Source organism: Hetaerina americana, unplaced genomic scaffold (assembly GCF_022747635.1).
Source record: "Hetaerina americana unplaced genomic scaffold, ioHetAmer1.1.p SCAF_5, whole genome shotgun sequence".
Lineage (NCBI taxonomy): Eukaryota > Metazoa > Arthropoda > Insecta > Odonata > Calopterygidae > Hetaerina > Hetaerina americana.
In genome coordinates, this window is record NW_027287095.1 from 71,399,626 (window position 1) to 71,471,714 (window position 72,089).

Consider the following 72,089-nt stretch of genomic DNA (forward strand, 5'->3'; position numbering starts at 1 on the left):
GGGATTAATAAAATATATGGCAGCACCAGTCAATAAGTATACAATTTGGACAAAAAAATGCAATGCCAATAGTAACACTAAGAGAGTGCGTCATGCTGTATGGAAACTTTGGTTTTGCGAGATTACTGGTCGCTAAAAAAATTAGCGAAACAAGTCAACCCATATGTACGCCATACAAAGGACAACTTCACTCGCGAAAATTTGCAAATTCACATCAAGGCAATGGTATTGAAAAAAACACGGTGTCATTACTAGCATTATATTTCATCCAGTACCTAATGACATTCATTGGGCACAAAACATCAGAATTAGACGAAGGAGGCCTAGCGCCGTGCTATGCCGGCAGTGCCTCTCTTTCCTTTCCAACACTCACAGTCCAACCAAAACCCATCACGTCCCCCTCAAACCAGTTCCGCCCCACCAACCCCTACTCCTCCCTCTTGACACTTAATTGACTTCGGACAGTGCTTCTACACTGTTATCTTTCCGAATTCAGCCTTATCGCATTAGTAATAGTTGAGCAAACTTCTTCCCGTTCATGTTCATCCATGACGACCACGATATCAATGCAGTATCTCAGACCTTCTTGTTGGTTTTTATGTCAACAACTTTACGATAATTCAAAGTAAGCTTAAACCATTGCTCTGTCCATTGTTCCTCCTATAAATTATGAAACGACAGTGAAATTCCCTTTTTTCATAACTCTTTTGCCTGAGATGAATATACCAAAAAAATTGTTTTTTTTTATTCAGGCATAAAATATAATCAAATGTCGTCCAACATGAAAATATAAAAATGATGTTGCAAACCCTGGATAATTGATAAAATGTAAATTTTTATCGATGTAAATAATAAAAAGAACATCAGAGGGGTTTCATTACGGAACTTTTAATTTCTCACATTAAGTTGGCTTTAACTGATGGTCAAGTCAATGGATTAACTAACAAACCATTATATCTATCCCCATATATACATTATTCCGGTTTCAAAACACTGATAATTTGTCTGCCTTCTAGGATAAATGCAGGAGAAGAAATTGTTTTAAATGAGTCCAAAACACAGCAGTAGTAGTAGTTTTTAGGGGAGGCGACCGACAGCTGAGGTCATTTGCGCCATAGGGGATGGACAGGAAAGGATGAAGGGTGGAGAGAAACCCGGCGTCGGCATTAGCCTACTTTTTACGAAAGGCGCCAAGGGGTCCGCAGTTTAACGTCCCATCCGACGGACGACGTACTCACTCAAAGTGCCCTCCACAAAGCACCTGAAGTAGGGATCGAGATACCTCTGAAAAATATTTAACACCGCCGGGACTTGAACCCGCGCTCTCAGGGTGGGAAGCCAGTACGTTAGCCGCCGCACCATCTCGATCCCCCAAACATGCAAGGGAAGGACTACAGAGGATGTTTTAAGATGAATTACGAGACGCAGGTAATGGCAAATGTTTGGTGCAAGGAGCTTTGAGGATATGAAGAGATTGGTAGGGAAAGGGATAGTTTGGTGAGTTGCTAAACACCAATCTCAGATTGATAATTCGAAACGATGACGAAAAAAAATGAAGTGTTATATTTTTAATTTTGATTTGTAAGACCCGAACAGAATCAGGTCGTCATGACAACCGACGAGAAACTTGAGATAAGTTTTGTTTTAGGCTAAAACATATGCGTCGTAACGGAGCCGTGGAGCAAGCGATTAATTTCAAAATATCAATTGGAAACACTCCGCCAGCGTTCGCGTAAATTTTGGACGAATAACTAATTTGTACTGCCTCAAATGGCATTCAGAACATTATGGATTCCAAATGCTTTCATCAACGATGATACCGACTAAAAACTGAACCACGCAAAAAAGGTTACGGTACGGATTTTGCGGTTCTGATGTTTTTTTTAAATTAAACATGGGACCATTGATTTTTACTCTCCGTTCAAAGTCTTTCCTACCCATCATTATGCCCCGGATAAATGCTTTAATGACCCCGTCGGCGATATGGGAACTACGGCCAGAAATTATGGCGCGCCTGTGGAGTTTGTTGGAAGAAGAACTGAAAAAAAAGATATGGTTTCTGCATTGACGAAGATGACTTCTGAATGCCTAAAGGGGATTTCATTATGAGTTCATGTTCGCAGCTAAAAATGTATTCCCACGTGTAATGCCATATATTTTTCTTTTAGATAATGTCAGCTCCGATTCCAATATACTACCTTGATCAAAAATTTCCCGGAATTTATTCAGAAAATTAAAAATACAAGTTTATTCATCTAAATCTATATTGTCCCCTTCAAAGTAATCCCCATCGACTGCAACACACTTATGCCAGCGCTTGATCCAATCCTCGAAACATTTTTTATATTCGGTTTTCGGTATGTCCATCAGTGCTTCCTGCGATTTTTCCATTACTTCCTCTCGGCTGCTAAAACGCGTTCCCCGTAATGGTTTTTTAACTCGATTGAACAGAAAGAAGTTACAGGGAGCCAAATCAGGTGAATTCGGTGGCTGTTGGATGGTATTTGTTGCATTTTTCGTCAAAAAATTACGAATAATGATAGCACTGTGCGACGGTGCGTTATCATGGTGCAAAATCCACGAGTTTTCTGCCCACATTTCTGGTCTCTTTCGGCGAATTGCTTCACGCAAACGTCTCATAACGCCCAAATAATACTCTTTGTTTACTGTCTGGCCTTCTGGCAAAAATTCATGATGCACTACACCGTTGTAATCCATGAAAACCGCCAGCATTGCCTTCTTTTTTGACTGAAAACGACGTGGTTTTTTTGGTCTCGGCTCATTTGGTGAACGCCATTCACTTGCCTGATGTCTGGATTGCGTGTCGTACTCATAAACCCACGTCTCGTCTCCAGTAATGATCCTTTTGATGAATGTGGGATCGGGTTCAGCCTCGCAAATCATGTCTTTTGCGACGTCAACACGGTCTCTTTTTTGCATGAAATTGAGGTCTTTTGGCACCAACTTTGCTGCTACACGACGGAAACCCAAATCATTAACCACAATGTCTTGGGCGGATCCATAGGCAATGTTCAAGTCCTCCGCTATTTCTCTGATGGTTAATTTGCGGTTATTGACCAACATTTCTTTTACTTTATCAATTTTTTCACCGACTTTCGATGTCGATGGTCTGCCACTGCGTTCATCATCTTCGATTGACTCACGACCACTTCTGAACCGCTCGTGCCACTGGCAAACGACCGTTTTTTTTAGAGAATCGTTGCCGAAACACTTTTCCAACATTTCCAACGTCCGTGCGCCACTAAATCCGTTTTTTACGCAAAATTTAATACAAGTTCGTTGTTGCAAATTTAAATCCATTTCTGAAATTGTAAAAAATCGCCAACACACACAGAGATAGATGTACTCTTGGCTACGTAACTTTTGCAAATGTCAAGTTATGACACTAAGATTTAAAGGGAATATCAACAACAGATGTACCAATTTAACAAAAAAAACAGAACTCAAATCGGAACGATGGGAGCGCCACACGGTGGTTATTCCGGGAACTTTTTGATCACGGTAGTATTCATATTTATTTTTTAACTTTCCCTACTCCTAACGATCTAATTGCACGAACTCCAATTCCCGATAGAAATGATTACTGGATTTGTGTGACGTTTATCGACAAAATCGTTTGCGTTTCAACACGCGCAATACGGTTCAGCGTCGACAATGGTCACCGATTAAGGATTGGTGGGTATGGAAACGATGTTACCGACCATTATGAATTAACAGGATGAGTAACATGAATACCGTTAACAGGATAATGTTGTTTGGTATAAAAACATTGACTGGTACTTTTGACACAAACGCATGGCAACCACTAAAAAAATGACATACAATTAACGCCTCTTTTAAACGATTCCTGTAATGATTTAATCGAGGCCAAACATTATTATGTCTCGAAGGATCTCAGGTTTTCCCAGCGTATGGTATTCAAGAAGTTCTCTCGGGTTTCCCACCGGGTCAGGTTGCAGTACACCGACGTTTCGAAGGCTGACTCTGCCATCGTCTTCAGGGTGAAGACGATGGCAGAGTCAGCCTTCGAAAGGTCGGTGCACTGCAACCTGACCCGGTGGGAAACCCGAGAGAACTTCTTGAAATTATTATGTCTCGTTAAATGGAAAGTTTAACTTTAACCTCCGGTTAAGGCTAACACTCAGTTTTAGAACACTAGTTAAGTTCAACAACGACCGCTTAACAGCTCAATAACTGAGAGACGACGTTGCTACGGTTGCCATTTTCACATTCACATGCAATCATAGCAATTATATTTATTCATAAAATCGGATTTATTGGTGATTTACATTTCGAGATAACGTTCACATTAACAATATATATCAACGTATTAATGGTAGCGTACCTTTTGAGGTAGGTTTTTGGATGGACACGCTGTCTAACCACAGCGACATTTTTCGGCCCAACCGGACACCATGCACTGCATTAGACTCTCCTATTCGTGCATTTTACCCTTCACTCAGCTCAATATTCATATTCTTTTCCTCCCCTTGCGTCGCTTGCATAACGTCCTCTCCTCTATCACAGAGTTCAACTGTCCACATTAAAATTGTTCCGAATCCATCATTCTTTTCTACTTCGGATTTTTCCCGACGACCATCTCTAATACCAATCCTAGTGCTCCTTGCCTTTCCTTTCTGCCCGCTGTACATTCTCCAAGCGCACATACATATCCAATCTATGCCCATCATCTTGTCTCAACCGCCATGTTTCCAAAACGTTTCCCTTATTTTTTCTTAACATCAGTATTTCATGAAAAATTAAATTTCAATGACTTGAGTACAATCGTCGCATTTTACCTCTCAGTACATTTTATTCAATTCAGAAAATCTTGTCGGTCGCCGCAGGGTCGTTTTTTTCCCCGAGGAAGTGGAGAAAATGTTGCCACGAAATTTGACGTAGTAAAAAACGTGCATCAGACTCTCAGCTCTCATTGATTCCATATATTTTTTTATTGCTTTTGCCCGCACCCCACCCCACCCGAAAGATTTGGGGGACATATCGGTGCTCGTTTGATTTCGTTTTGTGTGTGCGTGACGAAGACGTCGACGGACAACACTCCCTCCTAGACCACAAGTCCGACACGCGAACCGTTCGGCAATGCCTGTCGGAATCCGCACCACGTGATGCATGGAGCGACAGAGGTGGCCCCGCAGTAATGCACGTAGTCAGCCGCAGTTGAGAAGCGAAACAAGTAGCACGGAATGCGCAATCAACGCGGCAATTCATACTCACACATACATATACATATATAAATGGTATATATATATTTATATATATATATATACACATATATATATATATATACATATATATATATATATATATATATATACATATATATATATATATATTTTATACCGGAAGATGGTTCGATGAACTGAAACGCGTTGTACGTTACAAATGAATCTGTGGAAAAGTGTAAATTTTGTTTTTCTAAAAATGACGAACTTCCACTACATCTTGACTAAATCCGTTGGAAATATAATATATATATATATATATATATATATATATATATATATATATATATACATATTCATTCTCATGGAAATGATATGAGGAAAAGGGATAGGAACAAATGCTTTTGATTTGCTCGATTCCGCCTTCCCCACCACTCCTGTATTCGTCTGACCAGCGCTTAGGTCTTTCATCGAGTCTACACATTCCATTTCAGTGTTCCCAATGCAGTAAGCGTTCGGGTGGGAATTGCTCTTTTTCTAAAAATGTATGACTACACACTTTTTTAAGTTTAATTCTCATTGCCAAGTGTCACACCAGAGTTGCATAGTACTTCGATCATCTGACAAAGCTGTTCTGTCCTCAGGATCACGGATATCACAGTAAACCGCTACATCATCGGCAAATAAACGCATCTTACTTGTGACTACGGAATCAATGTCGTTAACGTAAATTAGGAATAGAAGAGGTCCGATGACATTTTCCTGGAGAACACCTGAAGTAACTTATGCTGCATTTGAGCTTACTCTACTTATCACTACTCTTCGAACCTGACCATTCAAAAAGTCTTCAATCCAACCCCCGGACTGGGTGGAATAGAATGAGAGGAGCGTAATTCTTAGCCTTACCGGTTCCTTAAAAGGATACTTGCATTCTGTGTAAATGTGACCTTCGCTCCTATGCCTCTCCCCTCGCGCTTCCATTTAACGACTCACTCGGATTTCCTTGCCTACTCGCGATTTTTTTTCAGAATTAAATGGTGAATCATGCTCAAAATCCACATGCTGATGTACGTTTTATTAATGCTTCGATTAAAGCTTCATTCTTCTTCACGGAGCTTCCGTTTTATGCCATATGAATTTTCGTCTACATGGGTCCAAAACATGCGAACTTCAGAGGCAACTGAAGTTTAATAAGTGATTATTATTGTTATATAAATCTCATTGCAATTATCCTGGTGGCAACGGTCAAGTCTGGCCCACGTTCACTCTTATAATGCACATACATATATGCACATGAAGAACAGATATGAAACAAAATGCTCAAATATACGAGGGTCATCCTGAAAGTAGTACCCGTTCGTGAAATAAAGACACAAAAGTAAATATTAACAAACATAAAAAATTTTATTTGAAAGAGGATACTTTAAACTACTTCTCAACATAATCTCCAAGCAAATTAAGGCATTTGTCATAACGTGTGACAAGTTTCTGTATTCCTGCTGCATAGTCCTTCGCCGCCAGCTCATTGAGATACGCGAGGGACCCATCTTGCACAAATTTTTGCATAATGCAGATGGTGTTTAACAATTTCATGAACAATTGTTCGAGAAACATTGGGAAAATGCTCACAGATGTCATCAATTGTGACGCGCCGATCGTTCCTCACGAATTCGTCAACTGAGCTCACCAGTTGGTCTGTAATGACAGACGGTCTCTCCGAACGCTCATCGTCGTGTGTGTTCCCCCTCCCCATGTTGAAGTTGCGACACCACCGCCGAACAGACCACTCGTCCATTACATTGTCTCCATACACCTCCTTTAATTGGCGATGAATATCACATGGGCGAACGTTTCTTGCATTGAGGAATTTAATCACTGCCCTCACTTCACAACTGGCGGCGTTCTCAATTTTTTTAAACATTGTAAACAATCACAGAAACAACACAGGCAATGCTAGCGTCACGCAACTTGGCTCAGAGAAGGCAGACAAGCCACTGAAGCTATCTGACCTCGTCCAGCGGCTACTCGCGTCGTCAGCACTTCATGCGGCACGAACGGGTACTACTTTCCGGATAACCCTCGTACAATGACACTGACACGAGGGCGTGATTGAAATTGACATGGAGTGAAGTTATTTACAAACTACTTCCATTAAAGCGAAGAAAATGCTGTGATAATATTTGCCTCTATACTATAAATAAAACTGTTTCTAGCGTGACTTGGTGGAAAATCTTCATGTTGAAATTGAAAAATAACTAACTTGACTTTTCCACAGAGAATAAATTTTCTATGTGGAAAGGCCAAGTTAGTTATTTTTCATTTTCAATGTCTCTATACTATAAATAAAAATTGTGCATCGGAATGATTGTAATTCTAACAATCTTTTCTATGTGTTTTTGCCCTAAAATCCATATGAGGACATTACAATTTGACAGTTTTGGCGAGCTAAAAGCAAATGTAGTTCAGTATAATACGAAAGTAGTTGAACTCCGAGACAAATTAGTATTACGGTCACTACAGGTGGTGAAACGCAATGGAAACTATTAAGACATGATCGTCAAACATGTCTCTCACACCGGCTGCCTGATCTCAACAAACAAGCAAGATTTTCCATCAGCGTTGAGATCCCTTGATCGTAAACAAAGAAATGTAATAATCGCCTCAAAAATTTTACAGCAAAAGAGAAAAATTCAATTTGGCGTAGGTATCATATTATACCGCTCGTAATTCATAGCGGAAAATAATTCCACGCTGGGTTTCAGTAGCACGATTCGTTCAGGAGGAAGTTTTTTCTCCAAAGCATGTGTTCGTGGCACTAAATTTAAACAATTTGCGCTTCCGAGTGTGATAGTGTTGTGGTTACCACCCCCTCTTTTTCCTCTGACCCATTCTCTCGTGTTCGATCCTTGGACACCTTGGGAGTGTGGGCATTGTTGCTCTACGTCCTTGCTCCCCTCTCTCCATTCTCTTCCTGTCTCTCGTTCATTGCTCTCATTTGGTTCTTGTTTATTTAGTTTCCCTCCCCTAAATTATCCAGCTAAACAATCCCACACAATTACCGAGACCGTTTAGAGACGGACGTGCATTTGGATCCCTGAGCTTGCCCACCCTGAGGGCCCGGGTTCAAATCCCGGCGGTGTTGAATATTTTTCAGAAGTATCTCGATCCCTACTTGAGGTGCTTTGTGGAGGGCACTTTGAGTGAGTACGCCGTCTGTCGGATGGGACGTTAAGCCGCGGACCCCTTGGCGCCTTTCGTAAAGAGTAGGCTAATGCCGACGCCGGGTTTCTCTCCACCCTTCCTTTTCCATTCATCCCTAATGGCGCAAATGACCTCAGCTGTCGGGGTCGCCTCCCATAAAAATTTACTACTACTAGGAGCGAAGCCTATTACTACAATAAAAAAACTATTACTACTATATTACTATAATGCCGACGCCGGGTTTCTCTCTACCCTTCATCCTTTCCTGTCCATCCCTAATGGTCAAATGACCTCAGCTGTCGGTCGCCTCCCCTAAATACTACTACTAAGTAGACGACAAGACTGGCAAATATATTCTTCCATCCAAACCAAAAGTATATGACCGTTACACCGCTGATACCGACATAGAATTGCAACCAATGGTACAGAAAATATCCTTAATTTTCCCCAAGTATGTAATACGAGTAATTCACCCATTAAAAGATATGATTGAACGAGTAGCTCGAAAAGAAGATGATGGAACTAAAAAAAAGTGAAATGATAAAAAACTTACGAAATTCCTCCTTCCCCGGAATCATGCAGTTATGTCCTGCACAAGGATCACTCGGCCAGGTCTCTCTCTCCTTCTCCGTTCGCTACGTCCTCACTTCCCTCTCCTGTCTGAATTTAACTCGCACGCTGTGTGCGCCGCGGTTGCCGCCTTTGCAAGCGAACGGACGGTGAAACACGAACACACACGGAATTCGGCGAGGGAAAGGGGATCGGATGGGTTGAGAGATTCCATCGCTAGCGGGACTACGAATGCCTCCGGGCGGATCCGATATTCTGAAGCATGGATTTGAAAGGGTCCAGGAGAGCAATTGAGGTGCATTATTGGAATGTAATGCTAGAGCCATATTCCACTTAATGTTATTGGAAACAAACTCAGTTGAACGAAACTGCGGCTGTTGAAATCGACAGCAATTAAATAGGACCAATATCGGTAACCGGTAACCAGGAGTTGAATGGGGCCGAAAATATTATATAGGCCCTTATATCGATTGCATGTCGTTTAAAAATATGTTATATTTACTTTCATTAATTGCTTTTCTCTCCGTCTCTTTTACGCACGCATATATGCTTACAATTATAAACTTATGCAGGGAATAAAAAATTGCAATGAATAGCGATGAATATAAATGGTGAATTTTGTCCAAAATTTACTGGGAATGTTGACTAAAAATTTCTTTAAAATGGATGGAAGTTACTAAAGTCAGAAATGTCGAAAGCGACGCGTAAGAGAGAAGGTGGAGGAGGCATGGAATAATATATTTTAGCCCTTATCACGGTTCAGCCATTGATCATTCATTTGACATTAAAATTTTCTCGTTAAATCACTACGGCTCTTCACCGGTGCGAGCGTTTTAACCGTGGTTAGTCACTCATTAAATGCAAAATTTGCAATCAAATACTCTCCGTGTGATCCAAAGAGCCCAAATAATCGTGCTGGCTAAGAATGAGTTTGACCATACTCTAACGTCGTGCATACAAATTAAGGGGAGAGTTAGGAGGGGTTTATTTGCCGAATTGGCAAATTTCGGCAAAACCCCGAACAAAAATATTGAGCCGGGGGTGAAGAAGGATTGCAGTTAGTAAGAAATTATATGAGACTTTTTTCCTCAAGTCAAATTTACACTTGATCATTTAAACCATTTTTTAGGACCGAACAAAAGAAATATCATATCACGTAAGGTGTATCGAGGTGAGGTCATGGCTCCCTTGTCGTCTCCCTCTTCTGGACTCCCCACTGCTTGCCATAAGCAGTTTTCGGAGGAAAATAATTCAAATACTTCCAAACTCATCGATGCGTTGAAATTAGATATCCTTCACGTGTGATGATGGTTTATAATTTACTTCATACTTGTTCTCATCGTTTCTCGGGCCGTTGTTTGCGAGTCCTGAGGTGATTGGAAGAGAGTTAAGCGCAGCCGCATAATAATAATCCAGCGGGGGTCGAAGGGATACCAGAAGAGGTCGATCGTTCCCCCCTCCTCAAATCTCTGGAGGTTGCCTGGAATTTGCCAAGTATTCAAGCGCCGGGGAAAGTTCAAAAACATAAATTCCTCCAAAAACTTAGCGATTTAATTAAACCTTTTCACCAGAAATCTGCGGAATTTTGGAGGTATTTCGAACCTTTAGACTCTTGAAGGCAGGCAGCTCGCCAAATTCACCCCTTCCTTTGACTGAAACCCTATCTAAGCCCATGCCCGAGGGTGTGGTTGTAAACTTGATGCACTTGAACGTGCAATTAGTAGAACATTGGATCACATTAAAAGGAACCTGAATTAAAAAATTACGCAGTTAGCAACCAACCTTAACTCTCATATTAAAAACTATACAATAGCATCCCATATTTTATGACAGTCACGATTTCTGAAAAAAACCAATGATCATCAGAAATGATCGAAGCAACTGAACAATACGAGTTCATCAGTTACGCCCCTGAAAAAAAGGTTGGTAGCCGCCAAGATTAATCTAGGATTCCATGAGGGCGTGCTGATTTGATAACACTTATCATGAACTTTCGGCCTGATGAGGTTGTTCTTTCACTGTTGGGATATTCAATATAATCTCTCATACCTATCAAATTATGTGACTTGAATTTCCCTGGCATTGGAATCGCTGGCCTCGGTACTTTATGTCATGTAAGCCTTTATGGAAACGTTTTCGATCCTAGGCTGGGACGTCAAACTGATGACTCCTTTCATGTCTTTCTACAACAATTGACACTTGGTTTCTCGCCATACATCTGATTATTTACAAGCCCATGTCACTCACAGACCTTGCCTCACTGGTGCAAATGACTTACGCAGCCGCCCAATGTGATTTTATGGAGACCCACAGTTCGTTTGCGCAAAATGTACGATTTGCACCTACGTTTAATTAAATGACAACATCCCACGTGGTCGTCCTTTTTTTATTCGTAATTTTGTATTACTTCAATGCACACCGGGAAGGAAAAAAAGGCATGGAAATGACTGGAGATAGGAATTAAAAGTTGGTGGGGAGATAACAAAAATAAGTGCAATGATTCCCTCCCGGTTCTTCCATCGAATGAGAGCCTCGATTCTGACCGAAGTTTCTATTCCCAAGTCGAGCATCTGAGCGTCAGCCACAATGAAGACTCTCATCCGGTTAAAGACCCGAGAAGAATTCCTACACTGAATTAGCCGGGAAATACATCAAAACTCATTTTTAAAAATCAGGATTTGGGAGGATAAAGCTTTTCTAAGACAGTATATCATCAAGGTGTTTAAAAAATTGCTGATTGCATTAGAAAAATAAGTGTGATACGTATGGGATGAGAATAAATGTAAACAAAATAAAGGTTGTGAGATTTTCAAGAAAGAGGGACGCTAAGTTAAACGTTTAAATAAGAAAGAAAACGCTTAAGAGAGGACGACATAATTTAACATCTAAGAACTGTTTTTGATCGAGATGGTCAATGTAGTAATGAGATAAGATGAAGAATTTCTTTCAGGAAGAGGAGTTAATTGATGACAGGGACGTTGAGTAAGATTATTAAGAAAAGGTTTGTTAGAACTATGATATGGGGCGTAGTTTTGCACGGCGCGGAAATATGGCCGTTGAAGATAGATAATAAGCGTCTATTGGAGGCTTATTAAACGTGAGTGTGAAGAAGGATGGAAAAGAAACAGTAGACAGAAAGAAAAACAAACGAGGGAGTGCTGATAACGGTGGGGGAGGAGAGAGGAAGTTTGTTAGACATTCAAAGAGTCTAGGGAAGTGAATACGGAGCATTTTGATTAAATTCACTGATCAGGCTAGTCCAGTATCATGTCTCAATACCTCCTCCTCTAGAAAAATACTTCAGAAAGAGCGGTGAACCTGGAGTAATCAATCCGAGTGTTGGTTTGATAGGTGAAGGTAAAGCTCACTCGACGCTAAACCTTTCGGTGTGTGAAATTGACGAGTGTGATGGAGGGAGGAAGTTTCTTTGCATTTTCCGCCAGCGGTTGCCTGGAAAGAAAAGATATTTAAAAAAATCGCACAGTTGGGGCGAAACTATGAAGGATATACAAAAGGCGTCATCTGGAATCGAAGCCGTTGCATCTGGTGATTATCCCAACTCTCTTAACCATTGGACCAACAAGACCCTAAAGAGCAGTATATACAAGATACTCGCATATGATATTTCTTCAAATGCACGATGTGACCGCAGTTTCCTGGTCAATGCTCACGAATAATTTTTTCCTGCAACCATCCATTTCGCTTGAATTTACCCGTGATCACATATTATAAGGATGATGTTAGTAAATTGGCTTTGAATTTTCAAAACCTTTAATTTATATCAAGGGTTTTATTTACAAAACTTTTTATTTATTCCATACTCTTTCATCGTCTCTGGCAGTGGCCCTCACGGGCTGACCCACACAATATGCAGGACAGTTGTCTATCAACCATTTGCCTCCCGCTTTAATACGATGGAATTAAATACATTTTTAATTGGCATAATTACAGAGGAAACAAACAGAATTTTTTTAAATTAGGTCTGTTTAAAAATCCAAGTTATTTAGGCAATTATTTAATCAACGAGGATTTAATCGTTGCGCCATGACTAGAATGATGGCGTAACAAAGTTTGGCAAAAGCTGACAACTTAATGCATAAACATCTTTATTTTTTTAAACAAATTTTTCGTTTTATAAAATATAAACTTAACGACGTTTAATCACAGTATTTAATGTCTTTTTAAATACGTGAGCATCACACTGGGGAGTTTTTAAACAATCGTTTCAATAACTGAGAAAAAAAACAGAAAAACTGAGAATAATAATAATAATATCATAAATTAAAAAAAGTATTAACAAACATTTTATTCCGACCGCATGGAAAAATTCACACACACACACATACACACATATGCACGTACGCACGCACACCATTCGTCAGAATATGCGCAAGTGTTTTCGAAAAGGCGAGGGGAGTGGCGCGCACTTTCGCGTCACCCGGGAGAACCGGTAGACGCGCGGGCGAGGGTCCTCTGTATCCCCTCGGGGACCAACAACACTCAGGAGCCACAGTAGCAGTACAGCTTCATGTGGAACTCGTCCACGCACACGCTCTGGTTGCCGTATCGGTTGATGCGGCTTATCGTCCCGACGACGTTCATCCTGTAGGTGGTGTTCGCGACGCCGGTGCCCACGCCACCAGCGGAAGTGAGGCGGACCGTGGCCTCGAAGAGTGCCGAACCCGGGTTTGACTCCACGACCAGCGACACGTCTTGCAAAACCTTGGAAAAGAGAGAAAGAGAGAGAGAGTGAGTGAGAAAAATGCCAGTGACATTGGCGGTCGGGCGATAAATGCACGTCGACAAATTTGAGGGCCAAAGGGTGGAGAGCATTTGTTTTCTCCCCACTTGAGTTTAAAATTTAAAAAATAATTATTCCAAAAGGCAATTCACTCCAATTTCATGTAAATGGCGAGCGAGTGCACGTTAAATCACGACGGGAAATAAAAAATCTTGCGTGGAAGCTGGAAATGCATGGAAAATGGTTCATTTCTGACTCTCATGGGGGAAGGAAATGAGGAAGTGAAGTGGTATGCACCCTGCAATTAAGTCATGCCCTAAAAAAATTCCTGCCCCTTCCAGGCAGACACTAAAATGACACCCCTGGTGGAATAGACATGAAATGGAACTCCTTGGTCATAAAATGAAACACGGAAACCATCACTTAATTTTGATTTAATAGATGAGACGGTAGAGGTCAGAGCGTACGGAGACCTTTATGGCGTGCCCAAGTCAAACATCAGGGTACCTTTCCCTGTACCTTATGGAGTTTCACATCGAGGTCCGTCTCATGGAGAGCCACATAGCTCTCAGTAGACGAGATCACTAGCCACTAAGCTACCATTATTACACTGTTACTCGTATTATGAAAGGTTGAAAGTTCAAGTGATAAATTACAGAAAACAAGGATGGGACGCGACAAAATAAAACACCGAACAAATAATCATCATGCGTATTTAAAAAAAAGATGAAAGGCACCGCACAACGTAGCCAAATGCTCTCCCCACTTAGGATAAAACCACCCCTTAACGTTATTAAGAGATGTCAAAAGTTCATATGGAAATACAAAAGAAAAATAGGAAGGCATTGCAACAAGGTTTGACGACAGTATGAAGCACACAAGAAATATTCACCACATGTATGTTTTTCAAAAATGATGAATCGCCCAGATACTACGCAACTTCGACACGCGCCTTTAAAATCAATCGATCGAATTAATAGATCTGTAAATAGTTTCAGCGCGCGTGGCACAGGCGCGTGTGTTGACGGAAGAGATCAGGGGTGTCAGCGGTATTCCCCTCATATGGAAACGCTGAAGTGTGCATAGTGCGAGCGGAACGCTGTCTCGAGTTGGCGCAGAGCCAGGAATCGGTTCTGTCAAGCTTTCGTCTTTTCATTACTGTCTCTTACGTACGTACGTTGGATGGCTCGCTGGAATGTCTTTGGAAGGGAATTTTCTGCAATCCACATTCCATTCTTTCTCGCGTTCATACCGCTTTGTTATTCCCAGTCCATATTCGCGCCGGAGGCACGTTCCGTCTATATCACGAATGAAACTATACGACAAAGAGTATGAAGAATATTTTTACATAGTGTACCCTTTAAAATTTTCGAAAATTAACACATTCAATATAATATTAATTTTAATTCCCCGGTGCGTAAACAGACATTGTGTTCCTTATTTGTTAGGATTTAACGAACAAATAAAGTCGCACTAAACAATAAAATTGGGATAATTACAATATTAGGTTACACAAAATGAGTAAATGTGTTTAAATAAAGGGAAATTGGGGGCAGGGATTAGTAGTTTTTGGTGCAGAAGGGGGCTAGGAGCTGAATTCCATTGGTTAATTATGGTGCAGGTACCCTCGGGAAATAAGGAAGAATGAAGGAAAATTCAACGATGTAGGTATCCCGCTGAAAATTATACACTCAGTGCGGCTAAATTTTGAAACAGGTAGGATATTGCAATAAATACACGGTATCGAGATGATTTCATAAGCTATTAACATACCCAAGAACTAATTTTTAATATCAAACATTTAATTTGAGGGAACTAATTTCGAAATTAAACTAGTACCAGAGAAAACCTACCGGATACAATTCAACACTTTCAAAGAGTAATAATCATTCGTCTTGGCCGGGATTCGAGCCCAGATCCCTCGATGCTCGACCAAGTTCTTTAACCAATAAGCTACCGAGGCATCATCCTCTTTCACTCCGAAATTATCCTCCCGGCCACGCGAATAACTTTTACACTTTTTGATGTATTTACAAGTGTTTGATTGTAATGCACATTTGTGGATGAATCCGCTGAAAGTTACTGTCACGGCATCTATCGCAGTTTCTTTGAATTAATCAGCTCGTTTACAGAATAATTATAATGAAGGAACAGAGAGGAACATTATTATTGGATAGTCTGGGATTGGAGTCATTGATAGCACGGAGATTACATTCGTGACTTCAAATGTTATATAAAAATAAATCATTTTGAATTTAGTAATGATATAGAGCGAGTAATCTTATCCCCGCATTACAGATACTTGTATTTTGACGCGAGAATACAACGAGAAGTTAAGAGAAATCGAAGGCTGAAAGGCATACAAAACATCTTTTCCCTCTATTACAATCCATTACAACAACAGCATGAAACATCACGGTTCCAGAGAATAAATTGATAGCAAATGCAAACACAGTTCCTCTAATGGCTGGCGATCTGGCGTACCCCGCCAAGTGCCCTCGTAGCGGCTTTCCGGGTGTGATACTGCTATATTCGTACATGATAACTCCACTCATTCTAGACACCACAATTCACTCAGACCTTGCGATAACATGGGATACGTGAAAATTGATGAGGGACGATCAACGAAGTATTTCAGTAAAACAGTTATTTATCCGATGTACTATGATGATGGTAACAAATCGCCACCGTCGGGAATCGAACCCGACCAATCGGCGTCGAAAACTAGATTAGCATGTCTATCCGATTCCGACCATATTGTACCAAATGTTGCATGCCTCATTCCTAGAACCAGATAATGTTGAAATATCCCACGGTCATTTATTCTATAGTTATTTCATGAAATGAGTGCCGAGGTATCCAAAGATCCAAATGCGACGATTGTATTGGACTGCAAGAACTTGGAAACGCCAAAAAAATCCGCATGGAACTGAGCCAAGCGTAAGGACTTCACGGAAAAGTCTTCCTCGAATCAAGGTAAGGAGTCCTTTGATCCATTCTGAATTTCCATCAATAAATCAATAGAAATTTGCATTTGAAACCGGTGAGATGAATACATGTGGAGCAGTGGAGCTGACACAAGACGGAATAAGTTAAAAAAAATACATTAAAGTCTTTTATTCGAATCCCTTTCCCCTTATCTAACCATAATGCAGCATAAAATATTCCGAAAAATTTCGATAATGACAGAAATGAAAATAATTTCAGTTCATGACAGAGGCACGATAAAACGAGTTAAGTGGAATTCTCTTGATCGATTGACTCCCCAAAAGGAGATTTTGCGATTAAAGACGGAGTCGACACGTCCCCTTTAACTTTTCTATAGGGTCACTCAGACATCTACTATGAATCAAATGGCAGGATGTTTGAAAATGGCGCTCTGTATTTCTAATTCAGGCGATTGATCAATCTTGGCACATGTTTTAACAATCAGTACCCTTTGTTGGTCCAGGCATAAGTCATGTGTTTCGAGAGTAACCGTTAGAATTAAAAGAATAGTGATCCTATGGGTTTCTCTCGTTCTGATTCCTTACGTGCAACACGCCTAATGTTAGCTGAAAAACCCGCACCGTTGGAAACCCAGATCATGTTGGGGAGTGATGAGGGAAATGAAAGGAAAACTCGGAGAGATCAACGCGAGAGTGTAAACTTGTTGCTTCAGCGTTTGGTTTCCTAAGAAACGTCCGGTCATATCATCGATTTAATTCATTGATTTTATATCTATCCCAATGTTGGGTACCAATGAATGTAACTCTTTCTTTTGATTTTATTATCTCGTAGACAGTTTTTTTTACTAAGTCTACAATATTTTTACGGCAGTCAAGGTTATGAATAATGCGAAGGAAATGCTTTAATTTTGCTCATTCCCCGCTTGTAAAACACAGAGTTCAAATTATCCAATTTCCCTTCTTAGTTATCTTGGTTTATTGGTTTATTCTCCCGTAACATACGGTTGACACATAGACACGAATCGCTGCATAACGCATAGAAACAAGCACTTGCAATTAAAGTAGTTCCAAGCGCATTTTCATATCATTCACCATATTCAAATAATCAATAATTCGTTGTGTAATGATTGTACGTACTCGCAAATGAATGACATGATATCATAAGACTTCAGTTCATAGGGTATACGAATCTCAGGTGCCCAAGTGATGGTCTAGAAATCGAACGGAAAGGCGGACCTTGACAATGTTGAATTGGTGGTATTTCATATGAGTTTTCAAGAGCTCCTAAGAAGTCACGTGACATTTTTTTAAAATCTCATGTTTGTGTTCACCAAGTTATTCGATTGTCGTTTGACGCGTTCCTGTTAAGTTCTACACAAGCTAAAACAGTTGAAGGAGTGGCTGTTCTGGTCGATATCAGGTGAAGTGTTTAACACGGAAAAAATAAACTTAGTATTTGTTCACGCCACTAAGTTTATCATTACGACGTTTAACAAATCCAGCTCCTCTACGCTGCACGCGTTCCAATTCGGCAATTAATCCAACTTCGGGAGGATCCCATATACTTGCAGCATATTCTAAATGAGGCATATCCAACAACAGATAACATTTCTCTTTGCCCTTTTCATCACATTTACCAAGTATTCTTCTAGTAAACCCTAATTTTTGGTTAGCTTGTCCGATTATCCCCCGTATGTTTCACCCAGGAGTGATCGTGAGTGAGGGTAACGCCTAGGTATTTCACTGAGTCTACACATTCCATTTCGGCGTTCCCAATGCAGTAAGCGTTCTGGAAGGAATTGTTTTTACCGAGAGGGCCCGGGTTTGAATCCCGGAGGTGGTAGATATTTTTCAGTGGTATCCCGATCCCTACTTGAGGTGCTTTGTGGAGAGCACTTTGAATGAGTACGACGTCCGTCGGATGGGACGTTAGACTGCGGACCCCTTGGCGCCTTTCGTTGAGAGCCGACGCCGGGTTTCTCTTCACCCTTCATCCTTCCTCATCCATTCCTTATGGCGCAAATGACATCAGCTGTCGGTCGCCTGCCCTTAGACTACTCAACTACAACTTCTTTTTTTAAGTTTAGTTCTTATTGCCAAGTGTCGCACCCGTAGGTATAGCATTAAGGTCATCTGCTGCTGTGTCCTCAGGATCAAGGATATCACGGTAAACCAGTACATCATCAGCAAAAAAACGTATCTTCCTAGGGACTACGGATTCAATGTCTTTAACGTAAAGTAGGAATAAAAGAGGTCCGATAACACTTCCCTGGGGAACAGCTGACTTATATTATACTGCATTTGAGCTTCCTCCATCTATCACTACTCTTTGAACCTGACCATTCAAAAAGTCCTCAATCCAACCCCGGAAATGTTCTTCTATGCCATATGCTTCTAGCTTTGCAAGTAGCTGTTGTGGTCAAATGAGTCTCTGTGTAAGTAATTGTTAGTGTGGGCAGGTTTACGATGCCTAAGAATTTTCGTGTTAATTCTTGTCAGGGAAATTAAGACTATTGTTGATCAATTTTCTTTGAAATTAAGATTGCAGTTGTTTAAAATTTCATAGGTGAATTTAATTGAATTGAAAAGGCTATTAAGATTTTCAACAAATTTTTCAATATAAATTTCTTAATCTCTATAAAATCCCTCCCCGGACTACAACCTTGACGTGGTGGAAGGGCTTGTGCGTTCCGATGACCCCTAGAGCTGTGCTGGCGGGAGTAATAAAATTTGCTCCTGGTAGGGTCACCCATGCCAGATAGGTCGAAGGTTAGGAGCCAGACGAAAGGTAGTCCACGCAGCGTCTGTTCCTCAGTGAGGCGGCTGCAATGGCGTCTGACCCCAGTGGGGCGGCCAGTAAGTGATGGTGTCACGTTAAAAACACTATTGAGGAAGGCAACGGGAAACCACCTCAATTATCATTCCCAAGAAAAATATGATGGACAATAGAGATATTTTGAGCCCTGGCAACCACGGGGTTCGGCCCAATCGGCCGTGTGTCGTGCCCGGCAGCGGGGGAGGCAAGGCTTCCGCGGTCGTCATCCCACGAAACCCTTGCAGGGGAAAACCAGCAGCAGCAGGACAGAAGACGCAGGAGAAGAAGACCAAATTAGTTATAATAGGAACTTTAAATGCTAGGACAATGATGAGGACAGGAAAATTGGAGAATGTTAAGCGAGAGATGGAAAGGGGAAATATAGATATTTTAGGTCTACGCGAGGTGAGATGGAAAGATAGCGGGGATTACTGGAGTGATAAGTATAGAATAATATACAGCGGTGGGGACGAGAGCCAACGAGGGGTGGCCATAGTATTAAATGAAGAGGTAGGAAGAAGCGTAGTCAACATAGAGCAGGTAACGGATAGAATACTACTAGTGGAGATAAAAGCAGAACCGACGAACTTAGTTATTATTCAGGTATACATGCCACCGAGCAACCATAAGGAAGAAGAGGTCGATAGGATATACCATCAGTTAGAGGACATGATTGCGTGTGTTCCTGCAGGGAAAAATTTGATAGTGATGGGGGATTGGAATGCGACGGTAGGCAAAGGAAGAGATGGTGATGAGGTGGGGGACTACGGTTTAGGCACGAGGAATGACCGCGGGAAGAAAGCAGTTGAGTTCTGCAGGAGACAGGGGTTAGTCATCACCAACACTTGGTTTAGACACCACAAAAGACGCAGGTATACATGGAAAATGCCAGGTGACTCAGGAAGATATCAACTAGATTATATCCTGGTTAGACACAGGTATAGGAACAGTGTGATAAATTCGCACAGCTTCCCGGGAGCGGATGCGGACTCAGACCACAATTTAGTTGTTATGAAATGTAGCGTACGTTTCAAAAAGATAAGGCAGGGGCGGCGAGTTAGAAAATGGAATGTAGAAGCATTAAATGTGTTGAAAAGGAAGGAATACAAACAGGTGGTAGGCGAAAATGGAAGAATATAAATACAGAATTAAACAAAATGAAGTACAAAGAATTGAACAATAAATTGAGGCGGGCAACAAATAAAGCAAAGGAAGCATGGTGGAAGACGCAGTGCGAGGATATGGAAAGTCTGCAGAGGAAGGGTGAAATCGGTGCGCTGTACAGCAAAGTTAAATTGTTATCGGGAAGTAAGAAAGGAAGAGCTATGCTAACAGTTAGAGATAAGACGGGTAAGGTAATAGTTGACGCAGGAAAGATCCAAGAGAGATGGAAGGAGTATATAGAAGAACTGTATAGTAAAAAACTCAGACCAACCAAGTTAGACATTGAAAAAGAAAATGACGTAGAGGAAGACAGCTTAGGTCCAGGCATACTAGACAATGAGATAGAAAGGGCATTAAGGGAGATTATACTAAATAAGGCCGTGGGGGTAGATAACACTCCCGTGGAACTTTTAAAATGCTTAGGAAAGTCTGGGAGGAAGAGGCTATATAGGCTGATCCGTAGTATTTATGAGGAAGGAATCTGGCCGGAAGACTTTCTGAGATCAGTTTTAGTACCTATTCCGAAAAAGGTTAAGGCCACGTCATGTGAGGACTATGGGACAATTAGTTTGATATCCCACGCAGCTAAAGTTGTTCTCAGGATCATAAACAAAAGGATAGAGAGTAGGGCAAATGATTACTTAGGGGATGATCAGTTTGGGATTAGGAAGGGGAGAGGTACGCGTGATGCCATTGCAGTAATGAGATTATTAATCGAGAGGAATATAGAACACAACCAGGAGGTATTTGCCTGTTTCGTAGATTTCGAAAAAGCATTTGATAGAGTGAATTGGGAAAAACTAATGAGTATTCTGCAGAAAATAGGAATAGATTGGAGGGAAAGGAGGCTAATTCGCAACCTGTACATGTCTCAGACTGCTCAGGTGCGAGTGGGGAACGGGGAGTCCGGTTGGGCAGTGTTAGGAAGAGGTGTAAGGCAGGGTTGCCCATTATCACCGTTGCTGTTCAACCTGTATGCATAGGAAATGATCAAAGAGGCATGGGAAGAACTCGAGGTAGGAATGAAAGTGGGCGGGGAATTCGTAAAATCAGTTAGGTTTGCTGATGACCAAGCTTTAGTTTGTCAGTCAGCCAAGGGGCTGCAAGCATTGCTGAGTGAATTGGAAATTCAGTGCGACAGGTATGGGATGACAATCAATATCAATAAAACAAAGGTTATGCGATTTTCTAGAAAGAAAAGGGCTAAGCTAATTATTAAAATAGGAGGGCAAAAACTAGAGCAGGTAGAACGGTTTACGTATCTCGGTAGTGTTTTGGACCAACACGGTCAAAGTAGTAGGGACGTAAGGAGAAGAATTGCGCTAGGCAAAGAGGCTTTCACAAGGAGGAGGGAGTTGATGAGAGGGACGTTAATTAAGGATGTTAATAAAAGACACGTGAAAACTTTGATATGGAGCGTAGTAGCCATGTGCGGCGCGGAAACGTGGTCATTGATGCAGGAGGATAGACGCAGATTGGAGGCTTTTGAAATGTGGGTGTGGAGGAGAATGGAGAAGGTGAAATGGACAGAGAAGAAAACAAATGAGGAAGTACTTGGTATGGTGGGCGAAGAGAGGGGTTTGTTGGGAGCAATCCTATGGAGGCAGGAAAAGTGGATGAAGGGGGTATTGACCGGCAGCGGGATGTTGAAGGCTGTAATTGAGGGGAGAATGTTAGGCAAACGAGGAAAGGGAAGGAACAGGATAGGGATGATGGACGGGATGAAGGGAGGAAGAAAGTACTCAGAGATGAAGAGGGACCTGATATAGAGTAGAGTGATGGATTTTGTGTTTTGTTAGGAGTAATAAAATATTTGTTTGGTAGTTGTGTCCATCCAAAAACCTACCTTAACCGGTAGATTACCTTAAAAAAAATTTCTTAATGCCAAATAAGGCAAAGATGTCGTAAATGTATCATAAATATACTTAGGGGAAGTAATCAAATTTATTATTAAAATTGTTCTCAAAATGAGTCATGAGTACGTTAGCAAAAAAGGGTGAAAAGGGGTACCTTATACTAACTATGATCTCTCTATGGTTAACAAAAAGTTGGGATTATCTGACAAAATGAAAACCAAAGCAAGAGGGAGGAGGATGGAGAGGGTTAGAGTAGACAACTCAATTTTGATATAATTATATTGTCATCATAGTCGTAATTACGCGAATTTCTAAGCCCATTGACCATTAGGTGGCGGGTTAATATCCATCGCAAGATCTGAATGCAACAGAATGCCAGGAAAAATGAAATTCCACAAAAAAGGGCCCGTGTTTCTCGGTTCACCATGTCACGTAAATTATGGGTAAGAGTCGGCGTAAAAAAGGAGTGCTCAACCATTTGGTTGAAAGGGGTGAGCCACTGCGTCATGCTGCACTAAGCCGTTTGGACATCATTAATCATCATGGTACTGAGCCGACTCCAACCGCGACCAGCCTTTCCCAAAAAACACCAGCTATTCCCTTTTGCCTTCTCTGAAGTCAACTCGCTGGAAAATTTACGGCGACGTAATTAGCATCCGCGAGTGTGTGTGGTAACTTTTCCGCGTTTTAATTTTCGTCACATGCGTCAACTGCTGATTTGGTACGAATTTTTTAACCCAAAAATTGTGTTCGCATCCGTTCTCCTAATTTAGACCGTTAATTGATATTTCGAGTTTAGACATTACCACACGGATTTTACGAAAAATATTACTTTCTAGCCCTGTTACTTTTAAATTGACCCTCTATTTTCACTTGCACATTTTGCGAGCACAACGTAATATGTGTTGAATTTTTCAGCAATGATTCCCAGAATAACCCAATCATCCACCAAGGTTTAAAGTTCCTGCAATTCAAAAATTTTAAATACAAATTCTTGTCTCCGTGCATAGACAATCTGAAGACGGCACAGCGCGCACGCAAATGCATAAGCGTGACTACCGTAATTTTAGGGCGTAACATTCTAACCGATAGAACACTGGGATACTCACCAAAGGACCCTGATTCGATATCAATTAACGTATCTGAGTATATATTGGTTATTTAGTCATTTTATTACCCTGCAAGCCACCGCAAGGTGGAGTGGCAGGGGGTTAATACGAGTTGAAGTACACACCAGACTAGTTTGGCAATCAATCCAACTTCGTGAGGATTCCATACACGAGCAGCATATTATAAATGAGTCCCAACCAGCGAAAGATAACATTTCTCTTTGACTTTTTCATCACATCAACCCAGTACTCTTCCAATAAATCCTAATTTTTTGTTACCTTTTTGTTAGTTTGCTAGGGTAACCTCAGTTTCGACTAAGCTAAGCGATTTTTTGGACACCAGATCTTCCTGGGAAACCTCAGGCGACACAGGGTATATACTCTCCTATTCCCTTGATCCGTATATTAAACACACCGTTAGGTTTGCAATTAGTACTAAGCAACGTTTTAAAGCATCCGATTTTGCGGCACTGTAGACAGCGTAAGCCAGTCAAAACGCCTCAGAATTTGCCCATCTCTCAACTCTAGCGACATTGCATTTGCCGTGGTGAGCGACATACTAATTAGCTCTCTGTCATTTGTTCATCCCGCAAACAAAGACAGTGCAAGGGTCATCGTAAAATGCTGTTAACACCACATGGATGGCAACGTGTTATAAAGGAGACACGACAACCGAACGCAAGACGGATGCGTGAAGACGTAGCTCTAGGTGAGCCAATCTTCGGGTTGATTGCTCTAGCTTTTCATGATAATCTCATAGGCGTCCCTTATAGGATAAGGGTAGAGATAGGAATAGCAAGGCACCCCATTCCTTGAACCGGCGACATTACTACCACCGCCGAACTTTATTTCTTTATTCACCTTCTTTCCAGAATCAGGCAGCAGAGTATCGGGTGGCGTGCTCAGGACAGCGTTCTTCACCCCCACCATGGTCCTCTTGGCACACTGCGGGTAAGGGTCCAGGAACTCGTTCACTTTATCAACCACGACGGAGGCTGACGCCGTAGCCAGGGGGTCGTCGGTCTCAATGGGCTTCTCCCCCGCGTGGCAGCCGCACCAGTTGGCCGAGACGCCGGCCGCCTCACAAGTCCTCCACTCGGGGATCGGAAGAAACAGGCTGATGCCCCTCGGGATGGTGCCGTTCACGTTACCCTTCGGCACGGACGTCGGCAGATCTTTCGACCTTACGGCCACGACGTCGTCGGCCATCGTCAAATCGGGTCTCAGTAGGTCAGCCAGCGTGGCGTGAAGGTCGAAGGGCGTGGTCAGTCTCCTCTTGGCGTTGCGCCTCAGGTTGGCCACTGCGGAAGGGTACCGCTCCCTCAGCGACGGGGGTAGGACGGCGTACACGAAGGGTAGCCTCTCCTCGAGTTTCCCCTGGTACGTCTCCCGAATGCCGCCCCACCGGATCCCATGATCGCTGATGAAGAACAGCACGGTCCTGTTGAGGGCTCCCGTTGCCGCGATATCACTGATGAGCCTGGCCTGGGGCTCGTCGAGGTAGCCGGCGGAGTTGAGGTAGTCGTGGGTGAGACTCGTGACCCACGTGAGCCCGAACAGGGGTTTGGATCCGGGCTCGAAGGACAGGGTTTTAATGAGCTTCTCCGTGTACCCTAGTACCAGCTGGACGGTCATGCGGGGTCCCACGCAGACCTTGGCGTTCATCCGTTTCATGTGTCCGTTCTCGTCTTCGGCCACCTTAGCGAAGGGTCTCAGGTAGAAGTGAGTCGGCTGCTTGAGGAATCCGGCCTTCACGTAATTGAAGATGGACATCCAGGAGCAGTCCTCACCGTGGAGTGTCATGTAACCCTCTGCCGTGAAATTGTACCAGAGCCAGGGGCAGTCGTCCAGCTTCTTCTTCGGGGTGGGCCAGCACGCCGTTTTCAACTCATCCTCCGTGTACCCTGTCATTAGCGGCACGATGTTAGGGAATGTATTGTCTGCCACCTGTATAAATAAAAAAAATACTTTTTCATACAAGTCACCGGAAGATGACACTTATCCAGACATAAAATAGGCTTGTATCGCCGTTAATCTCCAAAAAGATATCATAGTCCATAATAATGAGACATAGATAGGATGACCAGGTTCCGTAAACGGATTTGAAAGTGAAGATAAGTGAAAAGGCGATGAGAAAGCTTAAATATCACGCATATTTCTACCAGATATTTGTGATTTTTTTAAATTTTTTACATTTATTTATGTACCCTGCATGCCCACCGAAAATAAACAATCAGAGCTCTGAGTAAAACGGTAAATGTTCTATGGGAGGAAGGGGTGAAACGTTGGCTCGATATTGACGCAATTACTTTGTATTCGTGTTGAGCGGAATGAGTCATTCATGCACGACTTGTGAAAAGGGTAAATAATCACCCTCACATTGTAATCATTTGGAAACTAGACTACCGGCGGGGGAATCGTGAAGATTTCATAGTGAAACGAGAACAGTATGATGAACGCTTTCTCCAAAAATACATTGCCACATGTCTCCGCAAATAAAGTGTGTGGAAACACGTGGTGTGTCGCTCACTGGTTTATACATATGTTTGAGTTGTCTCCACTATTGAAGCAGATGTGGGATTCGTGACACGACTCCCTTTCGTATCAGAAAATGGCTGTTACTCTCTGCTGAACTTTGTGGTACGTATACGAGGCGTTAATCCACTGTATTACTATTTTGTATCTTTTAGTTCTCCGTGGTGGATTATCGGTCGCATTGCCTGCCTGACTAGCCCGGCCTGCAATGGCTTAGTTTAATCCAATTTTTATTTTGGTTTTTCCCGCTGTCGATTTACAAGGTTTCATTTAGACGCCGCAGTACTTCAAAATAATATTTGATATTGTAGTACCCTTACAAGCCACCGCTAGGGTGTGTGGCAGGGGGTGAATACACCGTAGACTAATTTTGACCCGAATATTACCCTACCGTGGTCGGACAATGTTATTCTGATCCCTTATCGTTTGTGGAAAAAAATGAAATCTGTTTTAACTCACTCTCTAATTTTAATAACATGATCTTTCCTACAGTAAATCGATGGAGGTAATAATACATTTTCAACATCACTGCTAAAAAGACGCCCTTCCAATTTATGCAAAAGCTTGAATCTGTAACTAAACCTTCGCTCCGTGAGTGATTCCCGGCCTAGCTACCCTAACATTTTGAATGCACTACTAAGTTTATCATAACGGCGTTTTACAAATAAAGCAATGCAATTATTATGATTACGGTAAGGCAGAACGTTATGTTGTAAAGTCGGTTAGTTTAAAATAAAGTCATTAACATGCTAATTTGTGAAATATAATTTAACTGCGGGGAAAACTTCCTCCCGTGATTTCGTAGGAAGGATATCGCCTCGGAGATCGTATTCCTGGAAAAGCATTTTCCATGAATATAAAATGTTTATAGCTGACTTCACTGGGTCAAGAATAATTAATATGTAACAAATTGAGTTTTGTACATCCAATTTTTGCGAATGAACTCAGTCGTCGAGGTACCCAAAAAACTAAATGACCTCTGCTACTTGCACATCTAATCCGTAGAAATGATCTTCTATTAATATGCTATACATTGAATATTTAAATTTAAAAACTTTTAATGAAATAAAAATATTATCCTGTAAATGTAATGCCACATGTAATTTAAATAAATTATACGCCAGTCACATAAAAGTGCTCAGTTAATAATTTAATTAGAGTATTAATAGAGTTTAACAGAAAATCATTTCTCCCCACTGAAAAAAATCCATGAATATTTCAACGCTATCTCCAGGGTGCTTAATATTTAAATCCCCAATCCTAAATGCATTGCATTTAAAATAAATTATTAAGCTGGTAAACTTCCATGGAGTCATACGCCGGTCAAAATAAAATGGGAATGACATCCCGGTCCTCTTCCTCATGATCAGGAAATGAATATTTTCATCGATTTCACCCAAACGTTTTTCCGTATAACTATGGAGCCATCGAGGTATTTGGAGACCAACCATTCATAATTACCTCTCAAGGTTCTTTAAAACCGCCTATAAATCAATAACGGTAGCGAAATTCGCGTGCTACGTCCCAATAACATTTTTTTTATAGAATCAAGGTTGTGGTCATGGGCGGCCCCAATAACATATTTTTAAAAATATCAAGGTTGCGGTCATTGTAGTCGAACTCTAGGCTAAATTTTCGATCAAGCTTAAATAGAAGCTTGTATCTGATGATGCCGCAAGTCGGTGAAACGCGTTGTACCGTATAATAAATTCTGTGGAAAAGTACGAGTCTTTCTTTTTAGCATGGATATTAAATACTTCCACGAAGTGAAGCCTGAAACAATAGAATATATTAAAGAGAAGCGTTTATATGGCGGAATAGTGAAATCTCAGCAATATATCTGAGACTTATGACAGAGGTAACGGTTAAGAGATGGGGAAGATACAAAGTACCGACGATTCGTTTCATCTTTGGGAGACGTTAGAAAAAAACAAATTGGTGAGTATAGCGCCGTCTTTTAAATTTAAAACTTGCTTGGTAATCTGGGATGGGTTGAAATTTTCATTTGCGCATTGGACAAAAGTCAAAAAAAAAAAAAAAATGGAGAATTTTTCCTCAAATGACGACAAAAATTCTCCTCTGCCGTTTCATTTTAACCGAAAATTTCACTGGATTTCACATATCATTTATGTTTGTTCAAGGAGAGGGAGGTAAAAAATAATTTAGGACGACATCTATCAAGAGTAAGATGATAAAGGCCATGATTATTTTGTTTAATATGTTTGATGAAAAACAGCTTATGCTACCGAAGTTTACTTTTGAATACGAGCTCACAAAATACTTCACAAAATGGATGACGCCGAAGTATTACCAAGGATATAAAAGTCGAGAAAACGAAGTTTCGTCGAGTTTTGAGGGGTGTTACCATCTGCGTTGGCCAAAAGCAATTAAACCACGATGTGCGAAGTTCTGCCGGATTCATATTATCGTAGATGCATGCTCGCAAAACGCCCGAAGCCGTCGGACTTACGTTGAAAACTCTTGTCGCTAATTTTTCGCGGAGAAAACATATCTGCTTCTTTCAGAGCAGTAATAGGCTACCAAAATAGATAAGAAAAGAAGCAGATGAAATTTAATATTACTTAGGTAACGTTTAAAGTGTGCGCACTCATCGGAGAACGTCACTTGAAAAATTAGGCCAAGTTCAAAGAAGATCCTCTAAACTTGTGAACGTTATTACGAGGAGGAAGTAAGAGTTAAAAGTTTCTAAAAAAAATACGATAGAAGAGCTCATTTTTCATGTGGAGGTAGTCTTTTAAATTTTACTAATTTTTTTGTAACCTTAGCTATTATTTATAATGAATTGTTATGACTTGGTAACGTCCTCGCCTGCTCATCCGGAGGTGGTCGGTTCGATAATCACCGATGTGAGGTTTCTTCGGACTAGAAGCTGAGAGTTTCTTGTTTTCCTTGTCATAATTTTCTTGTTCAAAACCCAATGTAACAGGTCAAAACTGGCTCTTTGAGAATTAGAACTTTCTCTAAACACATCAATATAAAGGAAGGCATAAGATTTTCAGAGAGATACTACCGGTATGTTCACTGAATAATGATTTATACATTGCTACTTACTCGTAAATGCAGCATCATTTTCGAAAGTCAATAGAATTTTATGTATCACACCCAATATCCATCCATAAACCCATATAATAATGTGTGTATTGTATATGTAGGTACACACATATACATTCATCGCAAGGAAGTCTGCTGTGTAACGCGACTGCTTTTCGCCATGTAAATATTTTTTTTCGCCCATGGCGAGGGTTTCCAAATTCCCGACAATTTTTAACGCTCGGGAATCGAGAACTGGAAACCGTATTTCCCGAGAATTCTCGAGTATTCCCGAAATAATCTTTTTTATTGAATTTTCGTGTATCATTTGTAATAATAATTGGAATATTAAATGCTTAGAAAGAGGAAAACCGTAGAGAAGGAGGGGCAACCGGGTTCTTGGCCCCGGCGCAATTTTTCCGAAGTTTCTAGACACTCGTATGTGTAATTGGACAGATAAAATTAGAAATTATAAAAAAATAGGATGTAGAGTCATCTTAAGGTGAACTCAATAAGGAAATCGAAGGTATTTCACCTGAAGATGACTCCGTCGTCAAATTCTCGGTTGTAAAAATAAATATTTCTCTGCGTAAATACCAACTGTTTTCTGTTCTCAATGATCAAATAATAGCGATAATGAGGAAAAAATGTCTAAGTGATACCATAAGTAGTACGTGTATATTTCTCATTGTAGGTGTTGCTAGGTTAAAGAAGTCGATTTTCCCGATTTCCCGACCAACTTTTTTCGGAATTCGGGAACGGGAAAGCGAAACAAATTCCCGAGAACCGCGGGAAGGAATTCCGGCCCGGAAACCTTACCCATGTCTATACGGGGAAATTTTCGTAACTGGTACATCTAGAACCAAATATTACCGTTCATATGACGAGATTGTTGCTATAGATGACGTACCTCATGCTTTGATGTGAGTTACAATATAGACATGACGTATTCATAGAGTTAGGGAAAGGTAGACTGCGAGTAACGCCCCATAATTGAGACCGACGTCTTTGCCGAAGAATAACAATATAAATGACCTTTGGCCACTGGTACCTTCTAAGCGTCGGCAGCTATGACCGAAGTTTAGAATTCAATATTTTACGTATATGATGGTACGACGCCTTGATTTTACACTTAATTTTTACAAATTTTTGCGATTTGAGATATGGACATCAAGCATTTCACCTATTTGATACTTAAGTCAAACCGTTCCAAACATAAAACATAAAAATGAAGGAAACCGCTAAGCGAAAAGTATTTGTATTCAACTATACAGTTTCAAAATTGCTTTAGGGAATTAATTAAGGCAATTAATAAGCAAGTATCTTTACCCTGTCCAAAATTCATGCCCTGGTCCTCCCTTACCTATCTTGCCCAAAGTTTTCCCCTCTATCATGGTCTTCAACACCTCATGGCCAATTAGGACACTCTGCATCCACCTTTCTTGCCTCATTTGGATTTTCCCCAATAATTTCCTCTCTCTCCCCCCCCCCATGCCTAGCATTTCCTAGTTTGTTTTCATTTTCCTCCACTTAACATATCCAGCCCTTCTCTTCATCCAAAGGTTATAAGCCTCCAATTTACGCCTACCGTCTTTCTTCAACGACCAGCATTCAAAACGGAACAAAACCACGGCTAATATCAAAGTTTTCACTAATCTTCTCTTAACATCTTGACTCAACTTCCCTGCTACGATCCTTCCTTCTTTTGAAAGATCCTTCACCTAACGCAATTATTATTATGTCCCTACCACTCTCGGACCATCTTGGTCCAAACATTTCTAGGATAAGCAAATTATTCCACCTGCTCTATCTGTTGTCCTCCTAATTTAATTTGGCGTTTTATTTAGCATTCCTCCTTCTCCATAATCTCATTAAATTTGTTTTGTTCAGTTGGATATACTCACAAATCATTGCCCAAATAATGCACATCCAGCTCATAATAGTCTCTTCATATCGACGGCCGATATTGGGAATTGATGAATTTCGCGCAATCTCACCAGTCTTCAAGGGTGAGGCCGTCGTCGCTTCAATAAGGTGCACGGAATTTAGCCGCGCACTCCTTTCCTCACACAAACCCGGCCACTTACCTTGTTATACCCTAGGAACTCGACGGCGCCAATGCTGTCCAGCACCGCCTTGGTCTTCGGCATTTGCCGGTGAAAGTTGAGCCGAGAGACGGCGTCCACGCCCAGGATCAGCACGCTCCACTTGTCGTCTCGTGGCTCCGGCGGCGGTTTGTCCCAAGCCTTCAGCTGCTCCTCCGCCCTCTGGCGCGCCACCCGTAAGGACACAAACGAGTGAAAGTCCTTGTAGAACATGGGAACCTTCGGGTCATCCGACAGGAACCGGCACTCGACCCGCACAAACTCCTCTTCGCCCACGGACACCGTCCCGTCCTCCCCGAATGGGACGCACGTCTCGTTGTACCTGGGAAACGAAGACGACTACGGTAAATCCAACAGTACGGTGGTGGATTTCGAATCAGATGAAAACAGTGAAGGCTACTAAAGCTCACGTTTCGAATTCTTGAACTATGAGGATAACGCGAAAGCGTTACAAAGGATATCAACGATGAGGAAACAAAGCTTAATTGCATTTTCAAGTACGCATGTTACAAGCGCTGCAAAATAAAAATTGGAACGTCATGTGCGCAGCTCTGAGCTTCTCACATTTGAACTGAAGTGCTTGCAATATGGTGATAACGTCGAGGAAGTATAACGAATCGGCGCCATCGCTTTCCATATAGTATCGAATGAAACGTAAAATCCAATGGCTTTCACCATTTTCTACAAGCATATTAAACGTAATATCCATTTAAAATATCATCATTAAAATATCATAATAGTGGAATTAGCATGGAATGCAGATGATGTGTGAATGTATGCAAACTACAAATGAAATTCAATTCAGGTCTCATGGCGGTAAAAATTGAGAATATGAAAGTAACTTATTCAGAAAAACTAAATAAATTGATGTTATATATATTCTATTGTTTCAGGCTTCACTTCGTGAAAGTAATTGATATCCATTATTGAAATAGAAAGAAAGACTCGTACTTTTCCACAGATTTTATTATACGGTACTATTGTACCTATCTGATTGTACCGCATAATAAAATCTGTGGAAAAGTACGAGTCTTTCTTTCTATTTCAATAATTGATGTTATATAGTTTATCAAAGCACGAAAACAATCATTCCATCCTCTACACATTTCAGCAACTGATATAACTAGAATAAGAATTCTCTTCCATTCTAATGGGATTGTCCTGTTCTCAAATTTTTATATCCACTCTAATTAAAAATGGAGATTTTTCTCGTAAATAAAGACAAAAATTCACTTCCACCGATTCATTTTAGCTGTGAATTTCTCTTGATTTGACTTATGATAAATGCTTATCAAAGAAGAGGGAGGTACAAAATAATTTAGGACGGCAGCTATCAAGAGTAAGATGATAAAGGTCATGATTATTACGTTTAATATTTTTGTTGAAATACAGAAAATGCCTCCGAAGTTTTTACCTTTCAATACTTCACAAAAAATGAATGGCGCGGAAGTGTTACCAAGGATATAAAAGTCGAGGAAACGACGCTTCGACGTGCTTTTAATGGCATTACCATCGGCGTTGGCCGAAAGCGATTAAACCACGATGTGCGAAGCTCTGTGCGGCTCATATTGGCGCGATATGATCGCAAAGGGTATACGTTGAAAGCTCTTTTGTTTCGTGGAGAACACACACCTGCTTCTTTTAGAGCAGTATAAGGCTACTAAAATAGATGAGAAAAGAAGTAGGTGAAATTTAAAGTTACTAAGGCCACGTTTAAAGAATGCCCCATCGGAGAGCGACCCTGGAAAAATTAGGTTAACTTCAAAGAAGATCCTCAACGCTTATAAACGTAGTTACGAGTAGGAAGTAAGCGTCACAAGTTTATCACAGAAAATATGATAGAAGAGCTGCCTTATAATGAGAAGGTAGTTTCCTCCCGAACGCCAGCTGCATCAGAAATACAGAAATAAAAACAGCAGACGCTATTTTATACTTAGGCGTTAGCCTCATGGATTAAAAACATACGGGGAATATGTGGACAAATTAACAAAAAATAAGGATTTCATAGAAGATTATTGGGGAAATGTGACGAGTAATGAATAACTGATCGTGGCACTTTTCCACTTGATAAACATTTCATTTTACGACCGGGTTTCGATGTATTATATCATCTTCAGTTAACAAAATGAAGCCGTGTACCGTCTTATAAACATTTAAGATTCGGGACGGAGGGGTTTGGACGTCGTAGGAAACGCGGGGAGGGAAGGAGAGGGGGGAGGGAGGGAGAGGGGGGGGGAGAGTGGAGCAAGAGGGATAAGGGGGAGGAGGGAGAGAATGAAGACGTTTACAAAGGATAGAGGAAAAACAGAGTTACGGCATTGTTAAAAAACAGTACACACAGTCTTTAAGTGCGAAGTGGTCCACTTGGGTGAATGGCGGAAGTCAGCAATAACCCATCGGCAGCCGGGACGACGCCAGTGGGCGGGCCGAGTGTTGGAGTTCAGGCCAGGCGAATAGGCCCTTCAGGAAGGGTGGCGGCGGAATACCCCACACTTAACTCACACTCTGGGGGGGGCACAAGGGAAGGGGTCGGTTGTGTGTCACACATGGTCAATATTTACAAACAAACAATCTGTCAATCAGCCATGGGGTTGCAAGCATTGCTGAGTGAATTGGAAATTCAGTGCGACAGGTATGTGATGAGAATCAATATTAATAAAACAAAGGTTATGCGATTTTCTAGAAAGAAAAAGGCTAAGCTTAATATTAAAATAGGAGGGCAAAAACTAGAGCAGGTAGAACAGTTTACGTATCTCGGTAGTGGTTTGGACCAACACGGTCAAAGTAGTAGAGACGTAAGGAGAAGAATTGCGCTAGGCAAAGAGGCTTTCACAAGGAGGAGAGAGTTGATGACAGAGACGTTGAGTAAGGATGTTAAGAAAAGACTCGTAAAAACTTTGATATGGAGCGTAGCTATGTACGGCGCGGAAACGTGGTCATTGAAGCAGGAGGATAGACGTAGACTGGAGGCTTTTGAAATGTGGGTGTGGAGAAGGATGGAGAAGGTGAAATGGACAGAGAAGAAAACAAATGAGGAAGTATTTGGTGGGGTGGGTGAAGAGAGGGGTTTGTTGGGAAAAATCCTATGGAGGCAGGAAAAGTGGCTGAAGGGGGTATTGACCGGCGGCGGGATGTTGAAGACTGTAATTGAGGGGAGAATGTTGGGCAAACGAGGAAAGGGAAGTAACAGGATAGGGATGTTGGACGGGATGAAGGGAGGAAGGAAGTAGACAGAGATGAAGAAGGACCTGATGTAAGTAGAGTAGGTTTTTGGATTGTGTTTTCTTAGAAGTCACAAAATATTTATCTGGTAGTTGTATCCATCCAAAACCTACCTTAACCGGTAGATTACTTAATAATAATATATGCACACACACATATTAATCTTGATAAAGACACAAGTTCTGAAACCAGTTAAGGTTTATAATAAAAAATATGCGGGAAGTAAATATTAACTGTGTTCACCACGAAAATGTAAAAATTTCATAAAATTCAATCTCTTTCGTTTAATTCTGAAAGAATATAAGTGTCATACTTATACTCTTTCAGATTTACGTATTTGCTTTGAATGCTGTCTTGATTTATCAATGTTACCAATGGAAATTATATTTACTAAATTTTTCTGTTTTATGATTTTACTCTCCATTACAAGTATTAACTCAACCAGTAATGAACGAATGTACAAATTCACACAAAGGATCGTAGAAAATATGAGGGTCTAAAGAGGGGTTCAAGGATCATCATCTTAGAAGAAAATACACTACGCAAGTGTGAGGTTTATTTATTCGCAATGATATTTTTTTTGAGAATTGCTTATGCATAATTAAAGAAAATGTCTTTAAAACGGCGCTGATTCTACCATTTTCATCCTTAGACTACAAGTGTATAAATACATCTAGGCACTTAGAAATAAAGCTTTAGAGTTACTCATTTCAATAAAAAAGATGATTTGAGTCCTACCCACTCCTCTCAGAACAGGATTTGAGTCAATGGGTTACTTGAGATTTGTTCTCACTCAGTTGTGTACGTTGCTTACAACCACCACGGTGCATGTGTAAGACTTTACAGCTTACTGATAAATTTGGATGACGTGGAAGCCCTTTTTTGTATAAATAACGTGAAAAAGGAAATTTTGCCATTTTGTCGATGTCAGGCCTCATTTAGAGTGTGTACAAATCAAATATTTGGATGTCCTCAGTGTTAATTCAGAATAATTTCCTCAAAGCCAAAATTACCAAACACTACCATCAAATTTCCTTGAAATGAAGTACCAAAGATTACCCAGTCAAAGTATTAGTCTAAGTTACTCTCATTATTACCACATCAATTTGTGGCACCAAGACGCAAACCCTTGCCACCCAATTGACGGTCGACAGTGTTAACTTATTACACCCTATCGTTCCTCCCCCTTACAATTACTACTTTTGCTATAAATGGCACCCTGCAAGATGAATATAGAATACAATCAATACGTATTTGTGGTGAATGTATTTTTGGGTTTAATTTTTATCATTTCTTCGTTCTCGTACCGACGTGTTAACCATGTCCTTCAGGTTGTCCGTCCTCTGGACATGTACAGAAACAACCGCAAAGAGAAAATCACTCACTCGAACTTGCTGTCAGCCGAATAGTCATACTTCTCGGGATCGGCCATTACTCTGTAGAAGGGACGAAAACAGCAGTTGAGGTCAGTCACGTTCGTGATGTTGTAGTGCGGCAAGGCTGATGGTATCAGGTACAGGGAGGTTAGGTTGGACTCAACTAGAGCTGGACCAAATTCACGGGAGCAGTTCGGGGCTACCTTCTCGCTGTCCTCCTTACTGTCGTACTTTTCCTTCTCTGAAATTGACGGGAAGAACAACATTAGAAAATATTCTTGATTTTGCATCTAATTGGCTAGAGTTGCGTTGACATAATTTTTATTTAATTTTCGCCCACAGTGGCCTAATTGCCTTAAAATTCCACATTATGGGGTTGGACATATTACTTCTACGTAGGTATTATGTTTTGAACAAGGGATATATGAATAAATAATTAGGAGAGAGAAAATCAAAGATTATATCAATAAGAAGTTGAAACTTCGTAAAACTTGGGAAGAAGCAAAATGTCGTAAATCTATATGAAACAAAATTACGATCGGTCTATCGTCATAGGATGATAGGATAAGATATGTGCATGAAATATTCTAAATCGTTTATTTACGGAATTAGTTTATCATCAAGTCATACAAATTTAAGCTTCAAAAGGTAAATAAGGTATATAAATAATATACACTTACTTACCTGTATATCCTTGAATTACTATAATAGTATTATCTAAAATTAAAAATACTAAAATTTCACATTCATTTGTAGACAAATATTTAAGAAAATATTTAGAAGTTTGTAACCTTGCGTAGTTTATTCAATAGTAGAAGGTTCGTGTGTTTCTAAGACATCGCCGCTGAACATTACTTAGATACAACCCATAATTTTACTCATTTCCAAAACACCCGCTACCAAGGAAACAGTGTTTCCTTGTGGGTGTGCGCTATGTTTGCGCTGCAATCATATTCATGAAATATTGGATATAACTAGAGTACCGCTTGGAAATTCAATTATAATATTTTTCCTGCGTAAATAATTCTGAGAATAGTTTAATCAAAAACTCTTCAGCAAATCCCACATCAAACAAAATTTCTCTCCAATTCTGAAAATTCTGCATTCTGAATTGCGAAGAGGATTTGAAACTTTCTGAAATGAAACTGTTCAGGCTTGTCACTCTTTAGCTTTCGTTTGTTCAAACGGAGCTAGTGTAATACCTGAACATAAAACTCCGTGCATTAAACCGTGTTATCATTTCAATTTATAGGACTTGATTTACGCGTCAATTACACTAAGTACGCCATTCCTGTGTGATTGTTGAATTAATTATCGAAAAAAGCTAGAGAAAGCATGAGTAAAGAGACGCGGGGCGATGAATCACACAGACAGAAGATGGCGCAGATTTGAAACGACAATATCGAGGCATCCTTAGTACCTTATCTGATATTATGTATATTAAACGAAATAACTTTCGATGAAAATTTTTCTTTAAGATAAAAACAATTCAGGGAGTAGGGTATTAACTATCACTTATCGCTGATCGACATCGCCCATCGAGACTCCGATCCTCTGAATTCCTTTCTTCACCCAATAGGCCCTTGAATGATTCAGAACAATTTCAAAAATTTCGGTAAAAAATCGATCAATTTTTTTGGTCGGGGATCACAAAAATGCATGGAGGCCAAGGGTGTGGGAGAGAAACATGCGGGTCAGAGTCCAAGCTCCCAGCTGACTCACCGATTGCGTATAATTTGACGAACTTTTTGACGGCTGGGTCCATCGGCAGCAGGTCTGGTATCTTGCAACCGGATGTGAACACCAAGAAACCCCTGGAAGACTCGATTCGAGACGACGAGGAATCGCTGCTCTTCGCCTCCTGCGTGGTCACTTTAGCGAGGTCGGTTTGAGCTGGAATCAAAGCGAGATCATTGGGACGTCTGTCAATGGAATCTAATGACTGAACAAAATTATATTATACGCCCACATTAATTTTAGGAACGTAATTAGAAACAAATTGCTGTTTATTATGGAAATACAATTCCAATAAAATATTTATATTAAAACCAATTCAATTAAATCTAAAAAACAATAAATTTATTTATTTCAGATGCATTTTGTCGATTTCGCAATGTATGTACCCTACTTTGCAAGAATCTAAAGACAGAAAGTCCAGTTATTTAAAAAAATAAGAAATTGGATAATTACATAAAATTATCAGAAATAATTAATTAATGGGTAGAAAAATTATTTTTTTCAATCGGTTTTTTCTATTCCAAGTTAACTCGGTTCACTCTCCCGTAAAATTTGAATGCTTTTTCGGGTGTTTTTTCTAAAATCAATGAATTTACAAGTAATTTCTACAATTAACGTAATATTTGATTCGCTTGCTGTCAATCCCAGCGTTAAAATGGATGAAGTTTGTTAAATCTTTGAGTTTTCGGTCATGCTAAGATGTTTAAATGCAATTAAAACAATGAAAATAAAATAGCTACAATGAAGTTTGAATCAGTGCATACAGCATGAAGAATGAGTACCATTATCAATTAAAATTTTTCGTTCTGGGAAAAGACTATAAAGCCCAGAAATATTTCAATGAATTATCTCTTCGAACACATGTATACTTTTACATCAAAAAAGGCTCCAGTTAAGTAAATACGAACCATATTTCTTTATAAAATAGCTACTAGGAGACATAAAATTGATAGGAGAAATTTTAATTTCATGAAAAATATTAGACAAGAATAGGAAGATATTTGTAGAAAAAGGAGTAGCAAGCTGAATTTTCTCCGAGGATGGGGCTAAAGGCAAGACGCAGTCCCTTTGGCTTGGTGATTCACATTTCTCCTCGAGGTTTAGTTTAGAAATGATGACTAAATCAGTCGAAACACGATTTTCATTAATAGGCATTTCGTGATAGTGGTAATTTAAATTATGAAATCCCACTAACATAAGATGCACTTCACATAATAATCTTTGTCAACCTTAATACGACCTAAACAATTCTTTAATAAATAATAAAAGCCTGGAAAATTGTGCTTATCACATAGTGTCATCGTATATGACCAATATTATTCCAATGCAGAAATTTTAAAAGAGTAAAAATCATTCGCGTAGACCTCGCGTTCGCATTAGTGTTTCCACGATGTACGGTCGAGTGTCTTGAGAGGAATCCGGGTTCGACTCCTGGTCAAGACGAATGATTTTTACGCCTTGAAATTGTTGCACTTTAATGCGCATTAGCGTAAGACTTCGTCAATAGTTACCGTCAAGCATCTCCCGCAGTTTTTTTAAATTTCCCAATGTTATTGCTGCCTCATAAATAAACTTTCGAGCTGCGTTTTACTATCGATAGTTGATCATAGCGAGTAGAATATTAATTTTTGTGAACACTTCCGCGTTTTAACTAGATAACGCCGAGATGGTGATTTTATTTTCGCTTTCAGTATTAATGGTAAAAATTAAGAATTATTTTAGAAACAGTACGGCGTATAGCATGAAAAAATGCACATCTAGAAATTGTACGAAATTAATATTTTTTTTAAAACTATAAGTGATTATTAGGGAGTTAAAAAAAGAATGAAAGATTTTCCTGAAATACTGTGCAAGGCTCTTTTAAAGTTACATCATAATCACAAAATATATACCGGTTTGTACGAAGCAGTAGTTGGTTTTTCTTTCATATCCTGTGTTGCTTCATAGCGATAACGTATCAATGGGGAAGTGTTGAGTTCTTCAGGCTTAAATGAACAAAATGCAAAAAGGTTTTCTACAGAAATAATAGGGCTCATTTGGCATGATAAAAATGATTAATCTGTCATATCAAATAAATTAGAAAGCAGTGGAAAGAACTTTTCCAATTAGTTGAAGTGAAAACTACATTTGCGTCCTTCAAAAATGTATACCACTATGCAAATGTAACAAATATCACATAAAGAGAAAATTAAGAAAATAATAAACTCTAATAAATATATATAAATGAAATTCATGAATAAGAATATTAGAATATATTCATATAAAAAAATAAAAATAAATAAAATTAGGGATAAATAACTAAAATAGTCATGATAATTAGATAAAATATAAATTAACAGTCAATAAAAATAAAAGATTAGAAGGAATAAAATACATAAATAAATTATATATATATATATATATATATATATATATGTGAATATATATATGGGTCGCGGTAGTCCAGGGGGTAGAGCGTTGGACTGCTGACCAAAGGGTCCCGGGTTCGATTTCCGGGCGAGGCACTCTGGGCACCTGCAGCTCCACCCAAGCTAAAGTGATTTTTCGGGTACCACATCTTCCTGGGAAACCATAACCGGCATAGGGAAAGGAACTGGCCCCCCTACCCTGATGTGTGAATTTCACACGCCGTATAGGGCTTAGTACTGGGTGATCTCTGCCATCACATACTAAACCAACCTTCGGGTTGATTACTGTGTGTGTTATACATACATACATATATATATATAATATGTGTGTGTGTAATAAAATAAGATAAAATTGAAAATTGAATAAATTACACAACATTTAATAAAAATGTTGGCATACTAATTATTTACTCATAAATTACAGTAGTAGTAGTAGTTTTTGTGGGAGGCGACCGACAGCTGAGGTCATTTGCGCCATTAGGGATGGACAGGAAAGGACGAAGGGTGGAGAGAAACCCGGCGTGGGCATTACCCTACTCTTTACGAAAGGCGCCAAGGGGTCCGCAGCTTTAAGTCCCTTCCGACGGACGGCGTACTCGCTCAAAGTGCCCTCCACAAAGAACCTCAAGTAGGGATCGAGTTACCTCTGAAAAATATTCAACACCGCCGGGATTGGAACCCGGGCCCTCTGTGTGGGAAGCCAGTACGTTAGCCCCCGCACCAATCCCGATCCCCTATTAATTACATAATGTATATATTTAGATGAACATGTAAAATTGATTTAAATTTATACATGCATTAAATTAGTTAACAAAAAATGACTATCAATCCTCTTTAGATATAAATGAAATATTTATAATTATATGTACATTAGTATCATGTTTTTCACAAGGAATTAAACATCTGCTTATTATATTATGAGTTAATCTGTTTTGCCTTAAGGAGTTCTTTGTGACGCGCCCTTTTAAACGATAGCAGCGAAGGTGAATTTCTTGCGGTTGTTTTTAGCCAAGTCCATTCTCGGCTAGCAGTTACTGTAAACGACTTGTTAAACGTACATGGCCGCTCGATGATGAGGCATTACAAAATTTTGATTCTCTCAAAGTACAATCATGCAAATATATTTTGTACAGAAATCGTATCCGCTTCGTAAACTTTAAAGAGTTACTGCGCGATTCCGTACACTTAAAAGCTTGGGTAAGGATTCATGCAATTTTGTTCTGAAAACAAATTCACTATTATTTGCTACTCTTACATGAAATTTTAAATTAATGAATACTTAGGACCTTATCTTGAATATTCAAATAACGTTCGTTCATTTGTACCTTTTAAAAGGATATTTAAAAAAAAGCAGTTTTCAGTATCACCTCAGGAGACTTTAACTACCTAATATTTTCGCGAAATAACAAAATTCTCATGCATCCCAGACATAATTTCTGGTGAATCGGTAAATGGCAAAAAAATAACTTGAAAACCCGTGCATTTTTTCGTCTTCGAAACCATGAATGGCCATGTGTTTAAACATTTTAGTATGAAGGTGTTTCATACTTTAATAATAGTTATTTTCGCTGAAGTAGACTGTTACGATGGAGAAATCACATATTGAAGAGGGAGTGGATTTTTTTTTAAATTTTCGGTAACATGAGTAATATGCCACGAATATTATCCTTGAACTATTAATTATCGACATCGTCGACTTAAGTCACCTCCAACCTAAAAAAAAGTCCGAAATATTAGTGATACTTCGATGAAATGAGAGTAATTAGTGATTACTACCAAGCTTTGTTACTGAAATCAAGTTCAATACGCCGTTAATTTTTGAGTCTATGTAGAGCGTCAGGCGTAATCATAGGCCATTGATTCATTTGAGGGAGAACCATGGGCAAAAAAACTCAGGATCAAAACTCCCCTGCGTTCGAATAGGGCCGAATTAGAGCGCTGGGAGTGAGCCCTGAGTTTGGTGAGATTAAGGGAAAGGAGGGCACCTCCTTGGAGCTTAGCATCGACGCCGGGGCGAGTTTCGCCACGTGTCGACTAAGCCCATCCACGGACGCAATCACGACCTCGAAATGAGCAGGGTGGAAACTAAACAACCCTTGACAGAATCTTGCGCGTTCCTTCGTCAGAACGAGCACGCCCGATCGCCTCGCCTCGCTCGCTCACTCGTCGCCTGTTATTAGCTCCCCCTTAGTCGCAAAGGTCAACCCCACAACGCCTCTCCTTCCTACGGCGCTAGCCTGTACGGAAAGGGTGTGTGAAAGATGTGGCCAGTCAAATATTGACGGCCATTTTCCGAGAACAACCTTCATCATCACTCAGGGTAAACCGACGGTTCTCTCCTCCGAAGAGAGGAAACTCTGGAAGGCGGCAATCAGTGTAGCAAGAGGTCCTTACGTAATTTTTACACTCGCAATAGTTCCGAAATTTGGGCTTCAGGAGTAGACCTATATTTAACTTAAGAAAATTGGTAGTATCGTACAAATGACAGTTTTTTTAAGGAGAGAATACAGAGGAAAATTCGCAGTAACGTCCCACTGACCAAATACGAGGATGGTCTGAAGAGTTTCCGACCTCAAAAATTTCAGAAAATATTAGAAAATTTGAGAAAACATGCCTTGCATCTTTGTTAGGTCGGAAACTTTCCAGAACAACCATGTACTAGAAATTAATAAGGGAAACAAAACCGTAATTAGGTTTTGCCACAAAAATGAATCGAACAAAACCTGTTTCGTTGGCACCGAACATAATCAGGCTCTTCTTATAAGTTACAACCGTTTGGGAAATAAAACTGATAATGCCCTGCAGACCAATTAGATAATATTGTCAACGAAACAGAATATAATTTAATTCACAATTGTAAAACTAAATCATTGCCAAATTCACGATTTTCAAAATTAACGGCGAATCACGGATTCAAAGGTCGAATTTCAACCATGATTAAAGGGACCGGTTCACTGTCACACAAATTACATAAATATTACGCCAAACTAACATTCATTTCAGGGGCCATTCTCGTAATTTCTATGATTACTACTCGGAATATTTACTGTTCCTCCCCCTCCCCTGGGTCGATCATTCCGATGTACGACCAGTTTTTCCTTTTCGCATCGTTGGAAATACAACGGAGAAATGGGATCGCATGTAATTGCTCTCATTCCATGTCAATCCTTTGCCGGATTCCATTACGATGTCTCCAACTTTAATCCCACCGGGTAGATTGGAAAATTTATTTACAATGGACAAAAGGGCCTTGCATGCTACAGCGAAGTGAGGGCGGCACTCTAGTAGCGCAATGCCTCGATGAAAATCCCTCCACTGTCGTCATTCGCGACTCACGAAGGTCACTTGCAATCACGCAAGCTAGAGTCGACTTTGGTTCCGATACGTTGGAAAAGGTAAAAGAAGACGGGAGAATTCAAGAGAATCATTTGTGATACCTACATTATTCATTGAAAACGATCATTACTAGTAACTTCGAATAATGGTACAATGAAACTTTTTTCATGAAAAAATTTCATTGAAGGAAGTTAGCGTCAATGTGACCATGACCCTATGTACGTGAATATTCCAACTATTTTCATTCACTTCCTGAACACTAAAAATACAATAATTTCCCAGTTAGATGTTATGTCCGAGCAAAAATCGAATAACACGACCGATCAAGACGGAAGCTATGAGGGTAAGTCAATGAATAACTCGCAAAACTGGATAAAGGCAATGATAATCAGAGTAATTTCCTGGAATTAATTTCACTTTTCTACACATTCACCCTGTTGTACATTTGGACACTTATCCCATCTCTTTAAAAGTCCTTGATGGCCGGCAGCAAAGGAGTATTTTGTTTGCTGTCTCAGCCAACGAGTATCCTCTTGGACTACGGCATCATCACTTTCAAAACGTCGGTCACCCAAATGATTTTTTAGTGGCCCGGAAAGAAGAAAATCACTGAGGGCTAAGCCAGGACTGCATGAAATGGATGTTTCAAGCGTCCCCAATGACACGTCCGCAACAGCTCCTAAGTTTGTTTGCTGAAGTTTGCGACTTATTTATTAACTTACCCTCGTAATTTATGGTCGTCAAAACAAGATATACTCATACTTAAGTGAACCAAACTTAAGAGCCGAAGTTATGCGAAAAAAGTTCACTTAACTTGACTCCAATCATTATTAATTTTGTTTCTTTTAAGGAATTCAAGGCAAACAATTGTTAACATAAATTATAACTATGACAGGGATTCGTTTCCCGGGAAAGCCTCTGGGTACCTTCGGCGTGATTTTTCGGGAACCAGATCTTCCTGGGAAACTATAGGCGGCGGTACAGGGAAAGGAACTGGACCCCCCCTCCGCGGTGAGTGAATTTCGCATGTTGTATACGGCTTAGTATTGGATGAACTCTACCGTCACCTATCAAGATTACTAACAAGATTTAAGGTGAGGGTAAAGGTGCGGTTGGTAATCTTTAACTGTCATTGTGTATAAGAGCATTTTGTCTCCTATTTGTTCTTCTCGTGTATGTATGTATGTATCTGCATTGTAAGAGTGACCATTGACCAGACTTGACCGTTGCCACCAGGGCACTTGCCTTACCTTATTGCAACGATATAAATTAATTATAATAAAAATGATAAATATAATATTTTCCTTCCGAAAGATCAAATGTCATACGAACACAAGAATTTTTTGCGTAATTTCTCACACTGAAATATTTCATGTGAAAGGTAGCGAGTTGATATTATATTGCAACGATAAAATTATTTAATCATTAGTTTTTTCTGAACACCTGGAATATATTTACCTATTTAAATGAATATTCTGTTTATGGTGCTAGCCGAGAACGGCCCATAAGAGCTCATGTTAAAAGCACAGTATAAAGGATGAATATTCAAACGGTACCTCGGGATGCTCATTTATGAATCAGTCCATTGGATATAGCATGTCTTCAAGATTCTACGTGTATATTGAATATTTTAGAATACCTGGGATAAGTGACATTGAGACCAGAAGCCCCCAAAACAATTTTAGCAGTTCTTTTACGTGTCGGCGGTTTTATATTCGACCAACTTGGACGTGATGGCGTGATTCTTTTCGCTTTGATTAGAATCGTTGCCAATTTTCCCCAAAAATTATTATCACTTGCAAGTTGGAAAGGAGCGATAAACCCACTTCACGCCATCTTCATTAACGATCGTTAAACCAAATCTTTGTCAGGGAAGTCGTTTTGTTTTCACACGCTTCTAAATGAACATCAGATCGGCATTCTGATATGCATGTAACGAAGCTCAATTATTGGCAGTTAAAATTATTTTCCAGCGCTACCTCGACGGAGAAGGATTTTTGTCATCACTTTTGCTAGAAAAACCCTCACGCGAGAAAAGATCAACTTTGGCGATAACGCTGCAATTAGAATGTCGTCTGCCAGAAATTTTCCAATTCCAGAAACATCGGCTATAACCCTGATGCTATTTATATTAGATGAAATCTGCAGAGGCATAAATGATTGCTTAGTTAGAAAGGGTCTTTTAATAGGGTGATTTATGTATCCCTCTATAATGAGAAAAAAGGGAAAAAAGAAGAAAAAAAGTGACGACTTTTTTCTATTTGCCATTTTTGATTGAAGCGTTCACGGCCAGGAGAAAAGAAAACTTAACATTAAGTGCTATCGACGCGAGTGGTTGCGTATCAGAATCATATTATACTCTTTTTTCCAAGGCACAATAATTGGCGCAAACTGAGTTTGAAAAGATAACGTACCCGCTTATACTCTATCACATAAAACTCTCCGATAAATTAACTCTTTAGACCTGTTAATTATTTATAATTGTAAGTACAATACTTTTCTCAACTTTGTCACTTGACAGATTACGTCAATAAAATGCGTTCCATTTTATGAAACGTTCACTTTTATTTACTATTTACTATAGCGCTTCATTTATTCAATTTAGACGTGAGCAGTAAATCATGAGAGGAAATATTTGATGTGAAAGGAAAAAACAAGTGAGGTAAAATTTCACAACATTATTATACAACAGGGCGACACGTGTTTCGGCTTTTGATCGTCAGAATCAAGAGTCATCATGAAAAACGATTGTGAAATTTTATTGGGTGTTTCACCTTTTCTATGAAGATGGAATTTTGCAAAGTCAACGTTTCTACAGTCAACTTCCTGAGCTTATTTTAAATTAGAATAAATAGTTATGGAAAACAGCTATTTCTCGAAAATTAATTGAATACACGTTAAATAAACTTACTCGGCCTTCATTTCGTGGAAATGACAAATAATGAGTAAATATTGCTCTGAATCCATTTACACTCATTAATTCACAAACCGGCTTCAAGAAAGTATCAATTTACACATGATAATGTTCCATTGAAACCAATATGTAATACAACCGATCAAATTGGAAAAGGATTCGGAACCATTGCCACCCAATATGGCACCCAACTGAGGCAAATACGAAGTTGTTGCTACCCAAAATTTCTTGCGTTATTGGGAAGGATGTCTCTTTAGCAATGATGTTGAAAATGTACGGCAAGCCCCATAGTACTACGGTAGGAGAGATCATGCCAATAAAATTAGAGAGATTAAGTGGAGAACAGACACTCTTAATGATTAATTTTTCCCACGAACAATAAGGGAACAGAATGACGTTGTCAAACCACGCTAGAAGGGAAAGGTGTTCGGGGGTCAAGGGTAGTCGGGTGTTTAATCACTCCCTGTCACATTACCCTAGCGGTACCTTGCAGGGTACTATGCAAGTAAAAAAAATGTAAATGGAAAAAAATATGAATACAGATAAACCAGCCACATGTCTACGATAAATGCAACGTTAATTTCATAATATGAGCAACATTAACCGCATTCCACTAATCCATCCTTCTGATTCACGAGATTCCCTATAAAGAGAGAGTCATTCTTTGCCTTATTTATATTGCCCAACAAGTTTCAAGGAAGTTGCTTATCTACGAGTAGTAAGCAAAATCGAGTTAACTTCTTAAAACCATCCCAGGAGCCATCCTTCATAAACGTGGCCGCTCTTATATTTGTAACGAAGTCAAACGAGTCACTTCTGCGAAAACCACCGATCTTCCCAGCAGAAATCGATCTTACCCGTTTATTCGCCAGCGTCTTTCTTTACCTGATATGATTATTATCTGGATTCCTTCAGCGAATTCCTACGATTGAATCTCTTTCAATTACACGAAACTCGCGAATTGGTTGTAAAGATTTAATTACGACTGGAATACGCGGGAGTGTCAACCCGCTGGATAAGTTGGCATGGAGATGGTACTCGGGCGCACCTATTTATACTACAATTCGATGATGGCTGCATAGTTGGAAATAAAATTAGTTCCGTTAAAAGTTACTGTTGCGGAATCTCCCGCAGTTTCTTTGGAATTTGTCGGGAGAAAGAGCTTGTTGTGCGGGCTTCTATCTTTTCTCTTGGGACCAGAGGCGTCAGGTAAGGATGATATCGTAGGGAAGTTCTCCCCCTCCCCGAAATTAATAATGTTTGCATCGCAAATTTTGGAAAAGTAAGTGCGCCTGAATGCATTTCCTTTCCAAAGTGCAAGTGCTATCTTAACCGATGTGGAACCGAAATTGAAAATTAATGGAAAATAGCTCCTAATTACGATTTATGCATTTATTTTATTTAATAACTAATACCCTTCAGCCTACCTTTAGGGTGTATGGCACAAGGTGATTATACACCAGACTACTTTTGACAAGAAATACTTTTTCCTTATTATACGGAAAAAATGAACACCTAAAGCTATCTGTTCTTCACTTAATCTCTCGCTCCATGAGTGATTCCGAACCTAGCTCCTTCATTAATTCTGATTCGCTATTCAGTTTGTCATTAGAACGTTTTGCAGATGTAGCTCCTCTACGTTGCAAGCAATTCATTTTTGTGATCATTCACACTACACGAGGATCCCATAGAATACTAGCAGTATATTCAAAATGAAACCTAACGAGTGAAAGATAACATATTTCTCTTAAGCTTTTCATCCCATTTCCCCAAAACTCTTCTAATAAATCCTAAATTTTTTGTCATCTTGTCCGCATATCACCCGTATTTTAAGATGAATAGAATGGGGATTCACAAAACTATATACCCTCTCATGTCTACTCTGAAATATTATGTCCCTTGCGCCAAGAAAAAAACTGATATGATGACCATGTTTTGATGTGAATTTCTACAAAAATAAGCTCGAGAGCATTACAATCATTTCGGTGAATATCAGGTTGGCGTCAAATCAGCAAACACACGTATTTCGAACGTTTGGTGATTTTTCATGCGAGTCGATATTTTCTGGAGCGTGATAAAAAAACAGGCATGTACGTGACACACGTGTGATTTATGTATTTGACTAACGAACTCCCGTAAAGAGACGTGACGATGCTCCGGCGGTCCGGACAAATGCGTGACTCGAGCTGCAATGAAACTAACAGGGCGAGTTTCCGCACGCCACACTGGGAAGACCCGCTGGACTATACGAGTAAGGGGTCCCCCACCCGCGCCCAGAGGGAGGGAAGCTTTACGTAAATTTTGACTAGAAGCTACATGTTCATCAAAATGTTCATTTAGGACAAATTCAAACATGACACTTTTTTAACCATTTCTTAAGTTTTTTAGTATATTTAGGAGGAAAATTTCAAGGATATCTCTTGATTTTCATAGAGTAATGTCCTTTCTTATGCATATTCCATATCATCCCAAAATAATTAATTTTTAAATACATTCCTCTAATTTTTCACTTTCCCATTCTTTCTCTCTCTCCCAATTCCAAGCAGTATCTGGTTTCTCGTGCTCCGTGGAACTACTTCGTATGATATTACAATGCTCTTTTCCACCTAAAAATTTAATCTGATGATGTTATTCTGCATCTTAACCTGTTCGCGCCGTAAATGGTATTCCACGTGGAATCGTCAACTTCTATTTCAAACAAATATACGTATAATAAATCATTTAAATACAGTCAAGGTATCTAAAATAAAATAGCCGTTAACCAACGATTGTGTGGCGACATTGGATGGACTTGGGAGATTACAAACAATTAAACGATTATTTAATTTAAACAAAACGATTAAAACCGAGAGTGTCTTCCAAGGGTCTCAGGAAACTCAGAATGATTATCCACCTGAAGGTTGATTAGAACCTTCTTGAAGGTTGATTAGAACCTAGATGGGTGAGGGCAAAGATCATCTAAACGTCGAGTACAGATATATTTTTTTATTACCGATTCATATTTGGATGTTACACGGAAGGGTGTCTCCCCCACTCCTACCAAAAACCCTGCATCCACGTCAGCGTGCTACATGCAGAAGGAGGTACCTATCCGAGGGTAAGGTGTGTATAATATATAGTATGTGTATAAAACCACCTTCCCGGACACATGTCACGGGACTCACCTGTGGGACCCGGTGACGGTGAAGGCGAAGGCGACGGTTGTCGGCCAAAGTCGTCGAGGCTGAGCAGGCGGGTGGGGCCGGATATCGCCTCCGGGTACGTCTCCCCCGACTTCGTGAGGAGGAAGAGGAGCCATACGACGGAGAGAACGATGAACCAGACGAGCACCCTCAGGAGGCGGCGGCCCGCGCCGGGGCCGCCGCTGAGCTTGGCGGTGGGCGAGGTGTCCCTCCGGTGAAGCACCACGGAAGTCACCATCTGCGGAGAATAAAGAACGGAAGATAGTGTGGTGAGCAGTTCCAGCTGCTAGAGATAATTTCACGATGGCATATACATATTTTGGCCACTAATCATCTAAAACAATCCCCTCGGATTCAAAATTTCTGAGAATAATCACCCCATTTCAATTTCAAGTAGTGGAAACCCAGCGCTACTGGCGCGATAAAAGGAAGCCTGCGAGGCAAGAGTAGAACTTGAACCAGTTTGGCGTTTTTTTCCACCTGCTACGCGCATTTCGGCGGTCTGATTAAAAACAATTCACAGCACTCCGTCAACGTCCAACATTGCGAGCGAATCTCGTGGGTGGAGCTGTACTATATATCGATTATCAAAATCATATTAAGTAATGCTGAGCAACTCGACGCACCCAAATACGTACAACATTTTATGCCCGCTTGGAGTCAACGTAATATCTCAGAAATTCCAATGATATGACACATTTTTTCAAACATAAAATATACGCGGAACGACTAATTCCCATTTCAACCTGAAAATGCAGAGATAGTTTTCTGCTTACCTGTACTTTTATGCTTAGGATACAGGAGATTCTCACAAACAGGACCAGAACGAAACTGAATGACACCAACATACAAGTATATAATGTTAGGATCGCTATTCTAATTTCTATTTGGTACCCTGAAATACACCCCTAGGGTATGCGCCAATGTATAATTAAAAACCTGGCATGCCACATCAAAAATTAAGTTTTGTTATCATCCATCACATATTAAGTTTACACCAGCACACTGCCCACTTCACTGTGATACTTTGTTTCCGAAATGAATGAGAATGTGTCTACAAATAAGAAAACCACCATATAAATCGTATTCTTTACTATTCTTACTACGTAGATTCCATATAGAATTTCATCCCGTAACATTTTGCTCTCCAAGGGAATACTCATTTCACTTAGTACTCACTCTCCGAGGACGGATCTCTAGACAATCGACATGGACAAATAGGCAAATACCTCCCTCGTCGAGACACATTCGAAGGAGAGTCGTAGACAGATCAAGAATTAGCATCGCAACAGAGAATATCAATTCATTTTATTATCTGAATATAAAACACCAAACTTACAATCGTTAAACAGCAACAAAATCCCATTAGCAGAATTCAATTATCATATTTGAATGATATATCAACTGTTAGGCCAAACGCGAATTAGATTAGAAAAAGAGCAGAAATAAGAATTGCAAATTCCACTAATATGTCATTTACATGGGTTTCGACTCCTTCCTTCCTTTCCAATACTGTTAGTACTCTGAAAACCACCACTTGGGTGTGTGGCAGGGGGGTACACACCAGACTAGTATGACAAACTGACTTCTGCCCTATGAAAAAGGACAACAGGATTTCCTAGATCGACGGAAGAATTTTTACTTTGATTTACTCGGCATGGTTTTTTATACCCTTTTGCGAAAGACTCAAGAAGTATCGAAGTACACAGAAACTGGCAGTGAATTCTTCTCGGGATTGCATCCGGGTAATCGGCCCTGATGACGATGGAAAAGGATTTCATCGAAACGTCGGCAGCGATGGAGATGGAGGAGATTACCCGGATGAAATCCCGAGAAGAATTCACTGCCATCATCCGCCGGGAGAAATTGAAGTCCTACATACACAGAAACTGATGAAATTCTACTTAAACGTAAGTACAACACACCAAAACAATCACTAATTTTAAAACCAATTACATAAATGATATGGGTTATAACAGGGGTATTAATAACCAAGGTATATTATCATTGTAGCTATTTTATGATGAAACAAACATCTTTAAAAAAAATTCAATTTTTTTCGTCGACGTTCTTCCAATTTACTCGAGAGATTTAATCTGTAATTTAACCAATCTCTATCCATGAGCGATTCCCAGCCTATCTGCTCTAAAATATAGAGGTTGATAATCTAATTACATCCAAAAACTACCTTAAACAGTAGACTATCATTTAAAATAAATAAAAAGAACCGTAGTTATGGGCTGGATAAGCGTGAACGATATGCGAAACTTGTTCGAGGCATTTATCAAAAGAAACCTTCACTTGAACGGGTTCGGAACCCGAATAGGTACGGGTTTTTGGACTGAGTTTAGTTTAAAATAGTTCTGATTCGGACGGAATCCATACTTCAATTCGTCCCTTCCGATGCCTGGTGGCGCCATTGTCAAGGAGAACGTCTTCGATAATCTGAAAGGTGCACGACAACAACCAAGCGACCAACTCTATAGTCACAAGCCGGAATGGACGCTTCACTTCTTTCGGGCAAGTCCCGCTTACAATTTGTATTGAAACGCTTTCGTTTACTTAGCAGTTCATACGCCTGGTCCCTTCTCCGATTGACTTCGACCTTCACAATTCTAGCTGCTGACACACGGGCGACGGTAATGGGGATGGAGAGAATACTATATGTCTCCTTACCCAACTCCATCCGGACGTGAAATGTCACGGAGGAAGCGAGCTACAACTTTCGGAACAAAGCCTCCAGCGCATGCATGAAGTCGGGAAGTTTCCCGATGGAAGGTGCGTTACGAAAACTTGAAAACTTTGTGGGAGAAATAACAGGGAATATTTTCCGACTGATTTCATTAAAGGAACTCAATCGGGTCGTGCTCTCGCTACAGAATCGGCTTTTGAATCGCGAACCCCCCCCCGTGGACTGGTGACTGCTTTGAGTGCTGAAGTGGGGGCGGGTCAATCGCTCGAAGGGGTACAAAGCGAAACGGTGAACATACATATTAGTCTCCGGGAAGAGAAAAAGTGGGCACAGAGCAGGGATCGTCGGTCTCGTTAGACTTCGGAGAGAGGACTGAGAAGGGAAGGAGGTAACTTTGCCGTTGGAGGACTAGCCAGAGGCATGTGTCGCTTTTCAAGGAGTATGTAAGCTCTCGTGCGAAGTCAGAAGTGTGGGCCTCTCGTGGGCACAAACAGGGACTAGGAGGGACAAGAAAGGGAAGAAAGCGGTCAAAGAGTTCGTTCGGAAGGGCACTGCCTTCAAGGTGAAGCGGGGGTATATCTTAATATGTCTACATATCTGCATGGTATCCCGCAAGCCTCCGCTTTAGTTAAGGGATCAGTGTTTGAGCCAATTGCTGGGAATTACAAATTACCTTCTCCTACCAAAGTGGAGAACAGATATATTTATGATGACATTTTTTTCCACGAACGATTAATCAGAATAACAAAGCCCGACCGTGGTACGGCCATATTCGGGTCAAAATTAGCCCGGAATGCATTGACCCCCTGCCGGTGGCTTGCGTCTTTTATTTATAAAAAAAATACGGGCAACAGGATTTACGTGGTGGGTATTAAATTTTCAATAATACGGCGTTTCTCATCGGAAAACAATGCTAACACTTTCTTTCAAAGGTAAACACACGTCAGTTTAACAGCCTCTCAGGGGTCATTATCGATGGGAATAGGTATTTGTTTCAATATAATGTATTCATTGACGCAGATGTAGTCAATACTAACTACCTACTCATAATCAATCTACATCCCTTTAATTCACCAGTTGATTATCCAGGGATTATGAATCCTTACCTAGCCCAATGATATCTTGCAAATTGCCCAACGAATACGGTAAAAGAATCGTCATTTGAATCGCGTGGGAGAATTTTTTTCAATCCCAAAATGTTTTCCTTAAAGTTTAAATGCCCAAAGTAACATGCCCAAAGTAGAATACTGGTGCTTTTAAATTTTTCAGAGAAAAACATTCACTCTATTAAAGCAAAATGAATATAAATAAATGCTGGATCAAGGGAAGTTAAAACAATTCGGCTGGAGAACAGATTTGTTGAAAATCAACAAAATTTACCGAGGATTAATATTGATTCAGTCACAATATTATTCCTTTTGATGAAAATGTTGAGTATATTTAAATTTTATGCACTTCCAATGAAATAATTTAATTTCCTTTCACAATTATTACCCTCTATTTTTTTCAAATGACCCTCCTCTTTCTTACCTCATTTCAATGTATGGCGACCCAATATTCCGTGCCTTTGCGGCGGATTACATGGCATTACGTAGACGTTGATGGATAGTGCAAGCGGAAGCTCCAATAATATCAAGGAGCCTTATTCAGTCTTTTGAAATGGAATATTGCTGCCCAACTGTCGCCGTATTTGATATTTTAGTACGCTGAAAGCCACCGCTAGGGTGCGTGGCACATGGATGGCGACATTTGCTTGCTTGTTTTAAGTCTGTCCAAGACTTAAATAATAATTATCTACAATGAGATTACATTCTTACTTCAATTGAAGAAAACAAAAATTTAAGAAATATCCCATGTCACACAGGCAAAAGTCGTATGATATTAAACTTTTTTTTGATTTCCCATTTAAAAAATCATATTTCAGATAATTTTAGTACCCTGTAAGCCACCCATAGGATGTGTGGCAGGGATCATTTCTCAAGGCAGAAGGCAGCGTACGTGGAAGCCTGAGTGAGAACCTGAAAAACAGCGTTGCACTCATCTGTGACCCCGTAGATTCCATATTATTTACTTCTGATAACAAATGGGGCTTCTGATAACTCGATTTCAAGCTGTCTCACGATTTTCGCTGAGTTTTCAAAACCGTATCAACCCTGCCATTCCATACCGCGGTAGCGTCATATTCGGGTCAAAATAAATTTGCTATGTATTCACCCCCTGCTACACACCCTAGCGGGGGCCTCCAGGGTACTAAAAATACCAAAACTACCATGCATCCTCATTCTCTATTCGTAATTGCCAGGATATATTTTAATTTTTTTTATGAATACACCCTTCAAGCTACCGCTAGTGTGTGTGGCAAGGGGTGAAAACACATCACACTGATTTTGACCCGAACACGACCCTAACGCGGTCGAACAATGTTGTTATTATGATCCCTTATCGTTAGTGGAAAAAATGACATCTTGAGTCTATCTGTTCTACACTTAATCTCTCTAATTCATTCGGGATGTTGCGGTGACTAACGTACTGGCTTGGCACCCTGAGGGCCCGGGTTTGAATCACAGTGGAGACAGATTTTTTCAGTGGTGTCCCGATCCCCACTTGAGGTGCTTCGTGTAGGGCAATGTGAGTGAGAACGCTGTCCGTCGGATGGGACGTTTAAGTTTCGGACCCCTCGGCGCCTTTCATTGAGGGTAGGCGAATGCCGACGCCGGGTTTCTCTCCACCCTTCATCCTTTCCTTCCCATCCATAATGGCGCAAATGACCTCAGCAGTCTGTCGCCTCCCCTAAAAATACTACTACTCGTCCTTGTTTCGGCATTAGCAAAAAAACATAACTTTCGCTTACCCTCTGGGGGTTATGAGAATCTCTCCCGAACGCCGTGACATCACCGAATGCGTCGAAGTCAACTGCCACGTGTTATATCAGAGTGCAATGTTATCGGCGGCACGTGTGCATCTCAAATCTTCGAAACGCATTCATGCGTCAGAGCACGAGCGCTCGCGGGTTCCGTCCTTGAGAGATTCCTCCGGGAATAGAATAACTGAGATCTGTTCTCTAGGTTATCTCAGTTTGGAGGGGGGATAAACAATATACAAACCCAGTTGTTTTAAGCAAAAGTATATTGACAAGAGGAGAGGCAGAATATGCTAAGCCGAAAGTACGTTGCCACATGTTGTTCGCTAACTTCCCAACTTTTAAAAGCAATTCCATAGAAAACCTCTGCACCTCTTATCAATCGTAATATATTTTTATGGATTTTCTTGGAATACTGAAAAAGATATCCAGCAAGGTGAGAATGTCATGCGGAAGTCATTGAACAATTAAGAATTCAGGTAGGTGAACTTTATAAGTTGAAATAACACGACACAATTATGTACTTTGTCATGGGAGTGGTATAAAACATTTTCTGACCCATGACAAGGGTCACTGGACAAACTAAAGGAGGAGGAACGGCATTATTAGCTCAGGAAAAAAAGTCTGGAAGAATGTCATGATAAGGTCATAGAATATGCTCAGTAAAGTGTACTTTCAAGTTAAAATGACATGACAATAGTACATATTGTATCATAACAATGGTATAAAACAAATCATGCTCAGACAAAGGTAAATTAATGGCACGAGATGCACAAATGTGCTTGGCAGACGCGCAGAAAAGTTTTAAATCAGAAAAACTACCTGGTTTTTATGTTTGAGACTAAAGGAATCGCAAGTAATGAGTAAGCGGTGACACAATGGTACGTCAAATCGAAGCGCAAGGATCGAGGGATTGTTCCTTAAAGGAATCCTTAAGATGAAAAATAACTCGAATTCTCAAATCGAATGGAGTCACTCTTTCTTTTTCGAGAAATTCTTCGAATCGAATGGCAGCGAGAAAATAACTTCAATCGATCAAAACTCCGCGCGCAATTTTTTTTCACCGATAAAAGGAACTGGCACACAAAGGGGAAGATCTTACGTGTGAATTTGGACTTAAGTTTCCACAAGTATACACACGATTCTGAACACGTCTCCTCCATTTTAAATCCGATTGTTCATTACATCCACTTACTTCGCAAAACGAAGCCGGTGAAGGACGTGGTTGGAGTTGATGGGTTCAAGAAATAAGATCGGTGATCACTCCCTCTGCTTTCGAGCCCTTGAAACGTGGACAGCGACTCAGCGAGAGCAACACTTTTGAATTTGCACCGCGGCAGGAGGAGGGGTTGATTGATTACTTTGTTCATCCGTCGGCTTCTCTCCGGTTGCCTCGCAACAGGATTTCCCGATCGAGCAGCCCAAGTCTCCGCTACAAACGTGGTACTTTTAAATTCGATTCATTCTCTTAGAAACGAAAAACCTGTCTCTAGACTCTTTAAACCATTCAGTGAGAAGAAAGGCGAAACATATAACGATTGCGACGCACGCCCGTCGCGGTTGGCGAAAGTCTTGGAGACCTCGGATCGCACCCGTCGTCGCTCACCTTTCACGCCCGTGGTCTCACACTCCTGCCTTCGGAACAGTCAGGATCTTTCTGGCCGAAGATCGGGCCTCCATTCGGGGGTGACGCGGACCACGACGACCCTCTTCCTCCTGGTCCCCTAACACTTCCCTACGCAGTCGCCGGGTGGGAGTGTGGAGGCGGGACCCGCCGCTGCGCCTCGGTGGGCCTTCTCCTCGCGCCCTCCGCCCGCTGCATGGGTGACCCCAAGCACTCCCGCCTCCTCACCCTATACTACCCCCCCTCTTCGTCTGCAAACCGCACTCCCCTCTCCTCCCACACAAAGGGCGCCGCTCCCCACGCCTTCACCGCCACCCACGCCCGAATGGTCCGCGCGCCGCTGCGTGTCAGGGCCTGCGCATGGGACGCCGGCGTCGTCGTTCACGTCGTGGTTCATGCGCGTGGGGCCCTCCTCGCGACCCCTCCTCCCCCGGCTGCCCCCCCTGGTTCCGCGTCACCCGGTTCTCTCCTGCTTGGGGGAAGGTGGACACAAACGACGAGGCTGGCGACATTTGAAGTGGGGTTGAAGATTCGGAGAGAGGTTTGATTGGACATAAACCACACCAGCTCGCCGTGCCACACCACACAACAATAGTGTCTTGCTTATTTTTTATTTACTGAATTTTTTTATAATTCGAGTATTTCCCTTCCAAAAGTTTTCAAGAATTGAGAAAATACTATGATGCTGTTATCATTAGGTTTGGCGATCGATAGCAGAGGTCATTTGCGTAATTAAGGACATGTATGTATTTTGGAAGACATAAGATTTTTCAGGGAACGAGGGTAAGAGTAGAGAGAAACCCGGCGTCTGCATTAGCCTTCTCTTGAGAGGAATCATTCCTCATGCTCGACTGGACGATTTGCAACGTGTTTTCGTCCCCATGATTACGCATTAAAAACGACCATCATCCTGAAGTTTTATGTACGTAAGGATATCATCTTTGTTTATTTCTTTATGTTTATCGGATTTCTCCTTTTTTCCCGTTGAACATTACAATAGGGCAACATTTTTAAAACGGAAAGGTCATTTCTTAGGAAATCGGTAAATATTTTGAAAAATGAGAAAAGCGAAGCTGTATTTTCTCTTAGTATCACGTTTTGACATGCAGCAGATTCCCATCGTACTACGGTAAGAGAGATCATGCCAATAAAATTAGAAAGATTACATGTAGAAGAGATAGATTTAAGATGCCATTTTTTCCACGAATGATTAGGGATCATAATAACATTGTCCGACCGCGGTAGGGTCATTTTTGGGTCAAAATTAGTCAGGTGTGTGTTCACCCCCTGCCACACACCCTAGCGGTGGCTTGCAGGGTACAAAAATGTCAAATATTTAATATAAAATAACAGATGCTAGTCAGGTAATCTCTGTACTTGTTCTATAATATTAAACAAACTGCAAAATCTTCGGCAACGAAATGTTCGAAGGAAGAAGTTCAGCCTATTCCCCGATTCCTTCACTGGCGCTGTACGTAACACGTCACGAGGACAGAGCAACGACTTAATTCTTGCGTTGAATGGGGAGAAATGGAAATCGAATGCAACTCTGTCTCGGCGATACAAGAATCGATAGAAAAAGACGAAGATGACCAGCACGGCCGTAGGTAATTCATATATTCGAGTTACTGCGCATTAGATTGCGATACCTGGTGAATTTTTGCATTTAAGATTATAGGTAAATATACCATTAGGTTCTTATAGTCACTGCCAAAAATTCACAGAATCGTTAAAAACAAATTGGGCGCTCGATGAAAGCAAAACAGAGGGCAGAGCTTGTTAAATGGACTGAAGAAAGATTCACACACATTAAAACCCTAGTATTTATATTTTTTGCCTAATTGAGTGCAAAAGGGGCACGCGAAAAGATTTTCTAGGCACATTTATGACATTCACAGTAAGGTCGAGAGGTTTATATATCTAAGTTCCATGAGCATAGTGTCTGATACAAGCATATACCAGTTAAGTAATATTCTACAATGCCCTGTTTTGTTTTTAAAATTAAGATTGATAGAGTTGGAAACGATTATGAAGATTGACGAGATGAACTGCCAATTTCTTGTTATAATTCTCAATCTATTGACTCAATTTTCCTGAAAATTAATGGCAGTTATGGCAACAGCTCTCTAAATTAATATGCATCGCCTGTGCTCAAACACCTTTTTTGCATACTTAAGACCCTATGTATATGCGTCTTTATCTTCCTTCTCCTCCTCTCTGTCACTCTTGTCATTTATTCTTTACTGGCAATCTGTTTCATTGCCCGCCGATTAGTTCAAGCCGAGAGAACTTAGAGCAAAGGGTAATTCTGGGGAAGGGGATCTATTTCCTTTACATAGTCTAGAGAGGGAGAATTTACATCTGGGTGCTTTGGTAAAAAGAACGTCTACTAACTCTCAATTATGTATATAGGCCCTCGGGGTAATACCGCTGGCAAGATTGTCTCCGGAACCAATAATCTAATACGCACCAGACGAGCCTTGGCATAAAGTTATATCAATTGTCCGAGAAAAGCGTGGGACAATCACTGCCGTAAAAGTAATGAAAAAATTGGGTGTCCTCCCTCCAATTGGCCCGGAGATCGAAGGGGTTTGCCGCGCGGACGGGAAACCGCCTTCCCGGCATACTCTGGGTAAGGGGATCTTTCTGGATATCTAGGGTGTCGTCGCCGCTTTGGTTCTCAACTGAGCGTCGTAGCTAACTCATTTCTTCAAATAGTTCTCAACCTTCCGCTAGCACGCCGTGATCGAATATTATCACTCGCTGCCTCGAAGATGTGATAAGAAACCATTCCTCCCCCCTTTCCCAACCCCTATGGCTCTATGACTTCCTCTGAACGGCATGCGTCAAGGGGACCCACTATTATTCATACCACTGTATTATCTCCGCCCTGAAATTGTAGATGCATGCTGATGTGCTCGGGCAAATGACCCCAATTGAATTTAATTGAGTGTATTTTTTTCTTTCAGTGGATTGTCCTTAGTTGGTAATTTTAGTCAGAATTAGATCGTTCTATACTTAGTCACAATCACAATCTTATTACGAGCCTACCTCTCTAGATAGTCCCCAGGATGGGCCCCAGAGGGCCCGGGTTCGATTCCCGTCGGCGTCGAATATTTTTCAGTGGTATCTTGATCCCTACTTGAGGTGCTTTGTGGAAGACACTTGGAGTGAGTACGCCGTACATATTTACAAGGGTGCCTCCTCCAAACTGAATGACTAAACTCTCTTTAGAACGCACCAACCTACCCCCAAAATCGGACTTAATTTCTTATGACCCGTTGAGGCCTTTTAGTAATATAATGTGTTGATTTTCCAATTAATAATAAACTGGATACTAGAATAAATGCAAATTGTTTAAATCACAATAAAGAATCAGTGGTCTTCCTTTTAAAGAACCAAGTTTCTTTAAAAAGCTACTTTGATCACAGAATTACGCAGTTAGTAATATCTGATTAGAAGGTATCTGCTTAACCCCTCAAGCCGGTATAGGTATTTAAATGCTTGGACCTCACTCGCGGTATTAAATGTATCTGAAATCTCTCCCGGTTGTAACATTGTTGAAAATAATTAATATCTTTTTAAATATTTATTCTAAAATTTAAAAAAAATTATCTTATGTTAAATTACTTATTCCATTTAGTAAAAATTTTACTTACGCTTTATTTTATATTTTCACTTCTTTATTCGCCTTTAAATTTCGAACCTCCGTTCTACTAGCCCAGTTTTGTGAGATATAATTTGAAACAATCCTCTAAATATAGGCCTGCATTGCCGTCAGGGCACCAGTACACTGGTATCCCTCCTTTTACCTCGTGCGAAGTACACCTGACATTTTATTTGAGGCCTGGACTTCCCGGTCGGCCGTATCTTTTCAACGAAGTGCCTCCCGAACAAAATTCCTCGCTTGAACTTACACTATCACATCCAATACTTCTCATCTCTATCACATCTATTTCTCCGTCCAGGTGTTCAACTTAATTCTCTATATTATCTCCACTCAATAAAAAGATAATCCCTCTTGGAATCCATTACGGGGGTTATATACAAGGTTTTTTTTACTTCTCTTTCTCAAGAAAGAATTCTAACAACTGAGACTATATAGATGGAGGTGAGGCCTTTGGCCCTCGCAACTGTTATGACGAAACAAAAAGAAAGAAAGATACAAGAAAGGTTCCAGAGAAATTAGATAGGGAGATCATATCAAGCAATAAAGACGAACAGAACCTGAGAACAGTTTTCAACTAAACTTCAGACAGAACTTAGAGGTATGTTTGCGATATGAAACGTGGATAGCAGTTGCTCATGGTGTCTCCCGAGGAAAATGAGAAATGGTGAAATTTTCGTATGAAAGTTTAGGATTAAGATCATTTCACAGCTGAAGAGACAAATGTTGACCCTGAAGTTAAATAGCAATATATATTATTACCTTCCTATCATTCTATCAGGCTCTTAAGCACCAATTTCGTGACAATATACCCACACTATATCCTTCGAAAGACTTCCAATTATCAATTTTCTTGAGATCTAAAGGCTGTCGGTTCAGATCCCGCTGCGGTAACTTGCGGGCCTCACTATTGATTTTCAATAGTTGAGCGCAAAAGCAGCCGATTCCGTCCTTGTAATCGTGTGGGAGGGTATAAATAAACGCCAATAAAGCTAATGGGATCCTTGCCAAGCAAAGATCGCAATACTGCTCGATAACTTCTCACGAGAGCATTGCACGACAACATGAACCCTATATTTACACAATACCAATGTGGCACTCAAGCCCATTGGTATCACGCAATTGCGGGCCGTATACCGACCGCTTATACCGTATCATGAGACAAGAAAAAGGAGAGAACAATATACCATCGAAAAATTTGGCACTAAAAACGTTTTATCATCATGGAAAAGAGAGTCATTCATAAAAAATATATAATATTCCATTTATATATATATATATATATATATATATATATATATATATATATATATATATATATATATATATAAACAGACGTAGATTTTTAAAACATAGAAACACAAAGAAAGGACACTCATATATGTAGTTTTGACGTCTCGACGGCAGGACCGTCGTCATCAGAAGGATTCTGATGTCAGTGTCCTTTCTTTGTGTTTTTATGTTTTAAAAATCTACATCTGATTTGTTATATAGTATATTTGTACGTCGCCGAAGAAGGGTTCCATTTCGAATATACAGATATATGTGGGTCGCGGTAGTCCAGGGGATAGAGCTTTGGACTGCTGACCAGAGGGCCCCGGGTTCGATTCCCACAATTTCCGGGTTCGGGCAAGGCACTCTGGGCACCTGCAGCTCCACCCAAGGTATGAGATTTTTTCGGCTACCAGATCTTCCTGGGAAGCCACAACCGGCCCAGGGAAAGAAACTGGCCCCCCTCCCCTGATGTGTGTAATTCACACGTCATGCATAGTACTGGTTATTACCTCTAATTGTTTACGGAAAAAGCCATGCCTTAAAGGTATCCGTCAGTTGGCTTCGCGACACGACGGGAGAAACGTACGACACCGATATTAAAACGCTGCTTACAAGGATGCAAAAAGTGATTGATCGTCCAGGCGACTATGTGGAAAAATAGCTCAACATTTTCAACGATGTACGTAAAATTGAGAATAAATTTGATTTTTCAAGAAAAAAATAGGAGACCTTACTTTTCGAATCGCCCTCGTATATACCCGTTCCCGCTTTTTACATTTATCGCTCACATAGTCCAAAGAACGGAATATTATTTTTTGTAATAGTTATTATTCTAGGATGAAATACTCAAAGAATATGTCCGGCATTAAGAACAGTTTATTTTAGTGTTGGGTACCAGGGTTAGCCTTGATAGTTGAGTCTAAGAAATGTAGTTTACAGTCTGCCTCCACCCAAAAACTACATTCAACGCTGGATTATCTAATAACTGACTACCTTTTATGCATAAGTTAAACATTTTCCTTCATAGAAGTAAGAGTAATTAGAGGCTGAGGTCATTTGCAACAAAAGGGATATGTGAGTAATTTGAAAAGGGTAAAAGCTCCAGGAAATGGCGGGAGAAGGGCGAAAAGACACCAGACTTCGGCATTAGGCTTACAGAAAAGCGCCAAAGGCATGCAAAATTTAAAGCCACTCGAACGGAGGGCGCACTCAGCATAGAAGTGCTGTCTATATGGCACCCAAAGTATGGATCGGGATACCACCGATGAACTGGCTACCCCGGGATTCGAAACAGGACTCTCGGGATGAGAGGTCAATGCGCTAGCCATTGCACTAACCCGATCCGCATTTCCCCCGTTAGCGGTATCGGTGTGGAAATCTTCCGTTTGGTGCGCGGAATCCGGGCGTTTTCCCTTTGATGTCACGGTTTCAGTAATCCCCACGTGCCCCTTAACGGTGAATCGGAGATATGTGTGGAGAGGGTCGCTCGTTAAGCGGGACGACGGCTGAGATATGCGCCGGCGGGGCGGGGTGAGGAGGGTGTGGTGTCGGACGGGGCGAGGAAAGGGTGGGAGGTCACCCCCGTAACCCCTCAGGCTCCCTTCCGCCCCGAAGACGAAACGTAGCCCCAGATGTAAATCCCACGGCGAACCTACGTGGATTTCTAGCCATTCTCCGGGAACACGAGATCCCAGGAACGGAGTCTTTTTATTCCACTCGCTCAACGTTCGGCTAACCCACAGTACTTCGTGTTAACCCTCCCCTCTACAAACCTACCTTCCCATCTCGACGTAAAGGGTCCGCTGAGGCATGTATCACTGTCAGCCCTAAATCATAATTATAATTTTGTTTGCTTGGAGTAGAAGATACGGAGGGGAAACTGTCCAAGACGGAATCTATCCACGGGGGAAACATGTGCCTAGGTCGAAAGTATAGGTAGTGTGTGCCTTTTTCAAATAAGCCCTCCGAAAGTTGGTGAGACTCCGATGGAAGTCATTTAACGTAGTTTGTGCTTCATGCGTGAAGCAGTTTGCATTTGAATACGATAAGGGTGGAAGTTAAATTTCGGACAAATTTTATCAGCCCAACTTCCGGTCTTGGAGTAAGCGTAAAAATGTGAAGTGGTTGAGATTATCTTCTTTTCCTCGACTGCTGTATTTTTAGAGACAAATAATTTAATTTAAAAAAATAAATTCGTACCATTCATGTTTTTAATTTTTGTAACGACTTCCGTTACGTTGCGTCAACTTATCTAATATGGGGAATTGGCAGCTTCCGGAAAAATCACATGGAATCATGCGATTCCGCCTTTGGCAGGTTTTGTTTCATTTGTCAAGTTCGATTCGTCTCTTTGTTCATATTAGTCGATGGCAGAGTATTTGAAAACCGTGCAGGGAAAAATGTATAAATATATTCTTCGGAGTGTTTCAAGTCGCTGTTGATTATTTTCAAACCCTCCATTCATTGTTTTGTTCATTTGCGTTACGATTCCGGTGATTACTGGAGATATAAATGAGTTACCGATGGTGCCTAGATTTTGTTCTTGAATATTTAAAACTATGCCGCGGACATGGCCATCAATTCAGGCTAATTATTGGCATGGTTGGTCCGAAGTAACTCCCCACTCGGTCGCCATACCAGTTAATCCTCCCATGCCACGGAAGTTACTTCCTTTCGGATCCCTTTTCAAGCAATATAATCGCGGGATCCCCCTTTGCGGTATTACCCATCAAAAATCGTCTGATGTCATGCCTAAAATTATGCACAATGAGTCGATTTCTTCTCCTATTTACTGTTTTCCAATGAGCTCATCCTACAACTACTCAATATAACCGAAGTGCCGTCGCTCAAAGTGTAACTGAAAACCAATCTCGGTCACCAACAAGAGTAACCATGACTGTTGAGCCTCTCCGGTCCTAACAAGTACAACGTTTGAAGCTCAGATAATTAAGCTATGGTAACCAATATCGATTCCTGCCAATTTCCAAGAAATTTCTGTTACACAGGAATATGACACAAAGGGTAATTCCTCGAGTGTCATCAGATAATAACGGGCACTCTCCATGAAAGATCTGAAGCCTGTACCCACAAAAGGCTTCTACTACGCGGGCCAAAACGAAATTAATTGTACGTCATATTATTTCGTTTTCATTCCACATTTTCAATCCCAAGAGAGAATGAAGCATTTCCCCATACTCTCTGACGTCCCTCTATTTGCCTTCTGATTCGCTTTCCGACGGAAAAAAAGGATTTCATCTGTTTCTCGATCACATGACATGTGCGCTTTAATTAACTGAAGGAAGAGAGACAATGTTGCCGCCATGAGCTAATATTATCACTCTCCTCGATGAATACTTAACGCAGTGGACCGGAACCCTCTCAGAAAGGATACCGGAGAATAATGCATTTGGCGACTAAATATTTGGGTAAAAATGACTATACTTAAACTTGTGTTCTTCAGGCATCACTTTGTGAATCTGAATCTTGACACAGTAAGCATCGAATATTAGTGTAGTTCGCAAAGATGGTATTTACCTCTTTTGATTACAAAAGCTCAACGACAACATAAATGCACGTAAAAGAGGAAGGAAGTGGAAAGATTTTCGAAGGTGACAATGAAGGAAAGGTGCGTACTGTTATTTATCCATGGGTACGTAGGGAATTCAAGTAAAAGAGCGGCGTGGTAATCTAGTGGATCACTTGACGGCTGATCTAAGGGCTCTGGGTTCAAATCCGCGTGATCCCTCCAAACAACCCTACCAAATAGATGCCGTTCGATTTACTATAAACATCCCGAAAATTGCAGAGGGCACGGGGAGAGGGGGGTGAGTCGGCCCGAGAACCTTAAATTTTGGAACTGCACAGGTCGTAAGGCTTAGCTCAAGGTGGGATCCATCCACTCCGATCAAATCTAACTTCGAGTTCTCAACGATGCATGTGAGCTGAAATATACGGAGAGTTTGCCAAACTCCCTCAATCTTACGATGTGATGTGAAAGGGGAAAATGGAAGGGGTATATGAGAGAGGAAGAGGATTGCTCTCTCTTTTTACACGCGTGTGGCGATGTGTACATATTCCATCTGTCGGAGGAACGACATTTAAATTTCTCAGACAAAGTAATTAGCGCCAAAGTTCGTTCGATAGTTGAGGATAAAACTCACCCTGGTACGAAGCTCGACGGCGTGTGAAATTAATGAATTAGTAAGGGAGGAGAGGCATCCTATTTTCCCTGTTGAGTTTGTGGTTTTCCAGAAAGGTTTGGTACCGAAAAAAATAACTTAGCTCGGGTGAAGCTTAGAGCGTCCAGAGGCGTCACCCAGAATCGAATCCACGTCCTCGGGTCAGACTTTAACCCATTGTAATACCTCGTCCATAACGGTAACACAGTAATCAACCCTAAGGTCGGTTTGGTAGGTGATGGTAGAGTTCACCCAGTACTAAGCCCGACGGCGGGTGAACTTCACACATCAGGGTAGGGGGGGCAGTTCCTTTCCCTGTGCCAGTTATGGTTTCCCAGGAAGACCTGGTACCCGAAAAATCACTTGGGTGGAGCTGAAGGTACCCAGAGTGCCTTGCCCGGGAATCAAACCCGGGCCCCTACGGTCAGCAGTCCAACGCTCTACCCCCTGGACTACCGCGACCCACACACACGTATATATATTTCTATATATATACATATATATATATATATATATATATATATATATATGCACACATATTTATTTATACAGTACCCTGAAAGCCACGGCTAGAGGTGTGTGGCAGGGAGTGATTTCACCGTTGCTCGTATCTGTAAGACTGTCGAATAGCTATGTGCGTGATGACGATGAACAGTGATTGATCCCAATTGCTCATGCTGGAGTATGATGGTAAAAATACTGGCATTTGGTGAAGCAGAATTTGTTCGAGTGTGAGTATTTATACTTTATTACGGTGAGTCAAGATCAATAATGATCACATGGAATCGAGGGACCGACTCCGATAGAATTTCGGTTTGCATACAAGAAGATTTTGCACAGAATAAAATTTCATTCACAGCCGATGACAAAGAACCCAATGAGGCAGTATCATTAAATATTTTTCATTTCGAGCCTAAGAATAACTTCGAGTGATAGAATCGATCGTTATGGTATGCTTTTATGAAAATTACTTTCTACTTTGACGATATCCTTTGAATAACATCTTTCTGCTACATAGAACTTAATGGGAATTTTCTGTACAATTCATTATATTTTTGCTACTGTGAGAACTTAATGAGCATTTACGGTACCATTCATTTTTTTTTACAAATTTGACGTATTTCGTGAAAAGGATTAACCTTTTCGAAAGGAAGAATTTTGGGGCTCGATTTAAGTATAAAAAAATGTAGCTTTCACAGCTGTACCTATGTATTGAACTTTTAAAATTGAAAAAGAAACATTCGTTGGCTATAATTTATCAGGTTCAACTTGGCAGACAAATGTCATCTCAACCCTTTTTAATATGTCTACACTTTTGAGAGTGATATGCAAAAGTAGAGATGAGAACAAGAGCAGTTCTCAAAAGGTATTGCGGGGGGCAGATTCTGAAAATCATATGAAGAGTTACGAGGAAGTAAATAAAAGAATACAATAAATAATTGGCTTTCAATCGGGGTAGTGGGAGAATAAATGAGAATGCAAATAGAAGAGTGAAAGTAAAGTGGAAGAGATAATATATAGCCTCAATTACTTTCGAAGAGTAATGCATCTGATCTTTTCCACTATCAAAAAGGAAAAAAATAAACCAGAAGGATTGGAGATAATTTCATGCACACGAGCTCAGTTATCCTAATAATAGAAAGATAATCAGAAGAAAATCACCGGAAAGGATGATCCAAAAGGGAAAGATAAATAGCAAAAATGAAGAGGTGATAAGAAGAAGCGCCATTCATCCGGGAGTAAGAAATTTAGTCAAGTCGGCAGAATCCAATGTTGGGGAAGAAGAGAGAGCTGCAGTCAATAAAACTTCGGATTCAAGGCCTAATGAATGAATAGCAGAGATTTACCCCTTGCAGAGTAGGCACTGAGATCGGGACAAAAAAGCACACCGGGTCGCCAAGAAAAAGAAAAACGCAGACTTCCGCTGCGATGAGCCAACTACGTCAGCACACTTTCCCGCCAGCCGTATACCAAACGATTGATCGGATAGCAGCCGTAAAGTAAAGAGTGGAAGAAGTGTGCTGTTAATGAATGATTCGTATTGATTTTTTTAACGTTTAAACACCCATGCTCTGTGGTCTTACGAACTCTTTCGAGGGAGGAATACATGTGTCCTTTAATCCAATCAGTTATGCGTTTTTGTCTCCATGATGCTGTCAATATTCCGATGTGGTGCGGGACTTCGATATTACATCCTCAACATTGAAAGAGATTAATACTCCATGGGTTTTAATCCTACGTTTAATCTTGAGCATCGAATGTGATTCAATTTGAATGAACAATATTTCTGATAGGATGCAAAGAAAAAAATTTTTCATCACACAAATTTAGATTCATATATCTAGTTAAAATAAATAATCAAATGCATAGTAAGCTTCCCTGTCACCATTGAGATTCCTCTATTTGCCTACTTGCTGATGAAAATGGGGGTCAAACCTTTTTCACAGTTACCGTGGAGCTTGAAAAAGGATAACGAAATAAAAACCCATGCTTTCTTCTTACGCTCTCTTCGACAGCAAATACCACGCAGCGAATCAGGGTCGCTTTTCAAGCAGAAGAAAGGTCACATCAATATTTTATTATTAAATACTCGGTAAAAGATTTTTTTACAGTTGTACCCAAAATTTAATAAATTTCCTTTGTGAACTCCATCAAAGGAAAATATGTAGCAAATCGTAAAAAAATGTTTTTTAATGAACAAAACTGAGACACATAAGCATAGTCTACTTTGAAAATGTCATATTTTTCAAAATCCATGTTGCAAATTGTAACCCTCTACACAAGCTATGCAGTTTTATACCAGTATTATTAATATCCGCCGGATAAGGTAGGTTTTTCCTGAGTACATGGATCATATTTCGAAGTTTCACCTAACACGACAAACCGTGACCGCTGCATCACAATACCCCCGAAATCTATTCTGCATACTCTATGCCTTCTTTCACACCACCAAACATTCCCATCTTCTTTTTCCCACATTTTGCTGATTATCTAAGTACCACTTTAGCTGAGTGTGACAGCAAAATTATTGTTCTCTAGTCTGTGCATGGGACTGCTTTTTCGTTTCATTGAATGCGAATAAATACCGACCAACGTTTTTCCCTCGTGAATGTAACATATGTTCCCAAAATAAAACTTTTCCTTCTGAATTTTTCTAGACCTCAAAGTAGCTCCGCGGTGATGTTGACTAACCTCGAAATTTCATTTCTCCAATGAATTATTTATCTTGCAATCAAAATTTCTGGGATCGCCTTAGCAATATCAGTTATCCGGTATGTATAATGTAATGTCAATAATGATAGCTTATCTGTCTGTGGCTAAACTCGCTGCCCTAATATTTTTACCAAATAGATAGATACTCTACATAGATATTCCTAATATCTCTCTTGAATATATCCTGGCTCGATCAATAATATATATCTTTGATAAAGTACACGGATTTCCCCCTTTTTACTTCCTAATAGTACTTTTACCTTCCTGTACAACGCACGCATACATTTCGCACTCCCTTTGTAAACTCTTCACATTATCGCACTACTTGCTACTAGCACCATTATATTTCTGTATTATTTTCTCATCCTAGTTTATTATTCATATATTATTATTAGGTAATCTACCGGCTAAGGTAGGTTTTTGGATGGACACAGCTCCTAATTAAATATTTTGTGACTCCTAGCAAAACACAACATCCTACTCTACATCAGGTCCCTCTTCATCTCTGAGTACCGTCTTCCTCCCTTCATCCCGTCTCCCTTCGTCCCGTCCCCATTTGGTCTCAATTTCGCCCAACTAAAGACCTCTATCTATCTATCTATCCCGTCCAACATCCCTCTCCTGTTCCTTCCCTTTCCTCGTTTGCCCAACATTCTCCCCTCTATCACAATTACTTGAAGAAGGCCTCGGAGAAGGCCGAAAGCTTAAACAAAACAATTTACAATGTGAGTGTCCTTTTAAGCGTTACTATTTTATTTGTGTTCTATTGTGCCGTCCAAATATAATATATATATATATATATATATATATATATATATATATATATATATATATATATATATATATATATATATACACACACATATATATATATATATATACACATATATATATGTGCATGATTCTATCTGATTCGGTGGTCACATTCCTCAATTTCACTCTTTTATCTATCTTCCTAGTACTCGTAATCTTTTCTGTAATCCATGGCTTCCTCAGCCTTTTCCGATTTGCCGTTCCCATTGTTCCTGTTTGCTGCTTTAGACATCCCTTTAATTAGGTGTTCCCAGCTTCATAAAGAGACTATTCGCCTCTCAAGACCAGCTAGTATACGATTCAAAATGTTTAAAGAAGGAATCAAATTTCATGGGAAGGTGACACCGGAGTTCTTACTGAAGTTAAAATGAACTCCGCTGTTGTCATTATGGGAGAAGACCGTCGAATAACTTAAGGAACGATTTCAGAAATACTGGATATCTCAATGGTTGACACCCGTTGGTATCAGAAATGGGACACGGGACATGTTCATTTGTGGTAGGTTTTGACATTGGTCATACCCTAACACATGAAGGTTTTTTTGAGGCTGTAGTTGATGTTACAGGAAGGCGAGGAGTTTCTTTCATAGGTTATCACTGCAGATGAAAATTAGCTGAATCATTTCGATTCCGACAGTAAACGATAAAGCTCTGTTCGGGAATTTATGGTAACAAAAACATTTGAAAAAATTCAAAGTGGTGGCTTCTGTTGGTAAAGTTATGGTCACATCATTGTCCGATAGTCAGGAAATGGTTTATTAGAATGTCGTACCAGAACGCACAAGTGTAAATAGGGCACACTGAAGCGTTGTACTGAAAACTTACCAATTCAATATCGCAAATTTTGTTCTTGAATATACTGCAAAAATTATAGTGAAGTATGTTCCTCACCCTCCCTATTGTCCAGAGCAAGACCTATGTGACTTTTTCCAGTCCCGAAATCTGGAGAAATTCCTACGTAGAAAGCGTTTTTTTGCCATATCAAATAATGGCGAAACAGGTGAGACAAGTGCACAGCATTCAATGGGGACCATTTTGAGAAGGATCATCAAAATGTGTGGACGAATCAGAGTCGCGTTGCTTAAGAAAAAATACAATAATTTTTTTAATAAACATCATTTATATATTCGCAATGATTCTTGAGTTACAAAGAAGGAACGGTGATGTTTTAGAAGCCTTCAGTAAACTTCTTCCAAACGTGAATTACCGGTGGGAATCGATTGATTTAGACCCTGCTGAATGTTCGATGAATGGCTATCGGCATTGAGGGTTAAAGATAAGGAATTCAAAAACCAGGACAAGATTAGACAGGGCTTTTATGTGGAGCGCATTATAGAGAAGATTAGATAGAGAGAGCGTAGACCACAAAATACGGAATAACGCAGGAAAACTGGACGATAATACGAGGGTCATCCGGAAAGTAGTACCCGTTCGTGCCGCATGAAGTGCTGACGACGCGAGTAGCCGCTGGACGAGGTCAGATAGCTTCAGTGGCTTGTCTGCCTTCTCTGAGCCAAGTTGCGTGACGCTAGCATTGCCTGTGTTGTTTCTGTGATTGTTTACAATGTTTAAAAAAATTGAGAACGCCGCCAGTTGTGAAGTGAGGGCAGTGATTAAATTCCTCAATGCAAGAAACGTTCGCCCATGTGATATTCATCGCCAATTAAAGGAGGTGTATGGAGACAATGTAATGGACGAGTCGTCTGTTCGGCGGTGGTGTCGCAACTTCAACATGGGGAGGGGGAACACACACGACGATGAGCGTTCGGGGAGACCGTCTGTCATTACAGACCAACTGGTGAGCTCAGTTGACGAATTCGTGAGGAACGATCGGCGCGTCACAATTGATGACATCTGTGAGCATTTTCCCAATGTTTCTCGAACAATTGTTCATGAAATTGTTAAACACCATCTGCATTATGCAAAAATTTGTGCAAGATGGGTCCCTCGCGTATCTCAATGAGCTGGCGGCGAAGGACTATGCAGCAGGAATACAGAAACTTGTCACACGTTATGACAAATGCCTTAATTTGCTTGGAGATTATGTTGAGAAGTAGTTTAAAGTATCCTCTTTCAAATAAAATTTTTTATGTTTGTTAATATTTACTTTTGTGTCTTTATTTCACGAACGGGTACTACTTTCCGGATGACCCTCGTAGTTTGACGTCATGAAAGGCATCTCAGCTTTGTCATGCCCTGAAGTATTTTACCAGGGAATTTATCCCAATCGGTATCCAACAAGGTTTGATCGGATGGAGTGGAAAACTGTTTGCGATTATCTTTAAAACTAACTT

General features: G+C 40.5%; 1 protein-coding gene across 1 annotated transcript; it reads right to left on the minus strand.

Annotated features, from left to right (window-relative positions):
- Positions 1–12,728: 12,728 nt before the first annotated feature.
- On the minus strand, positions 12,729–57,047 carry LOC139694101 (uncharacterized). Its single transcript, XM_071592529.1, has 7 exons — positions 56,910–57,047; positions 49,457–49,712; positions 37,620–37,790; positions 35,907–36,138; positions 31,282–31,621; positions 24,470–25,555; positions 12,729–13,697 (listed from the first exon to the last, which is right to left on the minus strand). Exons 1-7 carry the CDS (start codon positions 57,045–57,047, stop codon positions 13,476–13,478), a joined length of 2,445 nt encoding a protein of 814 aa, XP_071448630.1. The 3' UTR covers positions 12,729–13,475.
- Between the last annotated feature and the right edge of the window lie 15,042 nt (positions 57,048–72,089).

Coding starts and splice junctions, on each gene's coding strand:
- LOC139694101 (XM_071592529.1), bottom strand. CDS start 57,047: ATGAACCACGACGTGAACGACGACGCCGGCGTCCCATGCGCAGGCCCT. Junction 37,791..49,456: donor ACCGTCACCGGGTCCCACAG/GTGAGTCCCGTG, acceptor CTTTGATTCCAG/CTCAAACCGACCTCGCTAAA. Junction 31,622..35,906: donor TCGGCTGACAGCAAGTTCGA/GTGAGTGATTTT, acceptor TTCGTTTCCCAG/GTACAACGAGACGTGCGTCC.